The sequence below is a fragment of the Pan paniscus genome, chromosome X, assembly GCF_029289425.2.
Source record: "Pan paniscus chromosome X, NHGRI_mPanPan1-v2.0_pri, whole genome shotgun sequence".
Taxonomy (NCBI): Eukaryota; Metazoa; Chordata; class Mammalia; order Primates; family Hominidae; genus Pan; species Pan paniscus.
Window position 1 is genome coordinate 43,935,648 of NC_073272.2, and position 72,089 is coordinate 44,007,736.

A 72,089-nucleotide genomic window follows, 5' to 3' on the forward strand; every position below is an offset into this window, starting at 1 on the left:
GAAAGACAGGAAGGGAGGGCCTTATTGAAACCTTTACCTTCATTGTCACAAGGGTCTTTACTCTTCTTATTTCAGGGTGGTTACTGAATTGTTTTCAACACAGTCCAATTCAGAGTATAAATTTATAGTAGATAGTAAGTATATGACTTCTTTTTATAATTTTATTAAATGGATGTACTCATCCAATTACCAAAGCCTACCTGGGAGTTAGATAGTTTTAAATTTAAGGTAATAATTTTTGCAATTAATAAATCTGTGTCACCCTTTAAACAGAGATTAATTGAATTAATTTTGATAACATTATTCTTCATATTTCTCTTCGTATGTGCTAGCACACTAATAATAGATGTTAATAATGCTTTGTATTTGTAAAGAATCACTGTATTCAAACCATTTACAGTGATGTCTCATCTAATAACATAGGCAAAGTAATTATTTGAAAAATTAGAAAATTTTGATCCAATGAGGCCAGAAGACTTACCAAGTTAATGATAGAACCCAGAGAGTCAAGGAATGCTCTTTCTACATCCCTTCTTCCCAAGCCACATCCCCAACCAGTGGATGGGCTTGATTCCCACTTCACTTTTCGGAGGACCAGCTTTTGGTTTCTTTTTTCTTTTGGCTTGGAAAAGAACCCATTTATTATTTCACTGGGCTATAGATTGAATATTTGTATGCCCCCAAAATTCATGTGTTGAAATCCTAACCTCCATAGTAATAGAAAGTGGGGTCTTTGGGAGGAGATTAGGTTATGAGGGCATAGCTCTCATGAATGGGACTAGTGCCCCTATAAGAGAGGCTCTGGAGAGATCCTTTGCTCCTTCTGCCATGTGAGGACACAGTGAGAAGACGGCTGTCTTTGAACTGGGAATGAGTCCTCACTGGACACAGAATCTGCAGGCACCTTGATCTTGGATATCTCAGCCTCCAGAACTGGGAGAAATAAATTTGTTTTTCGTGAGCCACCCAACCTATGGTATTTTGTTATAGCAGCCAGAACAGACTAAGATACACCATTTTTGTGGTTCAGGAGTCTGAGCATTGCATAGTTGAATCCTCTACTTAGATCTCACAAGATAACATCAAGGTGTCAGCCAGAGCTGTAGTCTCATCTGATGCTTAGGAACCTCTTAAAGCTCATTCAGCTTATAGACAGAATTCAGTTCGTTAAGGCTGTAGAACTCATGCAAGCTTTTATTTTCTTTGAAGCCAGGAGGAGACTGTGCCTCTGGTACTTCATCCTCTTTTAAGAACTCCCCTAAGTAAGTCAGGCCGGCCCAAAATATTTTCTTTTTCTATTAACTCAAAATCAACTGATTAGTTTTTTGTTCTTGCGATAGTTTACTGAGAATGATGGTTTCCAATTTCATCCATGTCCCTACAAAGGATATGAACTCATCATTTTTTATGGCTGCATAGTATTCCATGGTGTATATGTGCCACATTTTCTTAATCCAGTCTATCATTGTTGGACATTTGGGTTGGTTCCAAGTCTTTGCTATTGTGAATAATGCCGCAATAAACATACGTGTGCATGTGTCTTTATAGCAGCATGATTTATAGTTATTTGGGTATATACCCAGTAATGGGATGGCTGGGTCAAATGGTATTTCTAGTTCTAGATCCCTGAGGAATCGCCACACTGACTTCCACAATGGTTGAACTAGTTTACAGTCCCACCAACAGTGTAAAAGTGTTCCTATTTCTCCACATCCTCTCCAGCACCTGTTGTTTCCTGACTTTTGAATGATTGCCATTCTAACTGGTGTGAGATGATATCTCATAGTGGTTTTGATTTGCATTTCTCTGATGGCCAGTGATGATGAGCATTTTTTCATAGGTGGGAATTGAACAAGGAGATCACATGGACACAGGAAGGGGAATATCATACTCTGGGGACTGTGGTGGGGAGGGGGGAGGTGGGAGGGATAGCATTGGGAGATATACCTAATGCTAGATGACGAGTTAGTGGGTGCAGCGCACCAGCATGGCACATGTATACATATGTAACTAACCTGCACAATGTGCACATGTACCCTAAAACTTAAAGTATAATTAAAAAAAAAAAAAATCAACTGATTAGTAACCTAATGACAGGAGTGAAATCTCACACTCAGGGAGAGAAAATTATATAGGGCATGTACACCAGGAGGTAGAAATCTCAGCCAACTACAAACTGTATACAAAAACCTTTAAAACATCATTGTGAGAAATTATAAGAACTAAGTAAATGGAGATATATATGTTCATGAGTTGGAAGGCCCAATATTGGCAACGTATTCTTTTGAAATTGATTTATATGTTTAATACAATCCAAATTAAAATCCCGGCAGGCTTTTTTTGTAGACATTGACAAGCTGATTCTAAAATCCATATGGAAATGTAAAGGACCTAGAATAGCAAAGACAATTTTGAGAAAGGATCAAAGTTACAGGACTAACACCACTTAATTTCAAAACCTATAATGAGGCTACAATGATCAAGTCAACGTTGTATTGAAATAAAGATAGACAAATAGATCAATGAAGTAGAACAGAGATTAAAGAAAAGGACCCACACATATATGAGCAACTGCTTTTTTACCTTCATTTATTCCTTCTTTAATATTCCTTTATGTGGACCTGAGTTTCTAACTTATATCATTTTCTTTCTTTCTGAGCTTTTGAAAAACATTTCTGGCAAGAGTCTCATTGATTTTTCTCTATTGCTTTTCTGTTTTCAATTTCATTGATTTCTGCTCTTAAATTTGTTACATTCTTCTTGTTTTGAATTTAATTATTTTCTTTTTCATGTTTTTAAGGTTGAAACTTGGATCATTGATTTGAGACCTATCTTCTTTTCTAATATAAGCATGTAATGCCATAATTTCCCTTTAAACACTGCTTCAACTGCATGCCACATATTTTTATCTGTCATAATTTCGTTTCTTTCAATTCAAAGTGTTTTCTATCCATAGGTTATTTAGATGTGTGTGATTTATTGGGTTATTCATTTCTAGTTCAATTCCATTTTTGTTATATAACATAATGTGTCTGATTTCACTTGATTTTATTTTGTTAAGTTTTGTTTCTTGATTAAGGATATGGTCTATCTTGGTGAACATTCCACACATACTTGTAAAGAATATGTATTTTATTGTTGTTGGGTAAACAAATTAGGTTATGTTGAATGATAGTGCTGTTCAGGTCTATGTCTGTATTAGTCAGCTCAGGCTGCCAGAACAAAATATCATAGACTGAGTGGCTTAAACAATAGAAATGTAGGTTTCACCATTTTGGAGGCTGGGAAGTCTAAGATCAAGGTGCCAGCTCATTCTGTTCTTGGTAAGGACTCTCTTCCCGGCTTTCAGATGACCCCCTTCTTGCTATGTTTTTCACATGGCCTTTCCTTGGTGCTAGGGCTTCAACATGTGAATCGTGGGGGGACATATTCCGTTTATAGCAAGGTCCTTGTTAATGTTTTAATTATTCTGTCTAATCATTGAGAGAAGAGTGTTAGAGTCTGACTATAATTGTAGGTTTATTTCTCCTTTCTGACCTATCAGTTATTGCTCCATGTATTCTGAAGCTGTGCTAGTAGTGCTTACATATTTAGGATTGTTATTTTTTGTGAACTGGCTGTTTTGTCATTAGGTAATGTTTCTTTATATCATTGGTAATTTACTTGTTCTGAAGTTCTCTTTGTTCAACATTAATATAATCCATTCAACTTTCTTTTGATTAAAATTTACATGGTATATCTTTTCCTATTGTACTTTTTACATTTTTATGTAGACTCTTTCCATTTAATGTTAGTTTATTGTAGAGAAACTCTTGTTGGGTGTTGTTTCTCATCCAATATGACAATATCTGCTTTATAATTGTGTTTTTAGATGATTTAATGTAATGTAATTATTGATATGTTTGGATTTAGGTCTACTACTTTATATTTGTTTTGTTTGTTCCCTTTGCTCTTTGTTCTTCTGTTTCTCTCTCTCTTTCTTTTTCCTGACTACTTTTGGATTATTTGAATTTCATTTATTTGAATTTTAACTTGTCTATTTTTGGCTGTATCTCTTTGCATTAATTTTTTGATTGTTCTAGAGATTGTACTCTCTCTCTCTCTCTATATATATATATTTTAGAGCTAATAGTATTTCACCACTTCAAGTAAAATATAAAAGCCTTATAACCATATACATCCCCTTTATGCTTCCCCCTTTATGTCATAGTTGTTATATGTGTTTTATCTACACACATTGTATTAGTCCATTTTCGCACTGCTATAAAGAGTACTACCTGAGACTGGGTAATTTATAAAGGAAAGAGATTTAATTGACTCACAGTTTCACATGGCTGGGGAGGCCTCAGGAAACTTACAATCATGGCAGAAGGTGAAGGAGAAGCAAGCATCTTCTTCACAAGGTGGCAGGAGAGAGAGAAGTGAAGCACAGGAAAAACTGCCACTTTTAAAACATCAGATCTCATGAGAGTCACTATCATGAAAACAGCATGGGGGAAACCACCCCCATAATCCAATCACCTCCCACGAAGTTCCTCCCTTGACACATGGGAATTACAATTCAAAATGAGATTTGGGTGGGGACACAGAGCCAAACCATATGACACATTGAAATCCCCACCAATGTTATAATTTTTGCCTTTACAGTCATACATACTTTGAATATCTTAAGAAAAATTGTATCAGTATTATATAATGACCCTGATATTTATAATTTTTGTTGCTTTTTCTCATTTCTGATGTTCCAGATTTCCCTCATGTATCATTTTGCTTTCTGTCTAAAAAATTTCCTTCAATTTATTTTAGAGCAGGTCTGCTGGTGAATAATTCTTTTAGTTTTCCTTCATCTGAACATGTTTTATTTTGCCATCATTTTGAAGAATACCTTTGTTTTGTATAGAAGCATTGACATGCTTTTCTTTCAGCACTTAAAAATGTTGTTCCATTGTCTTCTGGCTCCCTGGTTCTGATGAGAAATCTGTTCTGATGGCAACAATTCAAGTCATTGTCCTCCTATATACAATGTATCACTTTCTTTTTGGATGCTGTCAAGATTTTTTTCCCTACTACTGGTTTTCAGAAGTTTGATCATGGTGTCTCCAGTATGGTTTTCTTTGGGTTGATGCTGTCTAAGGCTTGCTGAACTTCTTGAATCTCTAAATGAATATATTCCACCTTTTTTTTTTTTTACATTTTCGGTAATTATTTTTCAATTTTTCCTGTATGAATATTTTTATTATCTTCTCCTGGGACTCACTGACACAAATGTTAGATATTCTGATATTGTCCCATGCCTGCATCTCTGTTCACTTTTGAAAATCTTTTTCTCTTTGTTATTCAGATAGATAATTTCTACTGACTCATCTTCAAGTTCGCTGTTTCTTTCCTTTGTTATTTTTTTTCTGTCGTTGAGCTGAACAGTGAATTTTAAAATTTAAGACATTGTATTTTTCGATTCTAAAGTCTCCTTTTAAAATAGTTTCCATATCTACTTTGTGAACTTCTATCTTTCTATTTATAACAAGTGTATTTACCTCATGGAGCCTAGCTATAATAGCTCTTTCAAAGTCTTTGATAATTTCAGTATCTGAGTCATCTTGATGTTAGTATATGTTGATTATATTTTTCTGTGAAAATTGGTCATATTTTCCTAGCTGTTTGTATATGAAATAATTTTGGAAAATATTCTGGACATTTTGAATATCATACTGTGAAACTGAATCATTTTAAACTCATCTGAGAAATGTAGATCTCTCTCTCTCTCTCTCTCCCCCTCTTTCTCTCTGTCTCCTCTCTGTGTGTGTGTGTGTGTGTGTGCATTTTAGACCACAAGTTCTGTCTCATCCTCTGTCAGCAGTAATTCCAATGTCTGTTCAGTTTTCAACATCTTTGGTTTGTTTCTTTGAGTCTGTGCCATACATGTGCCACTTTGGGGTCAGTCTGGAAGTTGAGAAGTAGTTTATGTTATATTTTAGTTCTGAAAGCTTTTGCTATGCTGTTTTTGTTCTGCCCCATGCATAAATTACTCATGGATTATTCTAGGACTCAGGAGTGAGTTATATCTTAGTTCAGTTCTCAAAGTCTTTGCTATGCTGACTTGGGTCTGTCCCAGGCATCTACAGCTCAGGTGTGAGGTCAGATCTTATCTGAGATGGTACACAATATTCAGAAATAATCTTCTCCCTTTTGTCTGGGATTCTTCAACCCTTCACCTACCACCCCACCACACACAAAATATACACATCAGCTTGCAGAGACCTCTTTTCTTGGTGATATGGCTAGAAAGATGGATATTTTATTGCCTGTGCAACTACTGCCACAGCTCCTAACTAGTGTCCATCTTTGGGCCATGAGATAAAAGAGAAAAAATATCTGAGAATCTTATACTCCCATATGGGTCTCTTCTTCAAGATTTGATTCCTGTCCCCAATCTGCCTACTTTTGTCTACTTTTGAGTATTCAGGTTGTTACTTTTTGTGTTTCGTCCAGAGTTTTTAGTTACAATCCATAAGCACACTCTATCTTGGCCAGCACTGGAAGTCTCTCTTCACTTCAGTTTTAAGAAGAGAACTTAGGCTTCATGTTTGCTCCACAGTCTCCTATCATATTCTGGGTAAAACACAAGACTTTTAAAGAAATCATAGACCTGTATCCACTAGGAGGCAGCACTAAGAAACCCAGCATTTCTCCAGGTCTCTGCAGCCTCAAGTACATGGATGAAATCTTGGCACCTTGTGGCTTCCAATTCCCACAAAAAGAAACACTAGGACCCTAAGCTCCCCTCTGCACTCTGCCTCATTCCCATTCTTTCCTTAAGGGTTGTAGGTATGTGGCCAGTGCTGCTGCCATGTCCACCTGCTTCCAGTGCTTGCTCAGTCAACTTGCCGTGGCTGCATGGATGGAAGAGGGCTTCTCCCTGGCAGTGTTTACAATTCTTTCAATAGGCTCCCAAAGCTGACTCTTTCAATATCTTCAAAGACTCTTCCAGAAAAGCTGGAATAAGTGCCTCCCTGCCGGCCCAAGTTAAGTTGAAAACTGAAGTCACTGGTTGCTGCTCATCACATACTTCTGGCTCTCTAACTTCTCAGCACTTAGTAGGGTCGTCTTCTTGGCCCTTTTGTGGTTGGGTCAGGTCACATGATTAATTTTGGTCTATAAGTTGAGTTGGAAGTGATGAATATTACTTCCAGGCTGGAACATTAAATTGTCAGTGTGAAACTTTCTAGAGTTCTCTTTCCCTTTGTCAAAATGACTGTAATGTTCCAGGTTGTAGCTCCTCTATCAGGCAAGGTCTCAGAGTGAGGACCACATAGTGCAGAGCCCCATGTCAACCTACAATGGCCATAAAGTATGAGTGAGAAATAACTTTTGTTGTTTTAAGCTACTGAAGTTTTGGGGTTATTTGTTGGTGAAATATTATCTAACCTACGCTGACTGATACAGAAGCTATATGAAGAGTACTACCTAGCATTATAGTAAAAATTATTTCTTCTTACCTACTTCAAATAAGGGTCTCAGGGCATAGACAAGTTATCTTGAGGTGGTCCTAGCTAATTGTTAGTTTTCTGTCCATTCAAGCACTCCTCTTAGAACTTGAAGCTGTCTCTGTCTTGCTGGAATTTTTGAGTCTTAGTTTCCAGGACCTGAGTATCATTTCTTAAATTTATGCCCTACATTTATTCCTCAAGACCAGGTGATCTTCATACAAACAGAACAAATGGTAACCTGCCAACAAAACCCAGAATTCAAGAGGTGGGCTAGAGTTTAGACTCCTCTCTTTCTTCCATTCTATTACACTAAAGTTGTTTATTTCTTTTTCCTTCTTTTATTCCAGTAATTTCTGGCACTTTTACCTTTTAATATTTTTTCCTTTATTCCCCCTTTATAACACCCCACCCTGAAGACATCTGGTTACTTATTGCTATACTTTTATATCCTTCTTTCTCTTAGTGGACTACCCTTTTCCTTATTTAGATTAAATTTGGTGTTCTCACCTCAAGGCCCTTCAATATTTTTATTAAAGTTGATTCTATCTGTGACCCTTGTTTAATTCTTGCATCCCTGGCCTAAAGAAGTAATGTACTGAATCTCCTGGAATAAGAAAATATAGAGATAACACTACATGGTCATAACAGCCCATATACAGCACTTGTTATGTACCAGGCATTTTTCTAACCTCATTAAGATCTATTAACTCATTTTCTGCTCACAAAAGCTCCATACATACATAAGTATTATAATCTCTATTTTGCAGATGAGGTAACTGGTGCAACGATTATTTGACTTGTTCAGGGTCACACAGGTTATAAGTGGCAGAGCGAGAATTAGAAACCAGGTTGTTTGGCACCAGAGTCCATGTTTTAGTCACTACGTTTTATTGCTTCACTATAATGCGGAAGGTTTTAAACCATGGGTTGATAAACTATGGTCCTCAGACCGTATATGCCTTGGCATACATTTGTATAAATAAAGTTTTATTGGAACACAGACACTTCGACTTGTCTAATATTGTTCGTGGCTGCTTTCATGCTATAAGGGAAAGGGTGAGTAGTTGAGACAGAGACCATATAGCCCACAGAGCCTAAAATATTATTACCTGACCCATTTTAAAGGGTGAATAGGAGTATTTCAGACAAAATGTTCCTGATAAAGGGAATGGCATGCAAAAAATTATGGGGCATACAACCTCAGAGTTTTTTTGCACCTGCTCTGTAAATGTTTTAAGAGAAGAGTCTCATCTCACCATGGTGAGAACACCATACACGCTCAATACAGAGTTGTTGAAAACATTTGTCCAGTTTATCCGCAATGTTAAGCCACTCATAAATGTGTACTGCTGTACCTATTTTTTGTGTTTTCCAGCATTATTTTTTCTTCTAATATTTAATTTTTTAATTTTTGTGGGTGATATGGTTTCGTTCTGTGTCCCTACCCAAATCTCATGTTGAATTGTAATCCCCAGTGTTGGAGGTGGGGCCTGGTGGGAGGTGATTGGATCATGTGGGTGGTTTCTCATGAATGGTTTAACATTGTCCCCTCCCCTTTAGTGCTGTTCTCATAATAGAGATCTCACGAGATCTGATTGTTTAAAAGTGTGTAGCACCTCCCGCCTCATTCTCTCTTGCTCTTTCTCCAGGCATATGAAATGGTGCTCCCCCTTTGCCTTCTGCTATGATTGTAAATTTCCTGAGGCCTCCCCAGAAGCCAACAAGATGAGCCAATTAAACCTCTTTTCTTTATAAATTACACAGTCTCAGGTCTTTATAGCAGTGCAAGAACAAACTAATAAAGTGGGTATATAGTAGGTGTATGTATTTATAGAGTACATGAGATGTTTTGATACAGCCATGTGTAGTGATATTGATTATGATCATATGAGTCAGGAACAAGGAAGGATAATGAGTAGTCCAGTGAACTGAGTATATTATAAATTCACATTATTATGATTTTAATTATATTACTTTTATTCATCTAAGTATTTGTTGATAGGTTGTATATTTTGTGTTCAAATGTGTTTTATAATAGAAAATAGTCCTAGTGAATCTGATGACATGTCAAAAAAATTTATCCCTGAATTTGTGGTGGTGGTGATAAGGGGCTTAGAACACACATACATACACACACTCACTATTACCAGACCTTGCCCCTTCCCAACAAACACACTTACAGACACATTTTAATAATTAATGTTTTATTTAGGCCCATTTCAAAGATGAACATTACAATGACAATTATTTAAAATATAAGTAGGATCCAATAACTCTGACATAATGTATTTCTGAGGAGAGAACTGAGGAGGATCATCAGAGGGAGTCACATTGCTTATTCAGTTTGCACAGTTGTTTATTGTTTGCAGCAGTAGAAAGGAATAGTTTTATGTCTTAATAACTTCACAAGGTTTTGTTTGACACTTAGTAAAACGGGGAACTGTTGCCTGGGAGAGTTTTTTAATACAGAAGGAAACGATTGCATGTACTAAAATCTTTTGAAATTTAGTGTATGTGTTAGATTCAAGTTTATAGGCAGGAAAGTGTTTGATCTCTGTTATAGATCATTTTTTTAATCTGATGAATAAAATAGTGTTTTTGTTTCTACCTGTTTTTACTGAATACCTAAGATAAATGATTAATTATATAAAATCTTGTTGTAATAAAAATTAGTTTCCATATTATGAGTCCATAGTTTTAAAATTATTTTCTATGTATAACACACTTTTTTAAAAAAGGCTCTTTATTTTAGGCTCAGGGGTATGTGTGCAGGTTTGTTATATAGGCAAACTCATGTCATGGGGGTTTGTTGTGCAGATTATTTCATCGTCCTGGTACTAAGCCTAGGACCCAATAGTTATTTTTTCTGATTCCTTTCCCTTCTCTCACCTTCCACCCTTAAGTAGACCCAGCGTCTGTTGTTCTCCCTTTGCGTCCACGCAGAACACTATTATTTACACATTAAGATTTTTTTGTTTATATAATATGTTTTAGAAACTATAAAATTAGCCTACTTGTTGAAAAAGTATTTTTTAATATTCTAAAGATCTGCTATGTTCTCTTTTCATGTTTCAGTACCATTGAACTGTTTATCTTAACAGTGTCATCTGATAATCTGAGACTTCTTGAACAAACAACCTCATTTTTTTTAGAAAGCATAATACTTCAAACTATATTTTGCTTGACTGTACAGGGAATACTCGACGACGGTTTCAGTGGGGGCATCTATAAGAAACGCTATGATCTTTCCCTCAGCAATTAAATTCTTTTTTACTAACGGTAGCTTAATTAATTGAATATGCTAAGTTTGTCTAATTTTTTAAACTTTTAAGTTCAGGGATACATGTACAGGTCTGTTACAATAGTAAACTTATGTCACACGGGGTTGTTATTCAGATTATTTTGTTACCCATGTATTAAGCCTAGTATGCATTTATTATTTTCCTGGGTCCTCTCTCTCCTTCCACCCTTCACCCTCAGGTAAGCGCCAGTGTCTGTTGTTCCCCTCAATATGTCTATGTGTTCTCATCATTTAGCTCCCACTTATAAGTGAGAACATGTGTTGTTTGGGTTTCTGTTTCTGTGTTAGTTTGCTAAGGATAATGGCCTCCAGCTCCATTTGTGTTTCTGCAAAGGATATGATCTCATTCTTTTTTATGGCTGCTTAGTATTCCATGGTGTATACATACCACATTTTCTTTAATCAATTGACCATTGATGAGCAGTGATTCCATGTCTTTGCTATCATAAATAGTGCTGCGGTGAACATACGTGTGCATGTGTCTTTATGATAGAAAAATTTATATTCCTTTGGGTATATACAGTCAGTAATAAGATTCCTGGGTTGAATGGTAGTTCTGTTTTTAGCTATTTCAGGAATCACCACAGTGCTTTCCACAATGGTTGAACTAATTTACACTTGCCTGACCTGTGTATAAGCATTTGTTTTTCTCCTAAATCTTGCCAGCATTTGCTATTTTTTTACTTTTCAATAATACTTATTCTGACTGATGTGAGATGGTATCTTATTGTGGTTTTGATTTACATTTCTCTAATGATCATTGATACTGAGCTTTTTCATATGCTTGTTGGTACATGCATGTCTTTTTTTGAAAAGTATCTGTTCATGTCTTTTTCCTGCTTTTTAATGGGGTTGGTTTTTTTTCCTGTAAATTTGTTTAGCTTCCTTAAAGATGCTGGATATTAGCCTCTGTCAGATACATAGTTTGCAAAATTATTCTCGCATTCTATTTAGTCTCTTCAATCTGTCGATAGTTTCTTTTGCTGTGCAGAAGCTGTTTAGTTTAATTAAATTCCATTTGTCAATTTTCGCATTTGTTGCAATTGCTTTTGGTGTCTTTGTCATGAAGTCTTTGCCTATTTCTATATCCAGATGGTATTGCCTAGGTTGTCTTCCAGGGTTTTTATAGGTTTGGGTTTTACATTTAGGTCTTTAATCCATCTTTAGTTTATTTTCGTACATGGTATAAGGAAAGGGAACGGGTCCAGTTTCAATTTTCTGCATATGCCTAGCAAGTTATCCCAGTACCATTTATTGAATAGGGAATCCTTTCCCCATTGCTTATTTTTGTCAGGTGTGTTGAAGATCAGATGGTTGTAGGTGTGCGGCTTTATTTCTGAGCTTTGTATTCAGTTCTGTTGGTCTATGTGTCTGTTTTTGTACCAGTACCAAAGAAAAAGGGGAGTATACTTCATAACTTTTTTCTCTCTTTATTGATACATAATATTTGTACATATTTATGGAGTGCATGTGATAGTTTTTTTATATGTACAGAGTGTGTAATGATCAAGTCAGGGCATTTGGGGGTGTCCATCAGCTTGAGTATTTATCATTTCTATGTGTTGGGAACATTTCAAGTCCTCTTTTCTAGCTATTTTGAAAAATATAATACATTGTTGTTAAATATAGTCACCTTAATATATATGTGTGTGTGTGTATATATATATATATACATATAATTAAGGTAACATGGCATTATCTTGGAATAGGCACATAGACCAATGAAACAATATTGAGGCTGGGTGCAGTGGCTCATGCCTGTAATTCCAACACTTTGGGAGGCTGGGGTGGGGAGATGGCTTGAGCTCAGGAGTTCAAGACCAGCCTTGGAAAGATAGTAAGACCGTGTCTCTACAAAAAAAAAAAAAAAAAAAGAAGCCAGGCATGGTAGTCCATGCCTGTAGTCCCAGCTACTCAGGAGGCTGAGGTGAAGTATCACTTGAGCCCAGAAAGTTGAAGCTGCAATGAGCCATGATCATGCCACTCTACTCCAGCATGGGTGACGGAGTGACACTCTTTTTAAAAAAAAAAAAAGAAGGGAAGAAGACAAACAAAAAACAAAACTGAGGGTGCAGAAATAGCTCACATATATATGGTACTCAATACGTGACAGAGGTACAGATGTGTCACTATAGGTCAGTGGGAATATATTAGTTTTGCAGGAATCCCATAGAAAGTTACCACAATCTTGGTGGCCTAAAACAACAGAAATGTATCCCCTCACAATTCTGGAGACCAGAAGTCTGAACTCAAGCTGTTGGCAGTGCCATGTTTCCTGTGAGGACTCTAGAAAAGAATCCTTCCTTGCTTCTCCCAGTTTCTAGTGGCTCCCCGTGTTCCTTGACTTGTGGCAGCAGAATGATAATCTCTGCTTCCATCTTCACATGGCCTTTCCCCCTGTGTGTCTATATCTTCTCCTCATCTTATGAAAGCACTTGTCATTGAATTTAGGGCACATCTTGTTAACTTAGGATGATCTCATCTCCAGATCTTTCACTTAGTTGCATCTGTAAAAACCTTTTTTCACAATATGCTCACATTCATAGGTATTGGGTGTTAGAACTTGAATGTATCCTTTTCAACCCACTACAGGGGCTAAAGAAGAGAGAGTTTAATAAATGTTGCTGAGGTAATTGGCTATTCATGTAGGAAAAAATTGCATTCCTAAATCACCCCATATCAAAACCAGACTTCCATGTGGATAAAAATGCAAAAAGAGAATTTTAGTGGGAAAGAAAATATGTAGAATATTATAATCTGCGTAGAATTAAAAAAAAATCCTTGTTTAAAAAGAGGCCCTGAAAACACAGGCATAATGGAAAAAAATTCATAAATTCAATTACATTGAAATTTAATACTTCTATACATCAAAACTACCATAAATAATGAAAACACAAGTTATATTAGAAGAATATATTTGCAATATATATGTCTAATAATGAATATGTATAAATCAGTAAGAAATGGAAACAAAGCAAAGCAAAATAATAATTTTTAAAATGGGCAAATGTGTAAACAGGCAGTTCATAGAAGAGCAAATAAACCTATGAAAAGATACTTCAATTCCTTGCTAATATGGGAAATGTAATTTCAATGAGGAATGAGATTCCGTTTTGCAAACATCAAACGTGTAAAAAACTGAAAAACTTGAGATTACCAACACTTGATATAGTATACGTTAGTATAACGACTTTGGAGAGCAATTTGGCTTTGTCTAGTAAAGTCGAAAGTGTATATACCTAGAACCTATAAATTCTCCTGGAGACATGTGCATTGCAGCTCTCAGTCATCAGTGAGGGAATGAATAATTTGTAATAAATTCATGGAATGTAATATTCTGTGACAGTTGAAATAAATGAACTAGCTCTATCTGTGTCAACCTGAATAAATCCTTAAAATAATGTTAAGATAAAAAGCAAATTTCAGAAGAGTAGATACAGTATGAGAGTGTTAAACACCAAACTCTGGAGAATTACTCCTTTCGTGGAGGTGGTGGAGGGAAGAAAACTTAATGGAAAGAGATAAATATAGGACTTAAAATTTATTTGCTATGTTTTCATTAGGCTGGATCATGAGTACGTGAGTATTTATTATACTATTCTCTAGATTTTTGGTATTTCTTAAAACTTGGAAAATCTTTCATCATTTCAAAAGCAAAATGTAAGAGATGATTGATTGAGTTATTACAGGGAAGATATTGTTCTGATGATTTCAGTCCTCTCAAATTTAAAATAATGTGAATTGTAGCTAAAATTATAGCACAATGGAATTTAAATACAAGGAAGAATAAGTGAAGAAGGAACATGGGAAATCTGGAGGCCTGGGACGCAATTTTGGTTCTATCAGCAACTAGTTCTAGGACCATGGACAAATCCCTTAACCTGTCTGAACCTTTGTAAAGTTGGATTGAAAACAGACTCTGATCTTGATTGTAAGTAAAATGTCTATGGTTTGTAAAATTTACAAAAAACATGACCGTGTGAACTGACAGATAGGAGGGCTGCTCCAGAGGAGGTAGACAAAAGCTAGACCTTTGTTGATTGAAGTTCCAGGATGCTGTGATTCTTTGATGTTAAGGCTGTGGAGTGAGGAAGATTTGAAGTTGGATAAATTTGGGGCTATCTAGTATAATTGAAAGTGCACAACCCCACCCCAGAACCTAGTATTTCCTCTGGAGATGTGCAAAAATGTTCACGGCAGCTTCAGAAGATGATGAAGAAGAAATAGGAATGTGGCAAAGAATACTCTTTAGTGTAGACATGAGGATGATCAAAGACTCCAGTCTTCTCCCTAGATAAATTGGGAAGTATTTTGTGTGTGGTGTTTCTTATCTTGCCAATCATGTTACACATCAAATAATATTTTTACTGACACTTTGCAAACTGTATAAAACAACACAATGTTGTAGAACAAGCATTAACTGCAGATTCCTTTGAAGAAGAGGGCTGGCTGACTGGCTGACCCTAAGGATCCTCAAAGGGTGACATTCATTATGATAGACAAGAGCCTGCCTCTCAGTCAGTGGAAAATTCTTCTAATCATCAAATGTGTAAAATTGAAGCCAAGGATTCAGATCTTATCTATGTCTAATCAAAAATGGAAGTTTCCTCCTTGAAAGAGATTTTCCCTAAATCTAACAGATAATCCTAAGAAACCCACACATGACATTATTAATAATAAGTTGTAAGTTAAAACTTTTCTAAACTATTAATAACAAAATTTTTTGAACAGCCATTTTAGGAAACGGAATTATCTTTCTATTCTCTCTGTTAAAATGATACTACAAAATCATTATCAAATGAAAAGACAAAAGTGCATGCATCAAAAAATGTGAGAAAACAGTATTATAGAGGTGGGTCAAGCTTTCAATTAATGAAAACATTATGTTAATTTTTGTGGATTTTGTTTTACCTATGTTATTTTCCAGATATTTAAAATGTGTATTTATTGTGATTTTTCTCATTCTAAATTAATATTTACTTTTATATGTTAATTTTATTCTTATTTTCATATATTTTTTTCTTTCCAGTTTTTATTTTAGGTTCAGGGGGTATCAGTGCAGGTTTGTTTCATGGGTAAATTGCATGTTTTGGGGGTTTGGTGTACAGATTATTTCGTCACTCAGGTAATAAGCATAGTACCTGATAGGTAGTTTTTTGACCCTCACCCTCCTCCAACCCTCCACCCTCCAGTAGGCCTTGGTGCCCATTGTTCCTTTCTTTGTGTCCATGTGTACTTAATGTTTAGTTCCCACCTATAAGTGAGAACATGCATATTCTTTTCCCAGAAAGATCTCCCTCGGACTGCATAAGCTTCAGATACCACAGAACCTGTATTTTCCCCGAGCTTAAGAGATCGTGAATCCCAAATACCAATTTACCACGTACATTATGGATCCTAACGGTCAGAAATTGTGATACTTGAAATCCTTATGAACAACCTTTTCAAAGCCTGGTGTCAGACTTACTAAATTACAGTTACTAGTTGAAAATGAGCAAAAAAATGTGACAAGAATCCACATGACCTGGTTAAAAATCTATATTGATAGAGGTAAATAGAAATAGTAATTATAAAAATGGTAATAATCATAGATAACCTTTGTTGAGCACCTTCTATGTGCCAAGCTCAGTATTTTATGCCTTTTGTATCAATTCTCAGTTAATATTTGCACTAACTTTATTAAAGTAGTTTTTATGCAAATAAGGGCAAGTGCCCAGACAACACACATGTTAAGACCTGCTAGATCAGTGATCATTTGGAAAATCTCATGGAGATTTTAAGCAGTAGCAGGTGTAAAGTACCTCTCTTGCTCATTCATTCTAGGGTAGTGCATGGTGATCTAGCAGAGCCAGATATTCAATTCCAGGAGAGGCGCCCTTACTCTTGGCTCTGGGGCTTTTAGGCTACATGATTGGTGTGAGAGCTTTGTAATGTGTCAACTTGGCTAGGCTAAACTACATTTCCCAGAATCCCTTTCTTACATGTTTCTGGTTAAGAGGACCACAAAGGAGATTCTGAAGAGATTTGGAGAGCTAGGGGGAGGCAGCTGCCATTTTATAGCATACACACATTGTTGCCAATCTGCTGACTTACCTCCTTGGCATGACACATCAGCTGGGTTAGGGTTATGTGTTTAGCTCTTTGATGAAGGACCCTGCTTCCTCCAAGCTATCCTGGTGTCATTGGCAACAAGAACAGATACTGATTTCAGTCAACCCTTGTGGGTTTCCAACTTGTGATCATGGAGTCCCAGGCTGCTTGTGTTCTTCCTTTCCTGGTTGCTTTCCCTGTGAACTTCAAGTTCTAACATCAGACATGAAGACAGTCTCACAGAGACTGCTTAACTAATTCCGGCAATTGTGTAAGCCAATTCTCTGTAATATCTATAGATATAAATGTAGATGTAAATATATAGAGATAGATATATATCTCCTACTGGTTCTGCTTCTCTGACTGAACCCCGACTGATACAATTAGAGAAGGCTTGGCCCCTCCCTTGATATGATAAGGGCCCTGATGTCCATCATTTGCAGTTCCAGGTGATGACATGATGAGGTACTGCTAAGATTCATCAATTCATTATTCATGATTAGAGAAAAATTAGTTCTCTTCCTGGCATAATCAAGGAGCTAGGTGCCAGGCCTTAAAATTGAATAGGGTTGATTATTCTTATTACTAGACCATAGCTGGTTTGCATGAAGCTTTGCTGGAGGCTAATTCCTTTACTGAGAGGCCAATTTGCAGGGATTCAGTCTTGGACAAGTATGGCAGATGGTATTTTCTAAAGATAGCTATACCAATATACAGTGCATCCCACATGCTCTTCCTAACAATACAATGTTGCCACTCCTCCATTGAGAGATGGGGTCTGTATTCCATTCCTTTGAACCTTGGAAAATCTTTGTAATTGCCTTCACTACCAGAATGCAGCAGAAGTGATACTATGTGACCTCCAAGGCTATATTATAAAAGGCTATATGGCTTCCATCTCTCTCTCTCTGTTTCTCCCTCCCTCCCTCCTCCCTCTTTCTCCTCTCCTTTCCTCCATCCATGGCACACAGTCACCATTATGGAAGATAGCCTAAACTAGCCCATGCAGGGAGACCACACAGACACACCCATGTGGAGAGGAGCAAAAGTCTCCAGTTGTTTTCCAGCCATCAACTACCAGACATGTGACCGAGTGAGGTTTTAGAAGTTTTGATCCCCTAGTTTTTTAGTCTTCCAGCAGAGGCCTCAGATACTGTGGAGCAGAGTGGAACACAGATAAGCTGTCCCCAGAAAATCCTGCCCAAATTGAAGATTCATGAGAAGAATAAAGTTGGTATTTTTTACCACTAAATTTTGGAGTAACTTGTTTGGTATTAGTTACTGGAAAAGACAAGTTAACTGTGTGTAATAGTGATCTACTGCTGTGTAACAAATTATTTGAAAATTTAGTGACTTAAAACTATAAACATTTATTACTTCACAGTTTCTGAGAATCAGTAATTCAGGAATTGCTTAGCTTGGTAGCTCTGGCTCAGGATTTCCCATGAGGTGGTAGATGAGATGTTGATCAGGGCTATAGTCATTTGAGGGTTTGACTGAGCAGGAGGATCACCTTCCAAGATATCTCCCTCCCATGGTTATTAAGAAGAAGTCTTAGTTCCTTGCTGGATGTTGACAATAGGCTTCAGTTGCTTGCCACATGGGCTCCTCACAGGGCTGTCTTAATGTCTTCATGATGTGGTATTTGGCTTCCCCTGGAGCAGATGAGAGAGAGAGAGAGAGAACAAGAAGGCAACAAAAATTCTTATCGTGTCCTAGCCTTGCAAATTGCCCACCATCATTTCCATCACATGCTGTTTGTTGAAATACAGCCCACACTCAATGGGAAGGCAATTACATTCCACCTTTTGAAGTGGGGAATTTCAAAGAACTTGTTGGTATACTATAAAGCCACTACACCCTGACCTCAGTTGTAGCTCCTATGCCTCCTTCCCCCATTTTGTGACCATTCCATCCTCTTTAAACAAAAGAGGGCTGTGAGGCTAATTACTGCCATCATTCTAGGAAACACTGGAGAATAGTTCAGAATGGCTGGGTGACTATCCAGGGGTGCAGGTCATGTTTACCTGAGGCAGTTGGGGGAAGGCAATTTGTAAGAAGGATCCAGGAGGCATGCATTGTGTGGTCTGCAAAGTAATAAGGCTGACACCTACTATTGCTGTGTGGAGACTGAAGAAATGTTAAACACGATTTGCAGAATTGCTCTTGAGTTTCTTCCAATGGGAACCTGTGTCATTCGGAAGAAGAATGAGCTCTCCTGCCTTGTTGCTCAGTCCTGGATCCTAGGATCCATTGTTATATTTTTATTGATGAGGATTAATGTTTTAACTTAGTGGAATTTGCAAAAGACTGGGAGATGCCAGTAGCAAAGTGGTGATGTTAGGAGACACTGGAATGGCCTTGATTTACTTCAAAGAGTCATGAGGATGACAGTTTTCCTGGAATGCAAGGTGGGTGGTAATTACTGATCTCTACCCCCTTCCTCCTATAATTTTTTGTGATGTTTTAATACTAGTTGAGGTGCTTCTTCTTCTACTTCAGATGAAGTATTCATTTCATTTGGTTCATATCCAGGGTGATAATCTTGATGGAAACCCAGACACTCTGTTACTGCCACATTTAAATAATTTGTTATTAGTAGTTATATCTTGCTTTTTAAAAATTGAGGTAAAATTCACATAAAATAAAATTAACCACTTTAAAGTATACAATGAAGTAGCATTTGGTAAATTCAAAATGTTGTGCAACCACCTCTCTCAAGTTCCAAAACATTTTCATCACTCTAAAATAAAACTTGTATGCATTAAGCAGTCACTTTTCATTCCTCTCCTACTAGACTGTGGCAACCACTATTGTGCTTTCTGTCTCTATGAATTTACCTATTCTGAATTTTCAATGGACTATTCTTCAGCCATAAAAATTGAAGTACTGATACATGCTACAATGCTACATGTGGATGCACCTCAGAAACTTGCTAAGTGAAAGAAAGGCAGACACAAAATGTCTCATTACTGTACGATTCTATTTGTTTGAGTTTCCTTGTTTCTAGTTTGTTTTTATCAAAAGAGAGTGCTGCATTTTGTCAAGTTCTTTCGTTTTGCATCAATTGACATGATTGTGTGTGTGGATTTTTTCTGTCATTCTATTAATGTGGTATATTATATTAATTGGTTTTCAATGTTGCACAATTCTTACATTCCTGGGATAAATACCACTTGCTTATGGTGTATAATTCTTTTAATATGCTGCTGGATTCAGTTTGCTCGTATTTTGTTGAGATATCGCATCTAAGTTCATAAGGGATATTGGTTTGTAGTTGTCTCATGATGACTTTGTCTGGCTTTGGTATTAGAATAATTCTGGCATCACAGATTAAAGTACAAAGTATTCCCTCCTCTTCTATTATTTTTTGGTAGGCTTTGAGAAGAGTTGTTGAAAATTCTTTTTTATATGAGTGGTAGAATTTACAGGTAAAGTCATCTGGTCTTGAGCTTTACTTTGTTGGGAGGATTTTGATTACTTATTTAATCACTGATTAATTCTCTTATAATCCTTTTTAATATTTCTATTGGTCAGTTGTAATGTCTCCATTTTTATTTCTGGTCTTAGTAATTTGAATATTCTCTTTTTTCTTAGTCAATCTAACCAAAGATTTGTAAATTTTGTTGATTGTTTTAACTGACCAACATTTGGCATCATTGATTTTCTGTATTTAAAAAAAATTTTAGATCTCATTTAATTTCATCCTAATCTTCATTATTTCTTTCTTTCTGCTGGATTTGGGTTGGATTTTTCTCTTCTCTTTCTAGTTCCTTAAGGTGTAAAGTGAGGTTATTGATTTCTTCTTTTTAAATGTATAAGTTTTTACAGCTATAAATTCCCTTCTGAGCACTGCTTTTTCTATATCCCAAACATTTTAGAATGTTGTGCTTTCATTTTTATTTGTCTGAAAGAATGTATTTTCTAATTTCTCTGGTAATTTCTTCTTTGATCAATTGTTTTTTTTTTTAATGGAGTCTCTCTTTGTTGCTCAGGCTAGAGTGCAGTGGCACGACCTCAGCTCACTGCAACCTCTGCCTCCTTGGTTCAAGTGATTCTCCTGCCTCAGCCTCCCAAGTAGCTGGGATTACAGGAGCTTGCCATCATGCCCAACTAACTTTTCTATTTTTAGTAGAGACGGGGTTTTGCCATGTTGGCCAGGCTGGTCTCAGACTCCTGACCCCAAGTGATCTGTCCCCCTTGGCTTCCCAAAGTGCTTGGATTACAAGCATTAGCCACCATGCCTGGCCTTTGATCAACTGGGTTTTAAAGAATGTTGTTTAATTTCCAGATATTTGTGAATTTTCTAGTTTTCCTTCTGTTATTTATTTCTAGCTTCATTTCATTGTAGTAAAAGAAAATACTTTGTATGATTTCAATCTTTTAAAATTCATTGAGATTGTTTTGGCCTAATGTATGGTCTTCTCTGGAGAATGTTCCATGTATATTTAAGAAAAACGTATATTCTGCCGTTCTTGAGTAGAGTGTTCTCCGTATGCCTCCTAGGTCGAGTTGGTTTCCAGTATTCTTTAAGTTCTCTATTTCCTTATTGAGCTGCTGTTTTGTTGTTCAATCTATTATAGAAAGTAGGGTGCTAAAGTTCCCAACTACTATTGTAGAATTATTTTTGCTTCACATATTTTGGGTCTCTGTTGTTAAGCAATATACGTTTATTATTGTTTATTATTGTTGCATCTTCTTAGTGAGTTGACCCATTTGTCAGTATATAATGTCCTTGTTTGACTTTTGTAATAGTTTTCTTATTTAAAGTCTATTTTGTTTGATATTAGTATAGCTACTTCATCTCACTTCTTGTTATAATATGCATGTAATATTTTTCCTATCCTTTCACTTTTAACTTTATGTTTTTGCATCTAAAATTAGTATCTTGTAGATAACATATAGTTGAATCGTGTTTTCAATCTATTCTGCTAATCTCTGCCTTTTACTTTTAAAATTTTTATTTTGTTTTTTACTTTTGTGACTACATAGTAGGTGTTTATATTTATGAGGTACATGAGATGTTTTGATACAGGCATGCATTGTTAAAAAATCACATCATGGAGAATGGGGTCCCCATTCCCTCAAGCGTTTATCCTTTGTGCTGTTAAAAGAAAAACTTTGGCCGAATTAATTTAAAGGAGTTTAGGGGTGGGGCCAAGATAGCCAACTAGAAATAGCACCATTCGGAGGATCCCATAAAACAACAACAACAACAAAAACAAAAACACAATATAATAAGCATGTGAATCCTTCACCGGCAACCAAGGTATCCAGGATCTTTCATCACAACTGACTAGGAAGCTGGCATGACCCATGGAGAGAAGGAAGAACAGTGTGGTGTGGTGGCCCACCTGAGAGCCACACAGGGCAGGAAAGCCCCCTCCCCCCAGCCAAGGGAGGCGGTGAATGAGTGTGCTACCCAGCCAGGGAAACCATGCTTTTTTCACAGAACTGTGCAACCCACAAGGATTGGAAGATCCCACTCATGAACCCATGCCACTAGGGCCTAGCGTCCCAACCCTGGAACATGCAGACGTGCAAACTCTTAACAGCTTCTCAGCTGAAATCTGCTTAAGCCTACTGAACTTCCTGGTGGAGAAGCAACCAGCACCGTGGCTGTGGCTGCCTGCTGTCTAAGCCCTTTGAGCTCCTTGGAGGAGGGGCAGCAGCCAGCACTGGGACTCTAAACTGCCTAACACACTAAGCTCCCAAGGCGGGGCAAGGGCAGCACCCATCTCCATAGCCCCAGAGTGTGCTTTTCCCCTGCTGGAGTCAGGGAGGCTGGATGGCTTGGTCCCAAGATTTGTCCCCTACAGCCCAACACACTGGCTGTGGCAGTCAGCTTCCAGAGTGCCTCTTCAGGCTTGACTCTGACCCATCCTTTCTCAGTGGGCAGGGCTTCCCTGCAGGAAGTCCAGTAACTCCAGCCAGAGGCTCAAGGACAGAACCCAGGTCCCCCTGGGCCTGAGCCCCTAGGGAGAGGGGTGGCCACAGTCTCTGTGGACAAGCAGACTTAGCCTTTCCTCCTAGTAGTTCTGAGGAATCTGGGCAGCCCAGATGAGTGGGTTTCCCCCAAGCGAGGCACATCCCTCCAACAAGGGGCAAAGTGCCTGGTTAAATGGGTCCTGTTCCCCATGCCACCCAACTGGGTGAGTCCCTCCAACAGGGGTTGTCAGACACCCTGTACAGGAGTGATCCTACTGGCATCAAGTTGGTGCTTTTCAAGGTCAGAGGTCCCAGAAGAAGGAGCAGGCACCCATTTTTGCTGTTGTCCAGCCTCCTTGAGTGACATCTCCAGGCGTGGGAGCGAATGAAATGAATAAGGCCTGAAGTGAACTCCCAGCAAACTGCAGCAGCCCTACAGAAGAGAGACCTGACCATTGAAAAACAAACAAACAAACAAACAAACAAGCTGGAAGCAACATCATCATCATCAACAGCAACAACAAAGCCCCACAAAAACCCCATCCAAGGGTCAGTAGCCTCAAAGACTGAAACTAGACAAACTCTCGAAGATGAGAAACAATTAACAAAAAAATGCTGTAAACCCAAAAGGCCAGAGTGCCTCTTGCCCTCTAACTGATCACAACATCTCTCCATCAAGGGCACAGAAGTGGACGGAGGATCAGATGGACAAATTTACAGAAGTAGGCTTCAGAAGATGGGTAATAAAAAACTATGCTGAGCTAAAGGAGCATGTTCTAACCCAATGCAAAGAAGCAAAGAAACTTGATAAAAGGTTAGAGGAATTGCTAACTAGAATAAACAGTTTAGAGAGGAACATAAATGACCTTTATCGATATTCAACATTTTTAAAGAAAAAAATTTTCAACCCAGAATTTCATATACAGCCAAACTAAGCTTCATAAGTAAAGAAGAAATGAAATTCTTTCCAGACAAGCAAATGCTAAGGTATTTTGTTACAACCAGGCCTGGCCTGCAAGAGTTCCTGGAAAAAGCACTAAATATGGAAAGGAAAAGCCGGTACCAGCCACTGCAAAAACACACCAAGATATAAAGACCAATGACACTATGAAGAAACTTCATCAACTGGTATGCAAAATAACCAAATAGCAGCATAATGACAGGATCAATACATATAACAATACAATTCAGACATAACAGTACTAACCTTAAATGTAAATGGACTAAATGCCCCAATTAAAAGACACAGGCTGGCAAATTGGATAAAGAGTCAAGACCCATCAGTATGCTGTATTCAGGAGACCCATCTCACGTGCAAAGACACACATAGGCTCTAAAATAAAAGAACCAAGCAAATGGAAAGAAAAAAAAAAAAAAAGCAGGGGTTGCAGTCCTAGTCTCTGACAAAACAGACTTTAAACCAACAAAGATGAAAAAAAAAATACAAAGAAAGACATTACATAATAGTAAAGGGAACGATTCAATAGGAAGTGCTAACTATTCTAAATATATATGCACCCAATACAGGAGCACCCGGATTCATAAAACAAGTTCTTAGAGACCTACAAAGAGACTTAGACGCCCAAACAATAATAGTGGAAGACTTTAACAACACACTGTCAGTATTAGATCAATGAGACAGAAAATTAACAAGGATATTCAGGACTTGAACTCAGCTCTGGATCAAGTGGACCTAGTAGACATCTACAGAACTCTTTACCCCAAATCAACAGAATATACATTCTTCTGTATATGAATAAGTGCCACATGACACTTATTTTAAAATCGACCACATAATTAAAAGTAAAACACTCCTCAACAAGTGCAAAATAAGTGAAATCATAGAAAACAATCTCTCAGGCAACAATGCAATCAAATTAGAACTCAGGATTAAAAGACTCACTCAAAACCACACAATTACATGGAAATTGAACAATCTGTTCCTGAATGACTCCTGGGTAAATAATTTAATTAAGGCAGATATGAAGAAGTTCTTTGAAACCAATGAGAACAAAGAGACAACGTACCAGAATCTCTGGGACACAGCTAAAGCACTGTTAAGAGGGAAATTTATAGCACTGAATGCCCATATCAGAAAACTTGAAAGATTTCAAATTGACACCCTAATGTCACAATTAAAAAGGATAGAGAGCCAAGAATAAACTAATCCAGAATCTAGCAGAAGACAAGAAATAATTAAGATCAGAGCAGAATTGAAGGAGATAGAGACACAAAAAAACCCTCCAAAAAATCAACTAACACAGGAGCTGTTTTTTTTTTTAAAAAAATTAACAAAATAGACTGCTAGCTAGACTAACAAAGAAGAAAAGAGAGAAGAATAAAGTAGACACAATAAAAAATGATAAAGGAGATATCACCGTTGACCCCACAGAAATACAAACTACCACCAGAGAATGCTATAGACACCTCTATGCAAATAAACTAGGAAATCTAGAAGAAATGGATAAATTCCTGGACATGTACACCCTCCCAAGACTAAACAAGGAAGACACAGAATTCCTGAATAGACCAATAACAAGCTCTGAAATTGAGGCAGTAATTAATAGCCCAGCAACCAAAAAAAAGCCCAGCACCAGATGGGCTCACAGCTGAATTCTACCAGAAATACAAAGAGGAGCTAGTACCATTCCTTCTGAAACTATTTCAAACAATTGAAAAGGAGAGACTCCTCCCTAACTCATTTTACGAAGCCAGCATGATCCTGATACCAAAACCTGGCAGAGACACAACAAAAAAAGAAAATTTCAGGCCAATATCCCTGATGAATATTGATGCAAAAATCGTCAATGAAATACTGGCAAACTGAATCCAGCAGCACATCAAAAAACTTATTTACCACGATCAAGTTGGCTTCATCCCTGGGATGCAAGGCTGGTTCAACATATGCAAATAAATAAACGTAACCTATCACATAAACAGAACCAATGAAAAAAACCACATGATTATCACAATAGATGCAGAGGAGGCCTTTGATAAAATTCAACATCCCCTCATGTTAAAAACTCTCAATAAACTAGGTATTTATGGAACATATCTCAAAATAATAAGAGCTATTTATGACAAACCCACAGCCAATGTCATATTGAATGGGCAAAAGCTGAAAACCGGTACAAGACAAGGATGCCCTCTCTCACCACTACTATTCAACATAGTATTGGAAGTTCTGGCCGGGGCAATCAGGCAAGAGAAGGAAATAAAGGATATTCAAATAGGAAGAGAGGATGTCAAATTGTCTCTGTTTGCAGATGACATAATTTTATATTTAGAAAACCCCATCATCTCAGCCCGAAAACTCCTTAAACTGATAAGCAAGTTCAGCAAATTCTCAGGATACAAAATCAATGTGCAAAAATCACAAGCATTCCTTTATACCAACAACAGAGAAGCAGACAGCCAAATCATGAATGAACTCCCATTCACAATTACTACAAAGAGAATAAAATACCTAGGAATATAGCCAACTAGGGATATGAAGGACCTCTTCAAGGAGAACTACAAACCACTGCTCAAGGAAATAAGAGAGGAGACAAAGAAATGGAAAAACATTCCATGCTCATGGTAAGAAGAATCAATATCGTGAAAATGGCCATACTGCCCAAAGTAGTTTATAGAGTCAATGCTATTTCCATTAAACTATCATTGAAATTCTTCACAGAAGTAGAAAAAGGTATTTTAAATTTCATATGGAATCAATGAAGACCCTGTATAGTGATGACAATCCTAAGCAAAAAGAACAAAGCTGGAGGCATCACTCTACCTGACTTCAAACTATACTACAAGGCTACAGTAACCAAAACAGCATGGTACTGGTACCAAAACAGACATATAGACCAATGGAGCAGAACAGAGACCTCAGAAATAACACCACACATCTACAACCATCTGATCTTCAACAAATTTGATAAAAACAAGCAATTGGGAAAGGATCTCCCATTCAGTAAATGTTGCTGAGAAAACTGGCTAGCCATAGGCAGAAAACTGAAAGTGGACTCCTTCCTTACACCTTATGCAAAAATTAACTCAAGATGGATTAAAGACTTAAATGTAAAACCCAAAACCATAAAAACCCTAGAAGAAAACCTAGGCAATACCATTTAGGATATAGGCATTGGAAAAGACTTCATGACAAAAACGCCAAAAGCAATTGCAACAAAAGCCAGAATTGACAAATGGGATCTAATTAAACTAACGAGCTTCTGTACAACAAAAGAAACTATCATCAGAGTGAACAGGCAACCTACAGAATGGGAGAAAATTTTTGCAGTCTACCCATCTGACAAAGGTCTAATATCCTGAATTTATAAGGAACTTAAACAAATTTACAAGATAAAAACCACCCCATCAAAAAGTGGGCAAAGAATATGAACAGACACTTCTCAAAAGAAGACACTTATGTGGACCGGGAGTGGTGGCACATGCCTGCAATCCCAGCACTTTGGGAGGCCAAGGCAGGTGGATCACAAGGTTAGGAGTTCGAGACCAGCCTGGACAATATGATAAAACCCCGTCTCTACTAAAAATACAAAAATTAGTCAGGCATGGTGGCATGCGCCTGTAGTCCCAGCTACTCGGGAGGCTGAGGCAGAAGAATCGCTTGAACCCAGGAGGTGGAGGTTGCAGTGAGCCAAGATCGCGCCACTACACTCCAGCCTGGGTGACAGAGTAAGACTGCGTCTAAAAAAAAAAAAAAAAGACATTCATGTGGCCAATAAACATATGAAAAAAAGCTCAATGTCACATCAGAGAAATGCAAATCAAAACCACAATGAAATACCATCTTAAGCCAGTCAGTATGGCGATTATTAAAAAGTCAGGAAACAATAGATGCTGTGGAGGCTGTGGACAAATAGGAACACTTATACACTGTTGGTGAGAATGTAAATTAGTTCAACCATTGTGGAAGACAGTGTGGTGATTCCTCAAGAATCTAGAACCAGAAATACCATTTGACCCAGCAATCCCATTACTGAGTATGTACCCAAAGGAATATAAATCATTCTACTATAAAGACACATGCACACATACGTTTATTGCAGCACTATTTACAATAGCAAAGACATGGAACCAACCCAAATGCCAATCAATGATAGACTGGATAAAGAAAATGTGGTACATATACATCATGGAATACTATGCAGCCATAAAAACGAATTAGATCATGTCCTTTGCAGTTGCAAGCCATCATCCTCAGCAAACTAACACAGGAACGGAAAACCAAATACTGCATGTTCTCACTTATAAGTGGGAGTTGAACAATGAGAACACGTGGACACAGAGAGGGAAACAACACACACCAGGGCCTGTTGTGGGGTAGGGGGGTGAGGGGAGGGAACTTAGTGGACGTGTCAATAGGTGCAGCTAACCACCATGGCACATGCATGCCTATGTAACAAACCTGCACGTTCTGGGCATGTATTCCATTTTTTTCGGAGAAAATTAAAATAATAAATAAATGTTCTCATCACACACACAGACACAGACACACACACACACACACACACACACAATAAATTTAAAGGAGTTTAATTGAGCAATGAACAATTTGGGAATCAGCCAGCCCCTAGAATCACAGAAGATTCAGACAGACTCCAGGGGTGACTTGTGGTCATAACAAATTTATAGACAACAAAGGTAAAGTGTTGTACAGAAATGAAAGTGAGGTACAGAAACAGCTGGATTGGTTACAGGTTGGTGTTTGCCTTATTTGAACACAGTTTGAACACTCACCAGTGTATGAGTGGTTGAAGTATGGCTGCTGGGATTGGCCAAGACTCAGCTATTGTTATAGGTGCATACTCTCAAATTAGGTTTTCAATCTTGTCTACCTATTAAGTTATGTTGCAGTTCATCCACAAAGACTCAAATATAGAAGTACAGAGTCCTTCTCAGGCCATATTTAGTTCTCTTTAATGGTGTTACAAACAATCCAATTATACTCTTTTAGTTATTTTAAAATATACAATTAAGTTGTTATTGACTGTAATCAACCTGCTGTGCTATCGAATAATAGGTCTTATTCATTCTTTCGAACTATTTTTTGTACCCATTAACCATCACCATGTTCCCTTCCAGCCCCCCATTAGCCTTCCTAGCCTAGGGTAACCATCCTTCTACTCTCTGTGTCCATGAGTTCAATTGTTTTGATTTTTAGATCCCACAAGTAAGTGAGAACTTGTAATGTTTGTCTTTCTATGCTTGGCTTATTTCACTTAACATAATGATCTCCAATTCTATCCATGTTGTTGCAAATGACAGGATGTCATTCTTTTTATGGCTGAATAGTACTCCATTGTGTATATGTACCACATTCCTTTATCCCATTCATCTGTCAATGGACATTTAGGTTGCTTCCAAATCTTGGCTATTATGAATAGTGCTGCAACAAACATGGGAGTACAGATATATCTTTGATATACTGATTTCCTTTCTTTTGGCTATGTACCCAGCAATGGGATTGCTACATCATATGGTAGCTCTGTTTTTAGTTTTTTGAGAAACCTCCAAACTGTTCTCCATAGTAGTTGTACTATTTATATTCCCATCAACAGTGTATGAGGGTTCCCCTTTCTCCACATCCTCGATAGCACTTGTTATTGCCTGCCTTTTAATTAGAGAGTTTAATTCATTTTTATTTAAAGTAATTACTGATAAGAAATGACTTACTGCTAATGTCTTGATATTTGTTTTCTATTTGACTGGTATATTTTGTGTTACTAATTTCCTCTATTATTGCCTTGTTTTGTGTTCAATTGACTTTTTGCAGTGTGCCATTTGATTACTTTTTCTTTCTCTTTCTTTTCTTTCTTTCTTCTTTTTCAGAAGCTTTCTTTTGTTGTTTTTTTGAGGATTACTATTAACCTCTTACATGTGTGACAACCCATTTTGAATTAATATCATCTTAGTACCCTCTTAATGTTTCATATAGGGAACATCTGCTAAGGGTGAACATTCTCAGCTTTTGTTTATCTGTGAATGATTTACTTTGTGTTTCATTTTAAAAGGAGTGTTTTGTTGGATATAGCGTTCTTGGTTGACAGTTTTTTTTTTTTCACTTTAAATATGTCATACCACTGCATTCTGGCCTTCTTGGATTCTGCTGAGAATGTAGCTGTTAATTTTATTGATGATCCTTTGTACATGATGAGTTGCTTCTCTGTTGCTACTTTTAAGATTATTTCTGTCTTTTGAAAGTTCAATTAGAGTATGTCTTGATGTGATTCTCTTTTTGTTTATTCTATGTGTCAAGCTTCTTGGAAGTGTAGATTAATGTGTTTTATTTTTTAAAATGGGAAGTTTTTCACCATTATTTCTTCAAACATTCTTTTTGTACATTTCTCACTTTTTATTCTGGAAATCTCATTATGTATATGTTGGTAGGTTTGATGGTGTCCCATAAGCCTCTTAAGCTCAGTTAATTTTTCTTAATTATCTTTTCTTTCTGATCCTCAGATTGGATAATTCAATTGACCCATCTTCAAGTTTACTGATTATTTCTTCTCCCTGCTCAAATCTGTAGTTGAGATCCTCCAGTGAATTTTTAATTTTACAAATTATGTTTTTCAGCTTCAGAATTTCTGTTTGTTACTTTTTATAATTTTTAATCTCTTTAGTAATATTCTCTATTTGTTCTGTACATCATTTTCTTGATATTTTTTAGTTCTTTGAGCATGTTTAAGTCAGTTGGTTTAAAGTATTTGTCTAGCAATTCCAATGTATTTGCTTCCTTTGGTACAGTTTTGGTTAATTTATTCAGTGAATGGGCTATACTTTCTTGTTTCTTTGCATTTTTTCATAATTTTTGGTTAAAAATTGGACATTTTCAGTAGTATAATGTGGTAACTATGGAAATCAGATTCTTCTCCCTCCTTAAGGGTTGTTTTGTTGTTTGCTGTGGGTTGTAAGTTCTTTTTTGTTTAGTGGCTTTCTAAACTATCTGTAAAGACTATATTTTTTTCTTGTGTAGTCTCTGATGTCTCTTTGCCTTTAGCTTATGTTATGATAGAGATTTTCTTGAATGGCTGGAGTCAATAAAGGAAGAAGAATGGAAAAAATATTTTAGTCTTTTAAAATTGGCTCTATTGGGGACTGTATTAGTCCATTCTCACATTGCTATAAAGAACTACCTGAGACTGGTAATTTATGAAGAAAATAGATTTAATTGACTTACAGTTCTGCAGACTGTACAAGAAGCATGGCTGGAAGGCCTCAGGAAACTTATAATCATGGTGAAAGGTGTAGAGGAAGCAAGCATGTTTTACCATGGCAGAGCAGGAGAGAGAGAGGGCTAAGGGGGAAGTGCCACACACTTTTAAACCAACAGATCTCATGAGAACTCCCTATCACAAGAACAGAAAGGGGGAAATCTGCCCCTATGATCCAGTCACCTCCCACCAGGCCCCCTCCCTCTACATTGAGAATTACAATTCAACATGAGATTTGGGTGGGGATACAGAGCCAAACCATATCAGGGACATTCCTTCAATGCTTAGCCAGTTTCTTTATAACTCTGCCTTAGTCTTCACTCTATATTTGTGCTGAGCCTAATGATAAGCCTCAGGTGAATACTTAGGGTCTTCTCAGGTCTTTTCTGAGTGGGAGCCCTCCCCTGGGGATGCATGAATTTCTAAATTCCCCAGCTGGTACATTAAATTAAAGCATTTTCAATGCTTTAATTCTTCAAAGAATATTTCTTTCCAGTTTTTTTTTCTCCCAGGCTTTTAGTGCACCCATTCTTTACCTTGACTGCAGTCTTTTGCCCTAGGCAACAGTGTTTTGTTAATTTGCCTTTTAATATTTTTCAAGAATATCCTCTGTATACTCTCTTTTCTTCCCTGAGAGAGTTCTGACTTAGATGAAGCAAAGGCAAGTACCTTGTGTGAGTCCTTTAGGCAGTTGCCCTATAGATCAAAACAAACAAACAAAAACCCCACAATTATTTGAGAAGATAACCTACTGTCTCTCTCTGGAATAAGGTACTAAGGTCCTACACTGGGACCAGAGGAACTGTCTTCAAGACTGTTGTCAAGTCAGAGATGGGACAGTGCAAGGGCAAGTAAAAACACTGAAAAGTTCTTCTACCATTTTAAAATTGCCTTTTTCTTGACTCAGCATTTACTTGGTTTCTACAAAACTTTGACTATTTTCCAGAATTCCTACAAAGGTGATTCTGAGCATGTTTGCTCATTTCTTGGTATTTCTGTGGAGGAACAGGCCTTTGGAGCTAACTGCTTTGCCATTTTTGCTGACATCACCTTTCCACAATTTGTTTTGGATTCCTCTAGTATTTATTAAGGACTTGCTATGCGTCAGGCACCATGTTAAATGTTTTATGTTTATTTAACCCTCATACTAATTATATGAGGGCAATATTATTATCCACATCTTTTTCACAAAAGAAGAAAAACAGGGAAGAATTGTCCAAGGAAATACTACAGATAGGAAGAGATACACATGAGCTTGAACTCAGATCTGTATGATTTCTAGCCCCGGGCTCTTAATTGCTAGGATAAACCAATATATTAAGAAAGGCAGGCATAATAAAAGGTGTTAGGTGACCTAATTATAGACACAATTTTATGCTAAGGGATTAACTGTAATTTGTTTATATAAAAGACGGTTTTTATTTTCTATCTCTCATTCATGCTTTGCATCTGAATGGTGTAAGTGAGTGTGAAGGGTCTCAATAGAAGTAAGAGAAAGAACTATATCCAAGATAATCCATCAATATACAGGATGAATAAACAAATGTTGATTACTGTTCATGCTAGCGTGTAATGTTTTTATTAAAAGATTTAAGCTAGGAGGATGGCCAAAGTAAATAGAAAAGGAGTGAAGGGAGGATGTATGGATAGTTGATACATGATTATCCTATTCTTGTGTGTTGCAGTTGTTCCTGATTATTTTGATGGAAGACTATTAGGGAACTGTAAGAGTTGCGGATTTAGACTCCCTGAGTTCAAATTCTGACTCTACTTTTTGCCATCTCTATGGCCTTGGGCAAATTCACTAATCTGTCTATGCTTCAGTTTCCTCACTATGAGATATGGGGATAATAATGGTACCCACTTAATCGTATGCTTCAGAATCAGATAAGCTAGTAAAGTGAACAGCATTAAGAACTGTGTCTGGCACAGAGTAACCATTTTAAAACGTTGGCTATTAGTATTATTATAAAACTAAATAGAAAAAAAAACACATTTTTTTCTCAATAAGATTTTAATGGTCACACTTCATTATCACCTCCCTTTGTTCACTTACTTATCCGTGTGGACCCTTATGGGGCACATGGCACTTTAGAAGCATCTCTTGTTTTGCATTTGACCTTGTTAGGGTAACTGTAACTCAAAAAAGACAAAAGAAAATTGAATGGCTTTCCTATCATGCTTCTTCCTGACAACTTCTTCAATTCTCCTTCATTTCAAAGAGGATGAAAATGTACAGACAGGCATTTTTTTAATAACTGAAATTGTACAAACATCCCTCATACTTGTACTGAAAGTTCCATTTTCATTTAGCATTTTATTTCCTTCTGTGTAATTTTAAGTTTACAAAATCTCAGATAACATTAATCTCAACAAAATTTTGTTAATGATGTTACTTCTGGTACTCCAATATGATGAAGCTAAAATATGAATAGATGGAAGTCTTTTTATGAATTTTTATTTGAAAGTGTCTTGGGGAGCCTATGGACATGAGGATTTATATTGTTTTTCCACTGTGATACATATGAAGGATGATGTTGATGAAATTAAAACAGCCCTGTGGACTCATCTAAAAATTCCTTGTGTGTACTAACAGATGGTAATCTTCATATTTCCTCAAGAAGTCATTTAGGAATGCCAGCAAATAAGTGTGACATTATTATTTTTAAATAGATTTTATATTTTAGAGCAGTTTTAGGTTCACAGCAACGTTGAGCAGAAGGTACAGATATTTACCATATATTTACACATAATATCTTTCCCCATTATCAATATCCCCCACCAAGGTGGCACGTTTATTGCAATTGATGAACCTAGGTTGATATATCATTATCACTCTAAGTTCATGGTTTACATTAGGGTTCCCTCTCAGTGTTGTACATTCTATGGGTCTGAAAAATGAATAATGACATATGTCCATCATTATAGTATTATACATGGTAGTTTTATTGCCCTAAAAGTCCTCTGTGCTCTGCCAAAGTGGCATTATTTTAACAAATAAATTTGACCTTTTTCCTAGTCTCACTATAAAAAGCAAATCCTTCAAACATGCTGAAACTTTATAATTAGTGATGATACTGATAAGAAACCTAAGAAGTGACTCTGCATCATAATGGGCCCCAAGATCAAGAACCAGCTAACTTGCCAAAGTGCTTCACTTTACAAAAGAAGAGAGTGGTGATCAGTTGCCCAAAGTCACACAGTGGTGAGCAACTCCAGGGACACTTGACTCTGGGCTTAGTTATTCAGTCCACAGACACTTATTGAGCTTCTTCTGTGTCTAAGGCCTCTTGCCCAACAAAATGGTGAACAAGACTCCACCTACTTCAAGGATTGGGAGAATAGAGAGTGGAATGGGAACAACTGGTGAGTAAAGCATCAATTATGTAACAGTATTAAGGTGAAATACAGAAGTTGGTAGAAGCACAGATCAGGGCAATCAAACTGGAATTTGTAGTAGGTTTGAGGAAGGCTGCCCAGAAGAGGGGATATCTAAGGTAGACTTGAAGAATGAATGGGAGTCAAGTCATATTTGGCCAATTGATAATTGATATTAAGGTAAGACTATGTCCAAAATTGGCATCATAGAAGAAAAAATAGCCCTTTAACAATCCTCCTCTTGTAACCTTAGCCAGAGTTAGAACCTTTACTGGGTAATGATAAATAATAATACTCATTGGTTTATTGTTGTTAATTTGTAAGCATATCTGTATTAGAACTTCATGTGATTCTTTCAGTGATTCCATGAGTAAGGAAGAGCAGGTATAATCAATATCTCAAAGAATGACCTAAAATAAATTTGGAAGTAAATAAAGTGAAATTACAGTGGATGTGACCCTTTTGATTTTTTCTTTGAGATATGAAATAGCCTTTGTTTGCTCAAACACATACTGACCATCTTGTGGAGTAAAGTTTGGTCCGTTAGAGAAGTGAAAAATGCCATATCAGTCATGTTAGTTGATGTTCTTCCCATGACCAGTTTGTATTCTGATTGAACTACCTCACCCACAGCCTGTGACCCTACATCCACAGGATGAGCCTATCTTTCCTTTGGTTGAAACTAATTGACTAGGATTGGATACTTTGATCGTGATTCTATAAAGCAGGGCTATACAGATAAGATTTAATTATTGGCCCCAACTTTTTACCCTTCTGTTTGTTAGTCTGTTTGTGTTGCTATAAAGGAATACATGAGGCTAGATCATTTATAAAGAAAGGATGTTTATTTGGCTTATGGTTCTGCAGACTGTACAGGAAGTGTGGCACCAGTATCTGCTTCTGACGGGGACTTCAGGAAGCTTCCAGTTATGGGAGCATCTGCTTCTGGTGAGGGCTTCATGAAGCTTCAGGGTAGGGGAATAGCTATCACATGGTGAGAGTGGAGAAAAAAGAAAGAGAAAGGAGATGCCTGGCTCTTTTTAATAATCAGATCTCTTGGAAACTAATGGAGTGAGAACTCACTCATTACTGTGAGAACAAGACCAAGCCATTTATGATGGATCCACCCCTGACCAAAATACCTCCCACCAGACTCCACCTCCAACATTGGAGATCAAGTTTCAACAGAGATTTGGAGGGAACAAATATCCAAATTATATCACCTTCCCTTGCACCCATATTCTTATGGTCTCATTATGGGCAGAAAGTACTTTCTCACTCAGGACTTTGGACTTGCTGCATGACTTGTGCTGGCTAATGGCACGCAGGTGGAAATGCCAGCCATTCTGAGCCTATGCTTTAAGAGGCTTTCTGTGTTCCTTCTCATCCACTTGTGCCTCTGTCATCTCATGATAAAAACTTCTCTTGAATAACTTCTGCCCCTGTAGCCTGAGTCTTAGAATAAACTCATGTGGAGCAGAGCTGCCAAGCTAAGTCAATTAAGTTTAGCTGACACCAGCTGACTCACAGATCCATCAGAATCAATGGTTCATATCTTGCCCTTGATGTTTGCAACTAACTTGATGGAAGAGCAGTAGATGTTGTCCTCTTGACCTGAAACCTAAGGTAGACTTTGTGGCTTGGACTGCCATTTTGGGCTACAGATGAGTATGTAGAGGAGGTCAGTTTTCAGAGAAAGACAGGAAGTGAAATATACAAGTGACAGAGACAATCATCTTGGCTTCTAGCTGTTCTCTAGATTTAGCTTCCACAAGGCAGGGAGCTGTAATGGTAGGTAGTGGTCTTTGGACTGGGTGACATTCTCAATCTGTGAGAGGACTGGCTATTATTGGACTGTCTTGCAAAAACTGGGATACCATGTGGTTTCTTGAAATTAGGCAGAATTACTAGCAGTAAGACTGAGGAACAATGTTAAAGTATGGTTTCTGCAAGGTTGTCTTGAAGCTGAGTCACCTTAAAACAAGGATAGTTTAGATTTTTCTCTTGGAGAGCAAGATCAGTCCAAAAGTCTAGGAAGTGGCTGCATCTACAGGGGATCAAGTTTCCAGAGATGAATAAAGGAGATGTAAGAGGCAGCTGTTATTTTGTCTGTACAGTTTCCTTTCTTGGGTTTACTTAAAAATGTTCCTGTGAGAAATATACTGCCTTGCCTAACTTCTCTTTTCAGCTTAAATTATACCATCCCCAGCCACACTCAGAAGCGGTCAGTCTTAATACCATGTCACTCTGCCTTCCCTCTCTTCTCATCACAAAGTAAATTGAACCAAGGGAGTACTTCTGCCTGACCCAAAGGAAACCAGTCCATGTGGCTTCTGTGGGGCTCAACCTGGTTACAGGGGTGTAAAGATTTGGCAAACAGACTAGCTCATCTGCTTGGCTACAGTGATTGGTTCAGTCTTAATTTAGGGCCCCAGCCAGGACAATCATAGTCCTCTCTAGGGTTTTTCTTCCAGAAGGTTGAGGAGAGACTATTATTTTTACTCTGATGGCTGAGCTGGCAGCATTTAAGGGAAGAGCTGATAGTGGCTATTTTGATGCTATCAGATGAGAACCTAAGGATTAATTCTGGCAGATGCAAGAAGTATGGTGAAGAAGCAGGAAGGTGGGAGGGAAGAAGGGAGAGACAGAGGAAAGAGAATGAGAGGGCACTGAAAATAGTGCCTGAACTCCTGGTATGCAGCCCTGCTAAAGCTAACTCTATCCCCTGGTTTTGACAGGTGCTAGTCCAATAAATGCCCGCTTCTCTTTTTCTTAAACTGGTTTGAGTTAGGTTTCTATCACCTCTAACAGACAGTCTTGAAGAATCCAGAAGGACCACTGGGGTAGAGAGGAGGCAGCCCATTGTGCGGACTAGGTCTTCTTTATTGGCACAGAGCTCAGCTCCTTAAAATACAAGAGAGAAAGCCTGCATAGATTCCTCTGAAAGCAGAAAGTAAATTATAAAATCATGAAGGAAACCAAAGCAAAACATATCAGGCCTAATTCAATTTACGTTATTAGGTAAAGGTTTTTATAAGACTTTTAAGACTTGCTGTAATTTCATAATGTCAGTGGTAGGTACTGCTCAAAGTAAACTGCATGGATTCAAATCCCACCTTCAGTATTTACTAACTGTGAATATTAACCTCTCTGAATAGTAGCCTCATCTCTAAAATAGGGATAAAAGTAGTGCCTATCTCATGCAGTTGTTGCAAGAAATAAATGACTTAATTTATGCAAAGCTTTTAGAAGAGTGTTCAAGAAACACACAATAAGTGAAACTGTTATTATGAGCTGTTTTTATTTCTCACATTTGTTACCTTGATTTGTAAGAGCGATGGTGTATTTGTGTAGGCTCAAGAAGATGGGATGATGAACAACACAGGTGAACAAATCCCTAAGGTTTCTGGGAAAGAGGAGGCAGGTAAACTGTAAGTGAACCAGAACTCATAAATATCCCTGGGTGTTCATTCTGGCTTAAGGTATTTGGGAATCAGGTATCTATAATGTACGGGTAAAGACATTGAGGACTAGAGACTGATGTGCTCCAGGCCCATCAGAAGTTACAGGCAGAGCTGAGACTTGAGCCCAGATCTTGTGATCTTAATTGGGCCCCCTTTCCAGGTCACCATAGTATGAGCAATGTGAAGGCAGGGACTGTATTTGTTATCCTGAGGGTTTGAAGAAATTTAAATGGAATGAATAAATGAATGAATGAGTGAATGAATCCGGTCCAAAATGACTCTTCTGGTCACTAATGGTATTTAACAAATTACTGCAACGTTGGTGGCTTAAAACAATAACCATTTTATTATGCCCATGGATTTGGGGTGAGGAATTCATGAAGAGCCCAAGTAGGCAATTTTCATTTGGTTTCTCATGCAGTTACAGTCAAATGACGTCTTGATTCATTTGGATGTTCAAGATTGCTTAGTCATGTTACTGGTAGTTGGATAATGGTTGTTTGCTGTGAGCTCAACTGAGGCATCTGAAGCATCTATACACGGCCTGTTCATGTTGGACTTCTTACAGGATGGCTCAGGACTCCAAGCAAAAATGTTGCAGTGGCGAAGTGGAAGCTACCTTTCCTTTTCTGACCTACCCTTAGAAGTCACATAACATTACTTCTACTGTATTCTGTTGGGTACAAGTGAATTGCAAGCTTGCAAGCGGAGAGGACATAGATTGCACCACTGAATAGGTAGGGTGTCAAAGAATTTAGGGCCATAAAAATGAAACTTCCACAATGACCTTCATTATATTTGTAAGTTATATCCATGTAAATAGACTCTGCAAGGGTGAGACTTGATGCTGGTCCTGTCCCAGGTTACCTGATATTCCTCAGAACATGAGTCACGGAGGTGCCACCTGTTTTGCTTACTGGCCATGGCTACACACCCTCTTTCTGCTGCTGCTTATTTGTATCTCAAGCCACCAGTGGGATATTATTCTTGCCTCTGTGTGACATGATTCTTACTCTTTGCACCATGCCCATATCCATCCTCCTGTTTCTCTCTTTCCCTGGAAGTCAGGCTACACCCTTTGCAGCAGCTCTTCCTGAGTGAGGCTGTCACGAGCCCATTTTCCCATCAGAAACCACTCTGAGAGTTCCACTTAGCTCAGGGCAATGCACACCACTTTGGTGTCACTCCTGATTTCACTGCCTACAGTTCAAAGGTTCTCTAGATTAAGTCCCTTTGGTTTAGAAAAATATCCTTGCTAAAGTCTCTTTAATGGAGGATGAACTGGTGAGATGTAGGAGTGATCCGTGCTACTAACAAAAATGAGACAAAGTCCTGAAAATGTTTGCGCTTTTCCTGCAGAAACCCTTCCTAGGGGACATAAGGGTCACCAAACAATGGTTTCTGAAGATGATGCTGCTGATTCTGAATCTAGTAATTTTTCCAGGAACCACCTAGAAATAAAACATAACCCTGAAATTTTACTGTAGTAAAAATTTTAAAGCAAATCAAAACACAAGGAATACAATATGCAGATCAATGCAATGAATCTCTATATTGCTATATTTAATATTTTCATTTTTGAAGGGGTTTGGTTCACTGCCAAAATAATCTGAAACACTAGAATCCCATTAGTCATTAAGAACTAATTAGGTGGGAAGTTGTCAATTTGTAAGCTAATTTGGGGCGTATAAGAGAAAAATAAACTGAATTATTTTAAGGGACCACAAGCATCTCTCACACTTCTAAGTATAATTATGCCACAACCAGCATAGATAATGCTGCCCAAAATGGAACTTTAAGATAAGACTAAACACAACCTTTTAAGCCCTAAGGAAAACATTTATGAACAGTCTAAAAGAATAATAATGCTAATTTATAAGGTAAATTGGGAAATGAGAGTCAAAGGAATATTATGTTCAAACTACATGTTATGGTTAGAGTGTCCCTGAAGCTTAGAAGAAAAAAAAATTCATGAAATTAGAAAGCTAGTCCTAAGGAATTGAAAAATGCAGTAATTATCTTGGTTGTGGTTAAGGGTACAGGTAATTCATTTTAAGTAACAAACAAACAAACTGTATTTTACTTCCTGAAATCTCACAGAAAAGCAATTTCAGTAAGATGAAAAACACCAAATTGAAAAAATGGTTGATTTGGCTTTCTTCGTCACCTCACGGACCAAATCAAAGAGACTGTAGAACTAATTACCCCAATTGTGAAAAAATGAACTAGCCAAGAGAAATGAGTCCTCCCGAAGCAAATTCAGAAACAAACTAAAATTGGTGTATATTTTTCTTAATTGTTTTTCATTTGAGAGCAAAGAACCTATATTGCTCAGATTAAAAAAAAAAACAGAGCAAATTCAGGGGTCATAGAGTCCTCCCAAAGCAAATTCAGAAACTAAAATTGGTGTATATTTTTCTTAATTCTATTTCATTTGAAAACAAAGAACCTATATTGCTCAGATTAAAAAAAAAGAAGCAGAGAGAATTCAGGAGTCATAACTGAACTGAAGGTTTGATAGAATCAGGGTGGGTCATTGAAGATGGTAGACCTGGGATAAGATACTTGGAAGTCTGTGTTGGGTGTGTCCTTTTGTCTCTGACAGAACAACATGCAGTATGCTTCATGGTGGGAAGGCCTGTAGCTTTCCTAACTCTTGCTGGCTGCCTTGTGTTAGCAAATAATTAAGAGTCATTACTATAAGATGTGACACTGTTATTAAGAATTTCAGAAGTTAGAGGCTTCCCATAAATGTCAAAGGGAGAAAAACTTACCATTGGGTAGTGACAATTCTGGTCCTTTTTGGAAGATATAATATGTTCAAGAGGTTATAGATGCTGCTTCACATGAACTTAAATTGATCCATTTGCCAGTTGAGGCACGTGTTAATAGAGGCCATCCAAAAGGTTGGCTATGGAGGATCAGGCCTATACTGCTTGTTCAACGCTGTGGGGCTGACCCCTGAAGATTCCCCTTGCCTGCTCCTGCTCCCTCTCTGACAGCCCGAATGGAGGGGCTGAGCTGTGTGGTATGGTAGTTCTGGGCTCCTTGGGACCTCTTAGGAACCTAAAGCAAGTTAAAGAGAGCCTCCCCAGAACCCATGTCCTTTTAGGGACCAAGCAGAGTATGTCCCATGGCATTTTGAGTGTTTTGTTTTTGCCTCTAATTTATTTTAAGAATCTGTTTACACAGGAAGTTCTCTTAAATAACTGACATCCAGCTAACAAGAATACTTGCTTATAGAAATGGCAGCTAGCTCATCTTGTTCTACTTGTTTTAGGCTCTCTTTCTCCAGTAAAATATCTTGAAGCTTATTTTTGGAGAATTTGAAGTTTAATTTTGGAGTATTTGTGGGCTCACAGGTAAAGGAAGGAAGGAAGCTGGAAAAGAGGTTATATTCTAAGGCAGGAATGAGTAGTACTTCTCTCCTACCATCTTTCTCTCCTGCTGCTCATTTTTACTTTTTTTGTCCAACTTTGAAGTTGACAGGTAAACATTTGGGGAGCACAGATAGTATTGATTTTGAACTCAAACTTCTCTGGACTCTAGTTATATAGCTCTAACTCCTATACCATACCTCTACTTGGACAGATCAAAGGCACCTCAAATGCAACACTTCCAATGCAAAAATCATAGTTTATTTCTCCCCCAACAGCCACTCTTACTGCTCTTCCTACTGAACTTTCATACAGCAACCAAAGTCAGCCTTTAAATATGTAAATTGCTGATTTCTTTGAGCAGTGTTTTCTAATTCTGATTGTAGAGATCTTTTAGCTCCCTAGTTAGCTGTATTCCTAGGTATTTTATTCTTTTTGTGGCAATTGTGAATGGGATTGCATTCCTGATTTGGCTTCCGGCTTGACTGTTGTTGGTGTATAGGAATGCTAGTGATTTTTGTACATTGATTTTCTATCCTTAGACTTTGCTACAGTTGTTTATCAGCTGAAGGAGTTTTTGGGACAAGACTATGGGGTTTTCTAGATATAGCGTCATGTCATCTGCAAACAGGGATAATTTGACTTCCTCTCTTCCGATTTGAATGCTCTTTCTTTCTTTATCTTGCCTGATTGCTCTGGCCAGGACTTCCAATACTATGTTGAATAGGAGTGGTGTGAGAGGGCATCCTTATCTTGTGCTGATTTTCAAAGGGAATGCTTCCAACTTTTTCTCATTCAGTATGATGTTGGCTGTGGGTTTGTCACAGATGGCTCTCATTATGTTGAGGTATATTCGTTCAGTACCTAGTTTATTGACAGTTTTTAACATGACGGTTGTTGCATTTTATTGAAAGCCTTTTCTGCAAAGACCGTTCGACCCGGCAATTCCTTACTGGGCATATACCCAGAGGAATATAAATCATTCTTTCATAATGACACAGGCACATATATGTTTATTGCAGCACTATTCACAATAGCAAAGACATGGAATCAGCCTAAATGCCCATCAATGGTACAATGAATAAAGAAAATGTGGTACATATATACCATGGAATACTATGTAGCCATAAAAAAAACAAGATCCTGTCCTTTACAGGAATATGGATGGAGCTGGAGGCCATTATCCTTAGCAAACTAACACAGGGACAGAAAACCAAATACCGGACGTTCTCACTTATAAGTGAGGGCTAAATGATGAGAGCACATGGACATATTGAGGGGAACAACACACACTGCAGCCTACCTGAGGGTGGAGGTTAGGAGGAGGGAGGGAACCAGGAAAAATGATTGATGCGTACTAGGCTTAATACCTGGGTGATGAAATAATCTGTACAACAAAGCCCCATGACACAAGTGTACCTATGTAACAAACTTGCACATTACCCCAAACTTAAAATAAAAGTTCAAAAATAAAATCAAAAGAGGGAAAAATATATGTAAATCAGAGCATGTCCTTGGTCTGCCTAAAACCCTTGGATGGCTTTCAATGGCTCTAAGAATAAAGATCCAAATCTATTTTAAAAAGTCTCTTGGCCGGGTGCGGTGGCTCATGCCTATAATCATCCCAGCACTTTGAGAGTCCGAGGTGGGTGGATCACTTGAGGTCAGGAGTTTGAGACCAGCCTGGCCAACATGGTGAAACCCCATCTCTACTAAATATACAAAAATTAGCCAGCTGTGAATCTGTCTGATCCTGGGTTTTTTTTGGTTGATAGGTGTATTAGTCAGGGTTCTCTAGAGGGACAGAACTAATGGAATATATAGATATTATATATAGATATATATTATATATTTTATATAATATATATATAGGACCAGACAGATTCACAGCTGAATTCTACCAGATGTACAAAGAAGAGCTGGTACCATTCCTACTGAAACGATTCCAACAAATTGAAAAGGAGGGACTGCTTCCTCACTCATTCTATGATGCCAGCATCATCCTGATACAAAAACCTGGCAGAGACACAACAGAAAAGAAAGCTTCAGGCCAATATCCTTCAGGCTAATATCCTTGATGAACATCGATGCAAAAGTCCTCAACAAAATACTGGGAAACTGAATCCAGCCGAACATCAAAAAGCTTATACACCATGATCAAGTAGGCTTCACCCCCAGGATGCAAGGATGGTTCAACGTACACAAATCAATAAATGTGATTCATCACAGAAGCGGAACTAAAGACAAAGCCATATGATTATCTCAGTAGATGCAGAAAAGGCTTTCAATAAAATTCAACATTCCTTCATGTTAAAAACTCTCAATAAACTAGGCATTAAAGGAACATACCTCAAAATAATAAAAGCTACATATGACAAACCCACAGCCAATATCATACTGAATGGCCAAAAGCTGGAAGCATTCTCTTTGAAACCTGGCACAAGACAATGATGTTTTCTCTCACCGCTCCTATTCAACATATAGTATTGAAATTTCTGGCTAGGGCAATCAGGAAAAAAGAAATAAAGGACATTCAAATAGGAAGAGAGGAAGTTAAACTATTTTTGTTTGCAGACAACATAATCCTATATCTAGAAAACCCCATTGTATCAGCCTAAAAGCTTTTAAAGCTGAAAAACAACTTCAGCAAAGTCTCAGAATACAAAACTATTGTACAAAATCTGCTAGCATACCTATACACCAACAACAGTCAAGCAGATAGCCAAATCGGGAATGCATTCCCATTCACAATTGCCATAAAAAGAATAAAATACCTAGGAATACAGCTAACAAGGGAGGTGAAAGATCTCTACATGGTGAACCACTGCTCAAAGAAATCAGAGATGACACAAAGAAATGGACAAACATTTTATACTCATGGATAGAAAGAATCAATGTCTGTAAAATGACCATACTGCCCAAAGCAATTTATAGATTCAATGCTGTTTTCATTAAACTACCATTGATATTCTTCACAGAACTAGAGAAAATAATTTTATAATTCATATGGAACCAAAAAAGAGCCTGAATAACCAAGGCAATCCTAAGCAAAAAGAACAAAGCTGGAGGCATCACACTATCCGACTTCAAACTATCCTACATGACTACAGTAACCAAAGCAGTATGGTACTGGTGCAAAAGCAGACAAATAGACCAATGGAACAGAATACAAAGCCCAGGAATAAGACCACACACCTACAACCATCTGATCTTCAACACACCTGACAAAAATAAGCAATGGGGAAAGGAATCCCTATTCAATAAATGATGCTGGAATAACTGGCTAGCCATATGCAGAAAATTGAAACTAGACCCTTTCCTTACACCATGTACAAAAATAAACTTAAATGTAAAACCCAAAACTATAAAAACCCTGGAAGACAACCTAGGCAATACCATCTGGATATAGAAACGGGCAAAAATTTCAAGTCGAAGACGTCAAAAGCAGTTGCAACAAAAGCAAAGACCTATAGACAGAAATACCAAAAAGCAAAAATTGACAAATGGGATCCAATTAAACAGCTTCTGCACAGCAAAAGAAACTATCAACAGATTGAACAGACTACATAGAATGGGATAAAATTTTTGCAAACTATGCATCTGACAAAGGCCTAATATCCAGTATCTATAGGAAACTTAAACAAATTTACAAGAAAAAAACAAACAGCCCCATTGAAGAGTGGGCAAAGAACATGAACAGACACTTTTCAAAAGAAGACATAGATGTGGCCAACAAGCATATGAAAAGAAACTCAACATCACTGATCATTAGATACATGCAAATCGAAACCACAGTGAGATACCATCTCACACCAATCAGAATGGCTATTAATAAAAAGTCAAAAGATAACAAATGTTGGCAAAATTGTGGAGAAAAAGGAATGCTTATACACTGTTAGTGGGAGTGTAAAGTAGTTCAACCATTGTGGAAAACAGTGTGGTGATTCCTCAAAGACCTATAGACAGAAATACCATTCAACCCAGCAATTCCATTACTGGATATATACCCAAAGTTATGTAAGTCATTCTATTATAAGGACACATGCACATTATTCACAGCAGCAAAGACATAGAATCAACCTAAATGCCATCAATGGTAGACTGGATAAAGAAAATGTGTATATATACACCATGGAATACTATGCAGCTGTAAACAATAATGAGCTCATGTCCTTTGCAGGGATATGGATAGAGCTGATGATCATTATCCTTAGAAATCTAACGCCAGAGCAGAAAACCAAATACTGCATGTTCTCACTTATAAGTGAGCTAAACGATGAGAACTCATGAACACATAGAAGGGAACAATGCACACTGGGGCCTCTCAGAGCGTGGAAGGTGGGAGGAGGGAGAGGATCAGGAAAAATAACTAATGGACACCAGGCTTAATACCTGGGTAATGAAATAATCTGTATAACAAACCCCCATGATACACATTTACCTAAGTAAAAAACTTGCATATCCTGCACACCTCTGAACTTAAAAGTTTAAAAAAAGATTGTTACTTATGAGTTTAATGCCATACATACAGTAAGCACTAAGCAAAACACTCAATATCGAACACTTAGTTCCTTGTAGTTGGCAAAGCATTTTCTCATGCACTAACTCATTGATCCTCATAATAATCCTGTAAGGTAAATATTATTAACTCCAACTTTACAAATTAGGAAGTAGATTTTCATATTGTTAGTGGGCTAAAGGATGGTGTGGAATTGGGGGTTGATATGTGGAAACCCCAATAGGAAGCAATGAAAGGCTGGCAAACTGAACTAGCTGCAGAGTATGGCCTCAACAAGAAACCTGAGCAGGCTGATCTCAGGGGCTGACAGGAAGATCAAGTTTGGGCTTTAGCCCATATTCAGAATCAAGGGAGAGACTGCTCCAGCAGATAGATCACAATGAAGAAGGACACTGAGCTATTCTGTAATATTCAGCAGAGAATCCCAGGCAGGAACTCAGTGCCATGGACTGGTTCAACACAGGAAGCAGAGAAATGTCCATTGGTGCTGTCAATTCTAGTTACCACCCATGGGAATGCTGAGGTTCCTGTTATGTATCCTGCCTTTGTCCCATTGACTGGCCTGTGTGTGGGTACTTTCAGTAGTAGGGACAGGGATAATGAGAGCAAGAGGCATTAGGCAGGGGTGAACCTGGGGGAGCAATTCTTTGTCTTTTTACTTCATAAGCTATGCAATTTCTACTGTACCTCACTGGCTGCCATGAATAAGAGAAGAAAATTAAGGAGAGGCAAAGAGACAAAAGTCAAATGACCAATTGATGTACGGAAAGATGGGTATATTAACTAGAATTAATGGTAACTTGTGAAAAAAAAAGAAAGATGAGTGTAATCAATAATGGCTTCACAGTGCAAATGAGTTTTTAACTTATTCTCAAAGGAAACAGATCATGTAGCCTGACATTTGCTGTGACCCTTAATACAGTTAAATGACAACATTAATTGTCCTGAAGCCCAGTTATATATTTTATCATCTTCTCCAAGGAAATCAGTTTGGTCTACTTTCTTCCAATCTTCTCCTCGTAGTATCCTTAATTCCAAAGACTGAGTGAAGGAAATGATCCTGCCTTCCATTTCTCATGGATATAAGAACTGTTTAGAGCTGCGTTTTTCAGTATGGTAGCCATTAGTTACATGTGGCTATTGAGTGCTTGAAATCTGGATACTCTTAATTGAGATGTGCACTAAATGTAAAATTTGCACTGGGTTTGAAGACTTGAGGTGAAAAAAATGTAAAATCTCATTAATAAGTTTTATGTTGATGGCATTTTGAGATAACTATTTTGGATATATTGGATTAAATAAAAATATTAAAATTAATCCCACCTTTTTTCTTAATTTTTAAAATGTGGCTACAATAAAATTTAAAATCACATATGTGATTCACATTATATTTCTATTGGACAGTGCTTTTTTAGAGAGAAGTGCCAGATTCCTAAAGGATTGCTCGCTTTCAGACTTTGCCAAATGATTCTCTCCCCTCTAGGCCAGTTTTAACAAGTCAAATAATACAGATTTCATAATTGGAAGGAAGGCTGCAAGTCATTTGGAAATTACGTGATGAAGCTGCAATGGGATCATAACTCCTGCATGACAATTTGCTTTTCTGAGCCTTTCTTATTCCAAATGGAAAAGTCACTGCTCTGTTCTCTCTTCTAGCTAATTTACATCTTATTTTCTTTCTGTCAGAAGTGTCATTTCCTGTAATTGATGAAACCATCTTTGCTAAGTGCAAAAACAAGGCCACCACGTTATTAAAACTGGATTCACTACAAATATTTTCATCCTGTGGATTGGGAAGAATTCATATAGTTGCTTGGAAACCCTTTTAAAAATTGCAATGTTTAGTTACTTTCAGAAATTTGAAGTCAGGATTACAGGAGCAAAAAATATCACTACCTTTACAAATATGAAAAAAAGGAGACATTATCTGGCAGAATGATTTTCCTTTAATCCTAAATCATAGCTATACGTTGCCTCTGAATTGGCCATTTTTTGATTCAAGGGTTTTAGGGCCATCTTAATGTTGGGCTTCTGTACAGTTAATTAGATTGACAGTGCAATGGATTTTATTCACTTAGAAAATAATTGATTTGGTCTTTAGAGATGATTTTTTGCAATTCTGTAGTCTTCGTTTTATGAACACAGCTGAGTCTGTAACAGCAATGTTGGAACTTTAAGGAAGACATGTTCAACAAAAGGAAACAGACCCTTTCTCTTTAAGAGGCAACTGGGACAAATTGCACAGTTGTATTTACTCCCATGATGCCTTTTTCCTGTTTTGCTTTAGTTTCTTTGTCTTTTAATTTTATTTTGTATAATCTTACATTACATAAAATACGTGTTTTATATATTTATTAAAATATCTGCAACTCAGAATTGTTTACTGTTGTTTTTTGTATTATCATTTTAAGTTACAGATAGTAAAATTTACTTTTAAATTGTAACAAATGTATAAATTTTTGTAACCATCACTAACAGGGTATAGAACAATTCTGGCACTCTCCAGAATTCCCACTTGCTACCTCTTTGCAATTAGACATTCTCCCTACCCTTGATCCTTGGCAACCACTGATCTGTTCTCTGTCCCTAAAAATTTTGCTCTTAAAGAATGCCATATGAATGGAATCATATAGTATGTAACTTTTTGAGACTGGTTTCTTTTACTTAGCATGATGGGTTTGAGATTGATTCATGTTATTGCATCTGTTCTTTTGATTGCTGACTACCATAGTATGTTTATGCATTCAGTTATTGAGGGACATTTGGGTTGTTTCTGTATTTTTCTGACTGAAAATAATGCTGATGTAAATGTTCATATCCAGGTTTTTACATGAAAATAAGTTTCATATCTCTAGGGTGAATACCTAGTAATAGGATTGCTGGGTCACATGGTAAGTGTATATTTATATTTTTAAGTCGATGTTTAAATTTATAAAAAAATTATGCCAATGTTTTCCAGAATGGTTATACCATTTTGCATCACCACCAGCAATATATGAGTTTCAGTTGTTCTGCAGCCTCACTGGCACTAGGTATTGTTGGTAGTTTTTTTAAAGCCATTTTAATAGGGATGTAATGGTATCTCATGGTGGTTTTAATTTGCATACCCTTAATGACTTATGAAGTTGAGCATCTTTTCATGTGATTATTTGCCATTATATATTTTCTTTGATGAAATATCTATTCAAATATTTTGTCCAGTTTTAAATATTACATTATTTTATTATTATAGAGCTTTACATAAGTCTTTTGTTGGATATGTAACTTTCAACTATTTCTCCCAGTCTGTGGTTTGTCTTTTCACTTTACAGTGTCCTTCAAAGAGCAAAACTTTTAAATTTAAAAGATGTACACTTCAATTTCTTCTTTTATGGATTGTGCTTTTGGTGTTATGTCTAAGAAATCTTTACCTAACCTAAGGTCACAGAGAGTTCTCCTATATTTTCTTCTAGGAGTTTAGAAAATTGACCCATTTTTGTTTTTGGTATACAATGTGAGGTATAGGTCAAGGTTTATTTTTTTCATATGGATGTCCAGTGGTTCCAGCATCATTTGTTGAAGACTGTCCTTTCTCTATTAAATTGCCTTTACATCTTTGTCAAAAAATCAATTGAACATGTTTACATGGCTCTATTTTGGAACTCACCATTTTTTCCATTCGTCTATATATCTATCCTTAAGCCAATACTGCCCTGCCTTGATTTCTATAGGTTTAAAGTATATCTTAATATTGGGGAGTGTGTCCTTCAGCTTTGTTTTTCTTCTTCAAAAATGCTTTGGTTATTTCACTTTCCATAAAATTTTTAGAATCAGCTTGTCAATATGTACAAAAAATTTTGGAATTTTCATTGGGATTGCTTAAAATATATACATCGAATTGCGGTGATTTGACATTTTAACTATATTGAGTCTGCGAATAGCATGATCATGATATATCTTTCCATTTATTTACATCTTTGAATTCTTTCATTAGTAATTTGTGGTTTTCACATACAGATTCTATACCATTTAAATATATTTATACTTAAGTATTTCATATATTTCAATGCTATTGTAAATGGTATTTTTCTTTAAATTTTAAATTCCAACTGTTCATTATTGATATATGGAAAATTTTTAATGTCAACTTTTTATCCTGCGACCTTGCTATACTTGCTTATTACTTCCAGGAGTTTTTTTTTCTTTTTGTATAGGCTTTGGGATTGTATACATAGATAATCATGTCACATGCAAAAATATTTTTGTTTCTTCCTTTTAATCTATACACATTTATTTCTTATTCTTGTCTTATTGTGCTACCTAGGACTCCCAGTACATGTAGAATAGGAGTGATGAGAGAGGATGTTTTTGCCTTGTTCCCAACCTTGGAAGAAGGCACCCATACTTAAGTCCAGTCTTAAGCATAATGGAAGCTATGGATTTGTTGTAGATGTTCTTTATCAAGTTGAGAAATTTTCCCTGTGTTTTCAGTTTTCCAAGAGTTTTAATCACACATATTAGATTTGTCAAATGCTTTTTCTGCATCTATTGATATGATTATGTGATTTCCTTCTTTAGCCTGCTGATGTGATCGATGTTGATTAATTTTCAAATGTTGAACCAGCCTTGCATAACTGGAAAAAATCTCACTTGGTTGTGGTATATAAATTTTTAAATACATTGTTGGATTCAGTTTGCTAATATTTTCTTGTGGAGTTTTGTGTCTATGTTCATGAGAGATACTGGTCTGTAGCTCTTTTTTCTTGTGATGTCTTTATTTGATTTTGGTATTAGCGTAATGCTGGACTTATAGAATGTATTAGGAAGTATTCTCTCTGCTTCTAGTTTTCTAGAAGAGATTGTAGAGAACTGGTATCATTTCTTCCCTAAATATTTGGTAGATTTTACCAGTGGAACTATCTGAGCCTGGTGTTTTCTTTTAGAAGATTCTTAATTGTTGATCCCATTTCTTTAATAGGATTGTTGTTGAATAATATATATTTCTTCTTGTGTGAGTTTTGATAGTTTATCTTTCAAGGAGTTGGTCCATTTCATCTAAGTTATCAAGTATGTGGGCAAAGAGTTGTCATAGTACTCCTTTATTGTGCTTTTAAGGTCCATGTGAAATCAGTAATAATGGCTCAGCTTTCCTTTCTGATATTTGTAATCTATGTCTTTGCTCTTTCCCCCTAACCTTGGTTAACCTGGCTAGAGGCTTATCAATTTCATTGACCTTCTTAAAGAACCAGCTTTTGGTTTTGTTGATTTTCTCTATTAATTTCCTGTTTTTAATTTCATTGATTTCTGTTCTAATTTTTATTATTATTTTTTTTCTATTTGCTTTAGTCCTACGTGGCTGTTCATTTTTTTTATTTTTTATTTTGTAAATTTATTTTACTTTAGGTTCCAGGATACATATGCAGAACGTGCAGGTTTGTTACCTAGGTATATGTGTGTCATGGTGGTTTGCCGCACCTATTGATCTGTCCTCTAAGTTCCCTCACTCTCCCTCCCCTCTCCCTTCACCCCCCAACAGGTCCTGGTGTGTGTTGTTCCCCTCGCTGTGTCCACGTGTTCTCATTCCCACTTATGAGTGTTCAACTCCCACTTATGAGTGAGAATGTGCAGTGTTTTTGGTTTTCTGTTTCTGTGTTAATTTGCTGAGGATGATGGCTTCTAGCTTCATCCATGTCCCCGCAAAGGACACGATCTAATTCCTTTTTATGACTGTGTAGTATTCCATGGTGTATATGTACCACATTTTCTTTTATTTTTCTTTTTCTTTTTTTTTTTTTTTTTGAGACGGAGTCTCACTCTGTCGCCCAGGCTGGAGTGCAGTGGCGCGATCTCGCAGCATTGCAAACTCCGCCTCCCGGGTTCACGCCATTCTCCTGCCTCAGCCTCCCGAGTAGCTGGGACTACAGGCACCCGCCACTACGCCTGGCTAATTTTTTTTGTATTTTGAGTAGAGACGGGGTTTCACCGTGTTAGCCAGGATGCTCTCAATCTCCCGACCTCGTGATCCGCCCACCTTGGCCTCCCAATGTGCTGGGATTACAGGCGTGAGCCACCATGCCTGGCCACCACATTTTCTTTATCCAGTCTATCCTTGATGGGCATTTGAGTTGGTTCCATGACTTTGCTATTGAAAATAGTGTTGTAATAAACATATGTGCGCATGTGTCTTTATAGTAGAATGATTTATAGTCCTTTGGGTATATACCCAGTAATAGGATTGCTGGGTCAAATGGTATTTCTGGTTCTAGATCCTTGAGGAATTGCCATGCTGTCTTCCACAATGGTTGAACTAATTTACATTCCCACCAACAGTGTAAAAGTGTTCCTATTTCTCCACAGCTTCACCAGCAGCTGTTGTTTCTTTACTTTTTAATAATCGCCATTCTGACTGGTGTGAAATGATGTCTCATTGTGGTTTTGATTTGCATTTCTCTAGTGATCAGTGATGTTGAGCTTTTTAAAATATGGGGTTTTTTTTGCCACGCAAATATATTCTTTCAAGAAGTGTCTGTTCATATCTTTTTTATTATTATTATACTTTAAATTCTGGGATACATGTGCAGAACGTGCAGGTTTGTAACATAGGTATACATGTGCCTTGGTGATTTGCTGCACCCATCAACCCATCATCTACATTAGGTATTTCTCCTAATGCTATCCCTCTAGCCCCCCACCCCCTGACAGGCTCCGGTTTGTGATGTTCCCCTCACTGTGTCCACGTGTTCTCATTGTTCAACTCCCACTTATGAGTGAGAATATGTGGTGTTTGGTTTTCCGTTCCTGTGTTAGTTTGCTGAGAATGATGGTTTCCAGCTTCATCCATGTCCCTGCAAAGGACATGAATTCATCCTTTTTTATGGCTGCATAGTATTCCATGGTGTATATGTGCCACATTTTCTTTATCCAGTCTATCACTGTTGGGCATTTGGGTTGGTTCCAAGTCTTTGCTATTGTGAATAGTGCTGCAATAAAGATACGTGTACATGTGTCTTTATAGTAGAATGATTTACAATCCTTTGGGTATATACCCAGTCATGGGATTGCTGGGTCAAGTGATATTTCTAGTTCTAGATCCTTGAGGAATCGCCACACTGTCTTCCACAAGGGTTGAACTAATTTACACTTCCACCAACAGTGTAAAAGTGCTCCTATTTCTCCACATCCTCTCCAGCATCTGTTGTTTCCTGACTTTTTAATGATCACCATTCTAACTGGCATGAGACGGTGTCTCATTGTGGCTTTGATTTACATTTCTCTAATGACCAGTGATGATGAGCTTTTTTCATATGTTTGCTGGCCACATAAATATCTTCTTTTGAGAAGTGTCTGTTCATATCCTTCATCCATTTTTGATGGGGCTGTTTGTTTTTTTTCTTGTAAATTTGTTTAAGTTCCTTGTAATTCTGGATATTAGCCCTTTGTCAGATGGATAGATTGCAAAACTTTTCTCCCATTATGTAGGTTGCCTGTTCACTGTGATGATAGTTTCTTTTGCTGTGCAGAAGCTCTTTAGTTTAATTAGATCCCATTTGTCAATTTTGGCTTTCGTTGCCATTGCTTTTGGTGTTTTAGTCATGAAGTTTTTGCCCATGTCTGTGTCCTAAATGGTATTGCCTATATTTTCTTCTAGGGTTTTTATGGTTTTAGGTCTTACATTTAAGTCTTTAATCCATCTTGAGTTAATTTTTGTATCAGGTGTAAGGAACGGGTCTAGTTTCTGTTTTCTGCATCTGGCTAGCCGGTTTTCCCAACACCATTTACTAAATAGGGAACCCTTTCCCCATTGCTTGTTTTTGTCAGGTTTGTCAAAGATCAGATGGTTGTAGATGTGTGGTGTTATTTCTGAGGCCTCTGTTCTTTCCATTGGTCTATATATCTGTTTTGGTACCAGTAACATGCTGTTTTGATTACTGTAGCCATATAGTATAGTTTGAAGTCAGGTAGCATGATGCCTTTAGCTTTGTTCTTTTTGCTTAGGATCGTCTTGGCTATGTGGGCTCTTTTTTGGTTCCATGTGAAATTTAAAGTAGTCTTTTCTAATTATGCGAAGAAAGTAAATGGTAGCTTGGTGGGGATAGTGTTGAATCTATAAATTACTTTGGGCAGTATAGCCACTTTCGCGATATTGATTCTTCTTATCCATGAGCATGGAATGTTTTTCCATTTGTTTGTTTCCTCGCTTATTTCCTTGAGCAGTGGTTTGTAGTTCTCCTTGAAGAGGTCCTTCACACCCCTTGTAAGTTGGATTCCTAGGTATTTTATTATCTTTGTAGCAATTATGAATGGGAGTTTACTCACGATTTGGCTCTGTTTGTCTATTATTGGTGTATAGGAATGCTTGTGATTTTTGCACATGGATTTCATATCCCGAGACTTTGCTGAAGTTGCTTATCAGCTTAAGGAGATTTTGGGCTGGGATGATGGGGTTTTCTAAATATGCAATCAAGTCATCTGCAAACAGAGACAATTTTACTTCCACTCTTCCTATTTGAATACCCTTTATTTCTTTCTCTTGACTGATTGCCCTGGCCAGAACTTTCAATTCTATATTGAATAGGAGTGGTGAGAGAGGACATCCTTGTCTTGTACCGGTTTTTAAAGGGAATGCTTCCAGCTTTTGCCCATTCAGTATGATATTGGCTATGGGTTTGTCATAAATAGCTCTTATTATTTTGAGATAACGTTCTATCAATAACTAGTTATTGAGAATTTTTAGCATAAAGTTGTGTTGAATTTTATCGAAGGACTTTTCTGCATCTATTGGGATAATCGTGTGGTTTTTGTGATTGGTTCTGTTTATGTGATGGAGTACGTTTATTGATTTGCATATGTTGCACCAGCCTTGCATCCCAGGGATGAAGCCAACTTGATCATGGTGTGTAAGCTTTTTGATGTGCTGCTGGATTCAGTTTGCCAGTGTTTTATTGAGGGTTTTCACATCAATGTTCATCAGGAATATTGGCCTGTAATTTTCTTTTCTTGTGTCTATGCCAGGTTTTGCTATCAGGATGATGCTGGCCCCATTAAATGAGTTAGGGAGGAGTCCTTCTTTTTCTGTGGTTTGGAATAGTTTCAGAAGGAATGGTACCATCTCCTCTTTCTACCTGTGGTAGAATTCAGCTGTGAATCCATCTGGTGCTGGGCTGTTTTGGGTTGGTAGGCTGTTAACTACTGACTCAATTTCAGAACTTGTTATTGGCCTATTCAGGGATTTGATTTCTTCCTGGTTTAGTCTTGTGAGCGTGTATGTGTCCAGGAATTAATCAATTTCTTTTAGATTTTCTAGTTTATTTGCATAAAGGTGTTTATTGTATTCTCTGATGGTAGTTTGTATTTTTAAGGGATCAGTGGTGATATCCCCTTTATCATTTTTTATTATGTCTATTTGATTCTTCTCTCTTTTTTTCTTTATTAGTCTTTCTTTCTCTTGGCTGATTGCCCTGGGCAGAACTTCTGATACTACGTTGAATAGGAGTGGTGAGAGAGGGCATCTTTGTCTTGTGCCAGGTTTCTAAGGGAATGCTTCCAGCTTTTGCCCATTCAGTATGATATTGGCTGTGGGTTTGTCATAAATGGCTCTTATTATTTTGAGATACATTCCATCAATACCTAGTTTATTGAGAGTTTTTAGCATGAAGGGGTATTGAATTTGTCAAAGGCCTTTTCTGCATCTATTGTGATAATCATGGGGTTTTTGTCATTGGTTTTGTTTATGTGATGGATTACGTTTATTTATTTGCATATGTTGAACCAGCCTTGCATCCCAGGGATGATCGTTATGGATAAACTATTTGATGTGCTACTGGATTAGATTTGCTAGTATTTTATTAAGGATTTTTACACCAATGTTCATCAGGGATATTGGCCTAAAATTTTCAATTTTTTGTTATGTCTCCACCAGGTTTTGGTATCAGGATGATACTGGCCTCATAAAGTGAGTTAAGGAGGAGTTTCTCTTTTTCTATTGCTTGGAACAGTTTTAGAAAAAATGGTACCAGCTCCTCTTTGTACCTCTGGTAGAATTCAGCTGTGAATCCGTCTGGTCCTAAGCTTTTTTTGGTTGGTAGCCTATTAATTACTGCCTCAATTTCAGAACTTGTTATTGTTCTATTCAGGGATTCGAGTTCTTCCTGGTTTATTCTTGGGAGGGTGTATGTGTCCAGGAATTTATCCGTTTCTTCTAGATTTTCTAGTTTATTTGCATAGAGGTGTTTACAGTATTCTCTGATGGTAGTACGCTTTACTTTGGGATCAGTAGTTATCTCCCCTTTATCATTTTTTATTGTGTCTATTTCCTTCTTCTCTCTTTTCTTCTTTATTAGTCTAGCTAGTGGTCTATCTATTTTGTTGATCTTTTCAAAAAAGCCAACTCCTGGATTCACTGATTTTTTGAAGGGTTTTTCGTGTCTCTATCTCCTTCAGTTCTGCTCTGATCTTAGTTATTTCTTGTCTTCTGCTAGCTTCTGAATTTGTTTGCTCTTGCTTCTCTAGTTCTTTTAATTGTGATATTAGAATGTTGATTTTAAATATTTCCTTCTTTCTCCTGTGGGCATTTAGTGCTGTAAATTTCCCTCTAAACACTGCTTTAGCTGTGTCCCAGAGATTCTGGTACATTGTGTCTTTGTTCTCATTGGTTTTGAATAAATTGTTTATTTCTGCCTTAATTTTGTTATTTACCCAGTAGTCACTTAGGAGCAGGTTGTTCAGTTTCCACGTAGTTGTGTGGTTTTGAGTGAGTTTCTAAATCCTGAGTTCTAATTTGATTGCACCGTGGTCTGAGAGAGTGTTTTTTATGATTTCTGTTCTTTTACATTTGCTGAGGAGTGTTTTACTTCCAATTTTGTGGGTGATTTTAGAATAAGTGTGATGTGGTGCTGAGAAGGATGTATATTCTGTTTATTTGAGGTGGAGAGTTCTGTAGATGTCTATTAGGTCCACTTGGTCCAGAGCTGAGTTCAAGTCCTGCATATCCTTTTTTAATTTTCTGTCTCGTTGATCTGTCTAATATTGACAGTGGGGTATTAAAGTCTCCCACTATTATTGTGTGGGAGTCTAAGTCTCTCTGTAGGTCTCTAAGAACTTGCTTTATGAATCTGGGTGCTCCTGTATTGGGTGCATATATATTTAAGATAGTTAGCTCTTCTTGTTGCATTGATCCCTTTACCATTAGGTAACTGCCTTCTTTGTCTTTTTTGATCTTTGTTGGTTTAAAGTCTGTTTTATCAGAGACTAGGATTGCAACCCCTGCTTTTTTTTTTTTTTTTTTTTGCTTTCCATTTTCTTGGTAAATATTCCTCCATCCCTTTATTTTGAGCCTATGTGTGTCTTTGCACGTGAGATGGGTCTCCTGAATACAGCACACTGATGGGTCTTGACTCTCTATCTAATTTGCCAGTCTGTGTCTTTTAATTGGGGCTTTTGTCCCATTTATATTTAAGGTTAATATTGTTATATGTGAAATTGATCCTGTCATTATGTTGCTAGTTGGTTAGTTTGCCCATTAGTTGATGCAATTTCTTCATAGTGTCGCTGGTCTTTGCATTTTGGTTTGGTTTTGCAATGGCTGGTACTGATTTTTCCTTTCCATATTTAGTGCTTCCTTCAGGAGCTCTTGTAAGGCAAGCCAGGTGAGAAAATCTCTCAGCATCTGCTTGTCTGTAAAGGATTTTTTTTCACCTTTGCTTATGAAGCTTAGTTTGGCTGGATATGAAATTCTGGGTTGAAAATTCTTTTCTTCAAGTATGTTGAATATTGGCCCCCACTCTCTTCTGGTTTGTAGGGTTTCTGCAGAGATCTGCTGTTAGTCTGATGAGCTTCCCTTTGTGGGTAACCGGCCTTTCTCTCTGGCTGCCCTTAACATTTTTTCCTTCATTTCAACTTTGGTGAATCTGACAATTATGTGTCTTGAGGTTGCTCTTCTTAAGGAGTATCTTTGTGGTGTTCTCTGCATTTTCTGAATTTTAACGTTGGCCTGTCTTGCTAGGTTGGGGAAGTTCTCCTGGATAATATCTTGAAGAGTGTTTTCCAACTTGATTCCATTCTCCCCATCACTTTCAGGTACACCAATCAAATGTAGGTTTGGTCTTTTCACATAGTCCCATATTTCTTGGAGGCTTTGTTCTTTCCTTTTCATTCTTTTTTCTATATTCTTGTCTTCATGCTTTATTTCATTAAGTTGATCTTTAATCTCTGATATCTTTTTTTCTGCTTAATTGATTCGACGATTGTTACTTGTGTATGCTTCCCGAAGTTCTCATACTGTGTTTTTCAGCTCCATTAGGTCATTTATGCTTTTCTCTAAACTGGTTATTCTAGTTAGCAACTCCTCTAACCATTTTTCAAGTTCTTAGCTTCCTTGCATTGAGCTAGAACATGCTCCTTTAGCTCAGAGGAGTTTGTTATTACCCACCTTCTGAAGCCTACTTCTGTCAATTTGTCAAACTCATTCTCTGTCCAGTTTTGTTCTCTTGCTGGTGAGGAGTTGTGATCCTTTGGAGGAGAAGAGGCTTTCTGGTTTTTGGAATTTTCGGCTTTTTTGTGCTGGTTTTTCCTCATCTTCATGGATTTATCTACCTTTGGTCTTTGATGTTGGTGACCTTCAGTTGGGTTTTCTGTGTGGACGTCCTTTTTGTTGATGTTGATGCTATTTCTTTCTGTTTGTTAGTTTTCCTTCTAACAGTCAGGCCCCTCTGCTGCAGGTCTGCTGAAGTTTGCTGCAGGTCCACTCCAGACCCTGTTTGCCTGGGTATCACCAGCGGAGGCTGCAGAACAGCGAAGATTGCTGCCTGTTCCTTCTTCTGGAAGCTTCATCCCAGAGGGGCACTCTCCAGATGCCAGCCAGAGCTCTCCTGTATGAGGTGTCTGTCAAACCCTGCTGGGAGGTATCTCCCAGTCAGGATACACGGGGGTCAGGGACCCACTTGAGGAGGCAGTCTGTCCCTTAGCAGAGCTTGAGTGCTGTGCTTGGAGATCTGCTGCTCTCTTCAGAGCCAGCAGGCAGGAACTTTTAAGTCTGCTGAAGCTGCCCCCACAGCTGCCCCTTCCCCCAGGTGCTCTATCCCAGGGAGATGGGGGTTTTATCTATAAGCCCCTGACTGTGACTGATGCCTTTCTTTCAGAGATGCCCTGCCCAGAGAGGAGGAATCCAGAGAGGCAGCCTGGCTACAGTGGCTTTGCTGAGCTGCAGTGGGCTCCACCCAGTTCAAACTCCAGGTGGTTTTGTTTACACTGTGAGGGGAAAACTGCCTACTCAAACCTCAGTAATGGCAGATGCCCCTCCCCCCACCATGCTCGAGTGTCCCAGGTTGACTTCAGACTGCTGTGCTGGCAGCGAGAATTTCAATGCAGGGGATCTTAGCTTGCTGGGCTCCGTGGGGGTGGGATCTGCTGAGCTAGACCACTTGGCTCCCTGGTTTCAGCCCCCTTTCCAGGGGAGTGAACGGTTCTGTCTTGCTGGCATTCCAGGCACCACTGGGGTATGAAAAAAAAACTCCTGCAGCTAGCTCGGTGTCTGCCCAAATGGCCACCTAGTTTTGTACTTGAAACCCAGGGCCCTGATTATGTAGGCACCAGAGGGAATCTCCTGGTCTGCAGGTTGCAAAGACCATGGGAAAAGTGTAGTATCTGTGCTGGAATGCATCGTTCCCAATGGCACAGTCCTTCACAGCTTCCCTTAGCTAGGGGAGGGAGTTTCCTGACCCCTTGAAATTCCCAGGTGAGGTGATGCCCCACCCTGCTTCAGCTCACCCTCCATGCGCTACACCCACTGTCTAACCAGTCCCAGTGAGATGAGCCACATACCTCAGTTGGAAATGCACAAATCACCTGCCTTCTGCATTGATCTCAGTGGGAGCTGCAGACTGGAACTGTTCCTATTCAACCATCTTGCCAGCCACCCCCGTCAAGATATGTTTCTCTGTTCATATCTTTTGCAAACTTTTTGATTGTGTTGTTTGTCTTTTTCTTCTAAATTTAAGTTCCTTGTAAATTCTGGATATTAGGCATTTGTCAGGTGGGTAGATTGCAAAACTGTATAGCCAAGACAATCCTAAGCAAAAAGAGCAAAGCTGGAGGCATCATGATACCTAACTTCAAGCTATACTGCAAGACTACAGTAACTGAAACAGCATGATACTGGTACCAAAACAGACATATAGACCAATGGAACAGAACAGAGACCTCAGAAATAACACCATACATCTACAACCATCTGATCTTCAACAAACCTGAAAAAAACAAGCAATGGAGAAAGGATCTCCTATTCAATAGATCATGCTGGGAAAACTGGCTAGCCATATGCAGAAAATTGAAATTAGACCCCTTCCTTACACCTTATAATAAAATTAACTCAAGATGGATTAAATACTTAAATTTAAAACCCCAAACCATAAAAACCCTAGAAGAATACCTAGGCAATACCATTCAGGACATAAGCATGGGCAAAGACTTCATGACAAAAATGCCAAAGGCAATTGCAACAACAGCAAAAGTTGACAAATGGAATCTAATTAAACTAAGGAGCTTCTGCACAGCAAAAGAAACTATAATCAGAGTGAACAGGCTGTTTATTCTTTAGTTTGCTGAGGTGGATTCTTAGGTTACTTACTTTAGATCTTTATTCTATATACATACACACATACTATATATACTTATATATACATATATATAGTAACTTTTTCCTCTACACACTGTTTTTGCTGTATCCTACAAATTTTGATAAGTTGTATTTTTATTTTTATTTAGTTCCACATGCAGATCCTGAACGTATTTTGTTAGAATTGTACATAAATATTTCATTGGGGGGCTACTATGAATAGTATTATTCTTAAATTTTGGATTGCTATTGTTTATTGTGGATGTATAGAATTTGTATCTGTGCCCTTGCCAAAGTCACTTATTAGTTCTATGTGCTTTTCTTAGATTACTTGGGATTTTCTATATAAGTCATCTGGGTATATTAATAGCTTTATTTATCCCTTCCTAATCTATATACCATTCATTTCTTTTCTTGATTCATTGTACTTGCTAGTACTTTCAATACGATACTGAATAGGAGTGGTGAGAGTGGTCCTCCTTGCCTTGATCCCAATCGTAGGGAGAAAGCATGCAGGTTTTCACCATTAAGTATGATGTCAGCTGTAAGGTTTTTGTAGATGCCTTTTATCATATTGAGAAAGTTTTCTTCTATTTCTTGTTTGCTGAGAGTTTTTATCTGGAATGAATGTTGAAATTGTCAAGTGATTTTCTGCATCTTTTGATATAACCATGCATTTTTTTCTCCTTTAGACTGTTAATACAATGAATTACATTGATTGATTTTCCAATGTTTATCCATTCTTGCATTCCTGGAGAGAAACCCCACTTGGTGATGATGTATTGTTCTTGTAATATATTGCTGGGTTAAATTGCTAAGTGTTTTTTTTTTTTGAAGATTTTTGCACCTATGTTCATGAGGGATATTGGTCTATAATTGTCTTTTCTTGTATGATCATTGCTGGTTGTGGTATCAGAGTAATGGTGGCTCAAGTCAGTTGTGACATGTCCCCTCCTCTTCTTAGATGCTTAATAGAATTCTACAGTGAAATCACCTGGGCCAGGAGTTTTATTTTTCAGAATAATTTTGATTATGAAATTAATTTCTTTAGTAGATATAAGATTATTGAGGTTATTTATTTTATCTTGTGTACATTTTGGTAGGTTATATCTTTCAAGCAATTGGTCCATTTTATCTAACTTGTCATATTTGTGTGCATAGAATTGTTTTTAATATTCCTTCGTTGCCCTTTAATGTCTCAGTCTATAGTCATATCTCCTCTTTCATTCTTGTTATCCATTGTAAGTGCCTTCTCTCTTTTACTTGATCATCAAGCTAGAGGTTTATTAATTTTATTGCTTTTTTTCATAGAATCAGCTTTTAGTTTAATTGATTTTCTCTGTTGTTTTGTTGTTCTCAATGTTATTAATTTATTTTTCTTTATTATTTCCTTTTGTCTTTGCTTTAGTTTTAGTGTCTTCTTTTTCTGGTTTCTTAAGATGGAAGCTTAAGTTATTGATTAAGCTTACTTCTTTTCTAGTATAAGCATGTAATGCTATTAATTTTTTTCTAAGTGCCTTTTGGGGCACATTTCACATATTTTGATATTTATTTCTATTTTTATTCAGTTCAAAATACTTTCTAATTTCTCTTCAGAGTGCCTCTTTGCGCCACGGATTAAATGGTAGTGTGTAGTTTAATTTCCAAATCTGCAGATTTTCCAAAAATCCTTGGTTATCAATTTTTAGTTTAATTATATTATAGTCAGAGAATATATTTTAGATAATTCAACTCTTCTAAGTTTAACAAATTTGTTCTATGGCCCAGGATATGGTCTGTTTTGGTGAATATTTCCATGTGCTCTTGAAAAAAATGTGTATTCTGTAGTTGTTGGGTAGAATGTTATATAAAGGTCAACTAGAACTACTAGTTCATCAACCAACTACTTTGTTGATGATGTTGCTCAGGTTTCTATAGCCTTGCTGCTTTTCTATTTGTTTTATCAGTTACTTCGAGAGACAACTTGAAATGCATAAAAATAATTATGGATTTGTTTATTTCTCCTTTTAATTCTGTCCATCTATGCTTTACTTATTTTGAAGCTCTGTTGTCAATTGCATACACATTTAAAATTGTCATGTCTTCTTGAGGAACTGACCTTTTTATCATCATGTGGTGTCCCTTTTTGTCTGTGGTTATTTTCCTTTTCCTGAAGTTTACTTTGTCTGATATTAAATACACACACCAGCTTTTTTCTTCTCGTTAGTATTTGCATGTTATATCTTTTTCTCATAATTTCATTTTTAACCCATGTATATCATTATGTCTTGAGTAAAATTCCTGTAGACAGCATACAGTTGGTTAGTGTGTACGTGTGTGTGTGTGTTTAAAAATCCAATCTAATTATCACTCCCTTTTAATTGTTTTGTTTAAACTATTTTCATTTAATGTAATTACTGATATGGTTGCATTTTGGTGCAGCATTTTATCATTAATTTCTGTTCTCTGTATTTTATTACCTTGGTTTTCTTTTTTTGTGTTTTTTTTAGTTACTTTTGAGAATCCTATTTTAATTTCTCTATTGCATTTTTGACTATATCCCTTTGAATTGTTGTTTTCAGTGACTGTTGTAGGAAATGCGATATACACATCAAACTTTATACAATCTAGTTAGCATCAATATCTTACCATTTCACATAAAAATAAGGAATAAGTATACATATATAATCATTTTACTCTTCTTCCTTTTACAAAATTTTCATATGTATTCCATTTACCTATTGAAAATCCCATCATACAGCATTATGCTTTTTGCTTTCAACAAAAATATATTGTTACACAAAATTATGGGACAAAAAAAGTCTATTTTATTTAGGGAGACATTTACTATTTTTGTTGCTCTTTGATCATTATTGATGTTCTAGATTTCCTTTAGTTATTATTTCCTTTCCACTTGAATTTCTTTACATTTCTTTAAAATTGATTTATTAGCAATGAATTATCTTATTTTTCCTTCATCAGAGAACATCTTCATTTTTCCTTCATTCCTGAATGATAATCTCATTGGTTATAGAATTCTGGGTTGACAGGCAGGTCTTTTCTTTCAGCACTTTAAAACTGTTGTTTCACTATCTTCTGGTCTCCATCGTTCCTGATGAAAAATCAGCACACATTTGGATCTTTGTCCTCTAAATGTAATATATTGTTTTTCTTTGCCTGCTTTCAAGACTCTATTTTTGATTTTCAGTAGTTTTAAAATAATATGTACAGGCATGATTTCTTTGAGTTTATCCTTTTGGGGATTCACCAAGCTTCTTAGATTTGTAGATTTTGTTTTTCCTGGAATTTGGGAAGTGTTTAGTCAAATATTTTTCTGCACATACGTTTTTCTCCTGTCTTGCTGGAACTTTGAGGAGATGAATGTTGTATCTTTTGCTATTGTTCCACAGGCTCTTAAGCTCTGTTTTATTTTTTTAAACTGTTGAATCTCTATATTTCAGATTGCATAGTTTCTATTGACCAAATTCACTAATTCATTCATCTGTCATCCCCATTCTTCTATTGATCCCTTCCAGTTTTTATGTATATTACAGTTTATTTTTATTGTTGTATCTTTTAGTTTTATGATTTTCATTTAGTTCATTTTTAGACCTTCTATTTCTCAGAAGAGAACTGATATCTTTACATTTATTCCAAAATTGTCGACACTTACTTCATGTAGCACAATCATAATAACTGCTCTAAAATCTTGCCTGATAATTGCAGCATTTAGTCACCTCGAGGTTAGCATCACTTGATTGCCTTTTCCTTTGACAGTTTATTAGGTTTTTATGATTCTTTATACATTGAATAATCTTTGATTGCATTTGGGCATATTCAATACTATGTTATGAGACTCTGAGTCCTGTAAAATATTATAGAGAATTTTTTTTATTTTGTTTTAGCTGGCAGTCAAACCTGTTGCATCTAGACTGCAAGTCCTAAGCCAACTTCTGTAAGCTATAGTTCCGATGTCAGTTTAGTTAAAAAAGCCATTGCAGTGATCTTCTGGTTTGTACTCTTTCGTACATTCTTGGTACCAATTTGGGATCTGGGCAGTGATCTATGGTGTAGTTGAGTTCATAAAGCCTTTGCTGTGTTCATTACATCTGGTTTCACACATGAGCAGCTTGGGACTGAGCCCAGGACTTTAGAGATTTAAAAATCCCCTTTTCCAGCTTCATCATCTCTGTAGTTCTCTCTAATTCCCAGAGGCCCTTTTCCTGGTGGTCTAGCTAGAAACCCAGAGAGCTTCAGCTTTCCCACATTTTTATGTACTTCTTGTGACTGGGCCTAATTTGGGACAAAGTAGTGGGAGCAAAGAGCTTGTGGGGCTGCTACTGCTGCCTCTACTGACAACATTTTTGCCCAGTGTAGTACAGGGAGAGTAAAAAGGGGCTTCTCCACTTCACAGTGGTAACCTCTGTCATACCAGTGAAGGATGGCGTGACTTTTCTTTGCTGGCACTCAAAATGGCTTGGGGCCACCTCCGTCTTGTTTGGAGCAGTGGACTCCTGTTTTGTTGCTCATGCTTGAGAGTGAAAAGGGGTTTGTTCCACACTGGCCCTCACTCCTGCTTCTCTGGCTAGAGAGAGTGAACTTCTCTTGAATCTTACTTTATCTGCACCTGTTAGTAGTTTTGATTTTTGCCTACCACAGAGTTTAAGCCAGGATACAGAAGACAGGGGGAGAAACAAACCAACAGGCAATTTATTGCTGATTTGTCCTTTGAGTGCGGAATTCTGTATTCAGACTACCTGGTCTTATCTTCCTTTCAGAGTCTTCTGAGAGTTGCTTTATGTATTTTGTGCAGAATTCTTAGTTGTAATCAGTCGAGGAGGTAGGATGGAGTTATTTACTCCATTTTAACTGAAACTGGAACTCATCTGCTTTGCTTTTACAAGTACATTGTATTTATAATATGAAAATATATATCTGGTTGGGAGTATTTTTAAAAATGCAGATTCTCAGGTCCTATCCTTAGACAAAATAAATCAAAATATTCTGGGAGTGGAGACTAATAACCTATATTTTATGGAATATCCCCATATGGGATTCTGATGGAACAGTCAGGTTTGGCACCTACTTTTTCTCATTTGCGGATGAGAAAACGGAGACCTAGGTTGTATTCTGTTCTCATTCAGTTTATTCTTTATTGCCCATGTTTTTTTATTTCACCCTGTGAGTCATGTTTTGTGCTAATAGGGAATATTTTCCCACTGTATCAAGGGCCAGGCTTATTAGTGCAACTGTAAGTGTTTATTTATTTATTTATTTATTTTTATTTTATTTTATTTTTTTGAGACGGCGTCTCGCTCTGGCACCCAGGCTGGAGTGCAATGGTGTGATCTCAGCTCACTGCAACCTCTGCCTCCCAGGTTCAAGTGATTCTCCTGCCTCAGCCTCCTGAGTAGCTGGGACTGCAGGTGCCTGCCACCACGCCCAGTTAATTTTTATATTTTTAATAGAGACAGGGTTTAACCATGTGGCCAGGATGGTCTCGATCTCTTGATCTTGTGATCTGCCTGCCTTGGCCTCCCAAAGTGCTGGGATTACAGGCGTGAGCCACCGTGCCATGCTAACTGTAGGTGTTTAAACCACAAGGCAGTAGAAGAGGAGAAATGGGTAAAATTGGCTACATGTGATAGTTGGATTTGGTTTCTTCCAAACATTTTCCATTGTGAAAGCTTCATAGCCAATCAGAAGAGAAAAATCATTTTACAGAAATTCATGGAATTAAAAACTTCGTACAAATTATCCAATTGACATATAAGGAATAGACCCGAATCCCAGACAGGGAGAGAACTAGAAAAGAAATTTTCAGGTTTTGGCTGAGGACATAAGAGGACAATGGGGAGGAAGAGCTGATAAATATCTAAATGTTAGAATAGAGGCAAAAATAGGACTGGATGAGCTACCTGTGAAATTAGTTACAAAACGAGTGAATATCATAATTAATAAGTAAAGCTATATCAATCTTGTTTAATTTAATGGGACTCTGTACTTGTTTGTTCCCTAATATATATCATCTTGTATACTAGGGATGGCTTTGTAGATTGTATGCCACACAACTCCATAAGGCACCCTATGCATATATTAGAATGCCTGGAGTTGAATACAACTGTATGTGCTACTCTTTCTTGTATCTCCAAGGTTTTTTTTGTTGTTGTTGTTGTTTTTTTTTTTTTTTTACTAAACAGTAAAGTGGTACCTTTTCTAGATGACTGAGTGTGTACTATGATTGAAAGGCAGTAGAAGAGGATGAGTGGAGAAAAGCAAAGTGGAGGGGCGTTAGTGTAAATCAATTGTAGGATGTATGGGGTTCTAGAAATAGTGAGAACTTACAACCTGAACTCATTAAATTCTCTACTACCACAGTCAATTTCTTCCCCTTTCAGCACCCCTCTGCAACCATCCCACAGAACAGACTTCTAAAGGAAACATTTGGCCAGAGGACAAGGCCCAGCAAACGTACACTCTTTTTACTATTATTCCAGTATAACTTCTGGTGAGCCAAATTGAGTGACATGGAAGACCCTTTTGTCTAGAGCTAAACCTCTTCTTTCTGACCATCCTGTGCTAACACCCAAGCCTTAGTCCTTCAAATCTTACACTGCAGGAAAAAATAGACTCATAGCATGAAAGCTAGAAGGTAAATTGGAAATTGGAGGTGCAGTGGAATGGTGTGAAAAATCTTTTATAAGGCTTGCTTTTCAAAATACAATCCTCTATAAGCATTAGGGCCACCTGTTTTCTTTTTGCCAAAAGAGGCTTATTCCTGAGCTTCACCACCAGAGAGTTTCTGATTCTATAAGTGTGGATTTGGGATCAGGAATCTGTATTCACAGGCTTTTCAGGTTATTTGTAGAAACTTTAAAGTTTGAGAGGAAGGAGGACGGTATCATAATATTGGAGGAAAATTGACCTTATTTACACACCTTACCTTGATTATAACATGGACCCCTGATTATTCATTGAACTGAGTAAACCTAGAAAACTAAGAATAACTTAGTATTATGTATATAAAGGTAGTCAGGTGTACTATCTTAGTAATACAATACTTGTCCAATTCTTACTGAACAATTGGCTCAGAAAAGACAAATTATTTTGGTAATTATAGATAAGTTACCTTATAGTTAATGTTTGCATTTGTGTTTCTTTTTTCTTCTAGAACTTTATTGAAGAAAAATGAATGTAAACAGTTTGTTTCTTCTTATTCATTCTTTTCTTTTTAGAGTTTTGCTTATTTTAAATATCTTTTCCTTTTTATTTTTACACATTTATGGGGTAGGTATGCAATTTTGTTACATGCATAGACTGCATAGTGGTCAGGTCAGGGATTTTAGGGTATCTGTCATCTTAATAACATACATTGTGCCCATTAACCAATATTTCATCATCCTCCCCTCTCCCACTCCCTCACTCTTCTGTGTCTTCATTATCTATCATTCCACTCTCTATGTCCATGTGACCACATAAAATAATTTTCTGTAGTTTTTCTAATATGTAACATACAAATAGATGGAGTTAGCAAGTGGAAAAGACAGTGGAGAAAGGAAATTTGTAATATTGGCAGGACTGAGTCACATGGGGCTTCAGGATTTACTTAGATTTCACATATAAATTAGAAGACTATTTTATTACTTCTAGTTAGCATGAAGTGTCTTCATACATCACATTGCTACTTAGCACTGCAAATTTGGTTTTTTTTTGTTGTTTGTCTGTTTGTTTTTGAGACAGCGTTTTACTGTTGTCGCCCAGGCTGGAGTGCAGTGGTGTGATCTCGGCTCACTGCAACCTCCACCTCCTGGGTTCAAGTGATTCTCTTGCCTCAGCCTGCCAAGTAGCTGGGATTACGGGCATGCACCACCATGCCTGGCTAATTTTTTTTTATATTTTTAGTAGTCGGGGTTTCAGCATGTTGACCAGGTTGGTCTTGAACTCCTGACCTGAGGTGATCCGCCTGCCTTGGCCTCCCAAAGTTCTGGGCAAAGTTGTATTTTCAAGGGACATTTTCTATCATAAAAATGATCTAAAAGAATATTTCGGTTTTGTCAAGAAAAACATTTGCAAGTCACTTGTGAGAACCTAGAAAATTAATGTATGTATTATAAAATAGTCTTTTACTTACCGTTTGTCTGAGAAATTCCACTTCTAGATATTTACCCCCAAAAATGAAAATGCATGTTCACAAAATAAAATTACAAGAACAATCATAACACCCTTAATTATAATACTGCAAAACTTGAAACAACTTAAATGGCTAACTTTAAGAGAATAGATAAATAAATTGTGGTATATTCATAGAATGAAATATTAGAAAGAAAAAAAGGAAGAAACCACTCATGGATGAATCTCACAAACCTTATTCTGAGTGAAAGATCCCAGACACAAAAGACCATATGCTCTGCAATTCTATTTATGAAGTCCTAGAATTGGCAAAACTAATCTATGGTATGGAAAAAATTCAGAACAATGATTGTGTCTGGGTTGGGAGTATAAATTGATTGGAAATGTACATTAGGGAACTTTCTAAGATGATGAGAGTATTGAAAATCTGGATAGGGAATATGGGTTATATGGGCACATTATATTTCTCATGTGGTATTTGTCAAAATTACACAGTTAAGATTTTTGCCTTCTGATATATATAAATTTTACCTCTATAAAGAATGTTATAGAAATAATAATTGAGTTAGGAATAGAGGAAAATGTAAGAAACAAGAATGACAGAATGTTGTAGTTGTTGCAGCTGGATGATAGATATGTTGGTTTTGTTATACTGGCCTGTTTACTTTGCATAGGCAGGACATTTTCCATAATAAAACGTTTAAAAGGTTGCACGCGGTGGCTTGCGCCTGTAATCCCAGCGCTTTGGGAGGCTGAGGCGGGTGGATCACGAGGTCAGGAGATTGACACCATCCTGGCCAACATGGTGAAACCCTGTCTCTACTAAAAATACAAAAACTAGCTGGGCGTGGTGGCACATGCCTGTAATCCCAGCTACTCAGGAGGCTGAGGCAGGAGAATTGCTTGAACCGGGGAGTGGGAAGTTGCCGTGAGCTGGAGGTTGCGGTGAGCCAAGATTGCGCCACTGCACTCCAGCCTGGCGACAGAGCGAGACTCAAAAAAAAAAAAAAAAAAAGTTTAAAAACTCGGCTGGACATCTCTGATTCTGATCAGATTTTTTTGATCTACATGATTTTTTGTTGTTGATCTACTCAAAATTGTGATGTTTCAGTATTAATATAAGGAAATAAAAAATAGAGTACCATTAATCCGTAAACTCTGAAATAATTTGTGCCTGCAGTTTACAAACTGCATCCATGCTAGACTTACATTCTAGCCTTCAGGTTTTATTAGTTGAATGCTTTTATAAAAGTTATTTTAGGAATCAAATAAATGAATACTGTACTTGAAAGAGTCTGAGGTCATTGTTAAAGTTTCCATGAGGAGTTGAAGTGGTAATTCTTGTTCTTAATAATAGCCATACTCTTTAATATCTGTCTTAGTTTGTTTGGGCTACTATAACAAAATATTATAGACTGGTGTCTTCTAAACAACAGAAATTTATTGCTCACGTTGCGGAGGTGGGGAAATTCAAGATCAAGGCACCAGCAGATTCTGCATCTAGTGAGGACCTGCTTCCTGGTTCATAGATGGCACCTTCTTGCTGTGTGTGACCTTATGTGGTGGAGGGGGGATGGCAGTTCTCTGGCGTCTCTTTTATAAGGGCACTAATCCCATTTATGAGGACTCTTCCTTCATGACCTAATCACCTCCCAAAGGCTCCATCTCCTAACATCATCACAATGGTGATTAGGTTCCAACACATGAATTTGAAGGGACACAAACATTCAGACCATAATAATATCTGTGCTTTGCAACTACTCATGGTTTTTTTTTTTTTTTTTTTTTTTAGACAGAGTCTCACTCTGTCACCCAGGCTGGAGTGCAGTGGCATGATCTCGTCTCACTGCTGCAACCTCTGCCTCCCGGATTCAAGCAATTCTCCTGCCTCAGCCTCCCGAGTAGCTGGGACTACAGGTGCGTGCCACCATGCCCAGATAATTTTTGTATTTTTTTTAATAGAGACATGGTTTCACCATGTTGGCCAGGCTGGTCTTGAACTCCTGACCTCGTGAACCACCTGCCTTGGCTTCCCAAAGTGCTGGGATTACAGGCGTGAGCCACTGCACCCAGCCCACTCATGGTTATGGTGATCACTCAGAAAGAGATCATTATGGCCATCAGTTTGCTTCAGAGTAGAATGTCTTCAGGTTCAGCATAGTATGTGCACATAGCAGACAACTGAAGATTTGTCGACTGAGTAGCTAGTAGACAAGAGGAATACGCAGACACTGTGACCACCAATAATCTTGATTTCCCTTTTGCCTTGTAAGAGGATGTTCTCAGTTAAACTGGACAGCCTATATCCCCACAACCATCCATGCCATGGGCTGTGGTACTTCAATGGCCATTTGTTTAGTACAGATGTATTTGTGATACAAAGTATTTGTGAACATTTCCCAGTTGTGTGAATTATTTAACCTTTTTTTAGCTCCCTTTCCTCATTTGTAAAATGAGATTAATACTAGTACTTACTTCATTGGTGTCTTATAAAATTAAATGAATCAATATGTATAACACACTTACAACAGCACTTGAGACATAGTACCATGAGAGTGCTTATTAGAATTATCATCATTATTATTACTATTATTATTTACCATGATTGATACTGATCTTTGTTGTTTTTTTCAAGCGAGAGCTCTTATTATCTAAGTTAAGCCCCATGTTTCCTTTAAGTGTCCAGGCAACGTAGTATCTTCTGGCTGTGTAGAGCTGGCTTTAGCAATTTCTTGGTACGAAATCACCACTTATTCCTGTAATTCTATTCTCTTTTGGATCTTGATAACCCTACAATACCACTGCTATGGCCTTAGCCACTAAAAAGTGGCTTTGCTGGGCCTGCTAAGAATTATAGCCTTCAGAGGGGAATCTACAAAAACGTGGGGACTTTGAGGAACATGGACCACTCCATTCACTTGAGGGGCACTTAAACTCCATAAAATTTACCAAAGACCACACTGAAAATCTTGCATAGCACAACTGCCAAGAGTCTTAGATGGAGAGGGACTCACTCTTATGTCAACAAGGCTGTATAAAAATATGTGGCTCTTTTATACCCATAAATCATGACTTTAGAGGCAGAGAGACTCGGATACCCACAAATCGTGACTTTAGAGGCAGAGAGACTCAGATGGTATGAGGCGTCTTCCAGAATAAAGGGGTTTATTTATGCTGTTCAAATTTAGGATAAAGTTAGCGTTAGGTAACTTCCTGGTTATTTGTGATGTGGGTCTCTAACTGAGAATTTCTGCAGCCTCTCTAGATGCCACAGTAGCATCACTTAAATTAGAGGCCTCAGCCTCTGGATGCTTGTCACAAAATTTGCCTGTGGTGATCACATTCATGATCAGAGATTTGTTTATTTCCACAAAAAATGCAGCCTGGAACCTACCCAGCAGCTAAACCCAGACTAGCCTTGTCATCCCTATGAAGGTTGGAATTATCTACCTGGATGGGGTTGTCCACATTTACAGGGCAGGGTTCCCAGACCCTAAGTATGATTTCCAAGAGTTTCTTCTGGCTTTCTTTGCTGTAAGGGCCCCCAAGTATGGGCAATTCTTTTACTTGCAAATGAGAATCCAAACATCCTGTGTTTTTTCTGCTTCTCAAAAGCTACCCATT